The sequence below is a fragment of the Polyodon spathula genome, chromosome 6, assembly GCF_017654505.1.
Source record: "Polyodon spathula isolate WHYD16114869_AA chromosome 6, ASM1765450v1, whole genome shotgun sequence".
Classification (NCBI taxonomy): domain Eukaryota; kingdom Metazoa; phylum Chordata; class Actinopteri; order Acipenseriformes; family Polyodontidae; genus Polyodon; species Polyodon spathula.
In genome coordinates, this window is record NC_054539.1 from 73025523 (window position 1) to 73097611 (window position 72089).

The 72089-nt window shown below is 37.8% G+C and overlaps 1 protein-coding gene across 4 annotated transcripts; it reads left to right on the plus strand.

The window, feature by feature from the left end:
* Positions 1–31551: 31551 nt before the first annotated feature.
* On the plus strand, positions 31552–58829 carry map3k7 (mitogen-activated protein kinase kinase kinase 7). 4 transcript variants are annotated; one of them, XM_041253682.1, is made up of 18 exons: positions 31552–32211; positions 34194–34304; positions 35502–35567; positions 35997–36042; positions 36468–36606; positions 37312–37440; positions 39100–39224; positions 39328–39458; positions 41192–41273; positions 43040–43179; positions 43720–43873; positions 47710–47790; positions 51221–51288; positions 51923–51967; positions 52437–52536; positions 54034–54095; positions 54666–54781; positions 55884–58829. In XM_041253682.1, exons 1-18 carry the CDS (start codon positions 32125–32127, stop codon positions 56062–56064), a joined length of 1863 nt encoding a protein of 620 aa, XP_041109616.1. In that variant the 5' UTR covers positions 31552–32124; the 3' UTR covers positions 56065–58829. The 4 variants fall into 4 exon arrangements, with proteins under 4 accessions (XP_041109616.1, XP_041109617.1, XP_041109618.1 ...); XM_041253683.1 differs by lacking the exon at positions 51923–51967; XM_041253684.1 differs by lacking the exon at positions 47710–47790.
* The last annotated feature ends 13260 nt before the right edge of the window (positions 58830–72089 follow it).

A 72089-nucleotide genomic window follows, 5' to 3' on the forward strand; every position in this document is an offset into this window, starting at 1 on the left:
CTATCATGAGTTCATACTGAAAGCATTGTAACCTGGTATGTGCACATACCTCTGAGTGTATTAAATGACCCTCGAGGGTGACCATTTGTGGTTCGCAGTGTATTAGGTAAAGCTGAAGTCTAAAGAGCGTAGAAAGCTTTCCAATCATTCCAGAGGTTGTTGGTCAAAGTTAGGTGGAGTTGACTGACAGCTACTGCAATAAGATATAATATCAAATTTTACTTTGTATTTTAAGGCCATGTCATTCTATACTTACGGATGTATTGTGTTGAAATATCCCCACATCAACATGTAAAATGTGCATTTGGTCTCACTTTTAATTGTGTGCTATAATGTCTGCGATTTATGTCACACTGACTGATTTAAACAAATTGAAAGTGGTGGTAAATCAGAAGGGACCGAGCTGCTAGAGACACTGTCATCATAATCTTCAATTACTTTGTGTGAATTACAGTCAGCATAGTGCAACTTTGATTAGTCTCACAGGATGCGTCTCAGTGGCATGTTTTCTCAAATAAGGAATCATTTCGTATTCAGAACCATAACATCTGTTCAGTTATCTAGGAACCTCAAGAAGAGGCATGATGGCATTTGTATGTTTGCCTTTATTCCAAAAAAAACAACTATATTAGAGTAGCCACATGGCCTTTTTACAGGCTTGTATCAATTCAATTTGTTTATAGTTGGGCAGAATTGAGTAAAGAAAACAGTGTAAAACTAGTACACACTGAAGAGGTAATCATAAGCCCCTTTCACACTGGCATGCTCTACCCGGATCGGAACCTACCCTGGCCAGGATCCGGTGTCATGTGGGTCAGCTATGTGATTTCACACTGCTTTTGATAAAGCAGGGTAGACCTGGGTGACAGACTCAAGTACACAATGCGTGTATCAATGCCCTGGAACCAGCTTGTTACAAACACTTCCATCCAAACTTCTCTGGATTGAACCATGGGCCCAAATGTTGATTAGAGCAAACATGTTTGCATCCCTGCTGCAATCTGGCTCATGCTGTGTCTCAATCAACACAAACATTGCTGAACAGAATAAACAGAAATGTTCCTGCGGAAGTGAAACCTTCAGGCAGGCGCGGCTGTTTGTTATTTCAGCGGCTTACGAACGGCCATCATGCAGTTTGTCTCTCTCCACCCAGGTCAAAGTGTGTCGACCCACATCCTGAGGTACGTCCCAGGTATGTGGTTTCACACTACATGGGACTATGACCCGGGTAGCTAGAACCTGGGTCCAGACTTGGGTAGGCGTGCCAGTGTAAAAGGGGCTATAGTCTGAGATATGTTCAATAAAAACTAATATAATAGGTTCTGTGTATTTAAACTCACATTTTTTATTGCCTTCAGTCCTTTATCATCCATGCAGAAATGTAGTAAATGGAAGATTAATTTCCAAATAGTTTTTTTATTATTATTATTATTATTATTATTATTATTAATTGTGTGTTTTCACTTAAGTAAGTGCACTTCAGCAGAAAATAAGCTCAGATCTTAACAGTTTAATAAGACATTTCATAAACTTGAATTGCTATAGCCCCTGAGAATTGAGGCCTTGGATTAAGAAATCGTTGGTTTTTTTGTGTTTGTTTGTTCGTTTGTTTTTTAATAAAACTGAAATGGACAATTACTAACCCATGCATATCCCTGATAATTAGTAATATTCTATGCATAGATTTGATTCGCCTTGAATCTGCAGTAGTTTAATTGGCTGATAGGGCTGGTTGTGCCCACCCCCATCCGGAAAGATCTGTGGCTTCCATGGATGTTATTTTCAAACCAATGACTTGCTGACTGACAGTACTGTAAAAATGCCCCACAGTATCTTTGGTAATTGTGAAACCAACACAGCCAGAGATCAAAGCCAGGTATTATTGCTGACCAGAAAAGCACATTTATCGGCATTGAATATAGTTTGGCTCTGGGGACAGATCTCCAGTTAAACATTAGGGTCCTAAATCAAATAAACAAAATGTTATAATATGTGTCAGGATTAGAGGGCTGTCTTATATAGCTTTTTTAATTAAGGCAAGTTCTACACTTAGTAAGATGTTCATGTCTTTAGTTCATGGAGCCTTTATGAAAGATTGAATTCTGGTCGACACCAGGTTTTATCACTGCTGACCCTGAGCTAGGAGATGTGCTTTTAATAGACCGTACCTTGTTGAAAGGTTCAGTATGAGGTTGAGTGTCCAACACAAGGGGTAGTAGGCCCGACCTATGAGCTGCAGATTAAGGGCCTCATTTACGAAAGGGCACTACATTCTGAGTTAGTGCACACGTAAAGTAGTGAGCCTAATGTGTGTGATAAATCTAAATTTACTGCCCCATTCACTAACAGAGAACACATTAATTTACATGCAGTATTTGGCTATTTGACTGATGTAAAAAAAAAAAAAAAAAAAGCCTTTTTCCTTTCTCCTTTAATGCATACTTGGCACTTTAGTTTCTAAAATTGCATTGTACTGTATAATTTTTGGAGTTCTTCTACAATACAACCCACCTCCTTAATATTCAACATGTGCAGTCTGCATTGTATGAGTGACATTCCCATTACGCCAATCACAGCTCACAGAGGTAGTAAAATAGCCAATCAAATATTTTACTTTGTGTCAAATTTAAAATCAGTAACAAAAAAGTAGCTGGAGCGAAAGGTGGAGGCGGAACACAGAAGATTCCAAAATTATTAGCCAGATGAATATTTTTTCACTGAATAATTTTGACGACAAGGCAAAATCTGATTTGCAACGGTTGCAGTTATGAAGACTACACCATATTTTGAGTTTACTGGAAATTAAAGCAGCTATGGAGTCTCAGTGAAAGAATAGGCCTTTTTTTTAACTTCAACAAGCCATGGAAAGTGCAGAATTACCTTGGAAGAAACTAAGTGGTGGGATTACAACAGAGGGTGCATCATATATGACTGAGCAAAAGACTGGACTGGCTAGTGGCAGAGTGCTGGAAAAAAATGAAAGAAATGCATAAGTACCAATTTTCTTAAACTGGATTGTGCATCAACAGGCATTATGTGGAAAAGTTGCACAATTAGAACACGTAATGAGCACTGTTATCAAGTGTGCCAGAAAAGAAGAGCCAAGTGTCCAAACAGCAGAAGTGATAAAAAGACACATTCATAGTGGTGCTGTTTACTATTTCACATTTTCACATATTACCAGTATCTTTTGTTTACAGTGCTGTTAAAAACATTATATTTTGGAATATAAATTAAATATTGAGACTTAGCATTATATACTCTGACATCTTTTTTACTGGGAGATGTGCTGTGTTGGGTCTGCATTAAACATAATGCTTGGCATTTGACCAAAAAGTCCAATCTGGTCTTGTCTCACCACAACACCTTTTGCCACATTTTTACAGGATCACTCGGGTGCTTTGTTGCAAACTCCATGCAGGCTTTTAGATGGCTTATTTTTAGTAATGGCTTCCTTCTTGCCACCCTGCCATACAGGCTACTTTTGTGAAGTGTTCTGGATATTGTTGACTGATGCACATTTTCTCCCATCTCAGCCCCTGAACTCTGTAGCTCTTTCAAAGTTGTTGCTGGCCTCATAGTGGCATCCCTCACCAGTTTCCTCCTCACTGGGCTGCTCAGTTTGGAGGGACAGCCTGATCTAGACAGTGTCTGGGTGGTACAATGCACCTTCCATTTCTTGATGATTGAGCTGACTGTGCTCACAGGGATATTCAGAGACTTCAGTATTTTTTTGTACCCTTCTCCTGATCTGTGCTTTTCAATGACTTTATCCCTGACTTGCTTTGAAAGCTCCTTGGTCTTCATGGTTGAGTCTTTGATTGAAATTCACTACCTGACCAAAGAACCTCACAGAGACGGATGTTTTTATTCTAAAATCACGAGAGAAGGCAGAGGGCATTCAATAATCAAGAAGTGGAAGCTGCATCATACCACCCAGGCACTGCCAAGAAAAGGCCGTCCGTCAAAACTCAGCACTCAAACAAGAAGGAGACTTGTGAGAGAAGCCACAGAGAGGCCAACAATCACTTTGAAGGAGTTACAGAGTTCAGTGGCTGGGAGTGGTTTAATGGTGCACCAGTCAACCATATCAAGAGTGCTGCATAACATTGGCCTGTACGGGAGCGTGGCAAGAAAGAAGCCGTTACTCAAAAAGTACCATCTGAAAGCATGTCTGGAGTTTGCCAGAAAGCATGAGAGTGACCCAGCTGCGATGTGGGAAAAGGTTTTGTAGTCAGATGAGTCCAAGATAGAGCTTTTTGGCCGAAACTCAAAGCGCTATGTGTGGCGCAAACCTAACACTGCCCATGCCTCAAGACACACCATCCCTACAGTGAAGTATGGTGGTGGCAGCATCATGCTGTGGGGATGCTTCTCATCAGCAGGGACTGGGCATCTTGTTTCAATTGAAGGAAGAATGGATGGTGCAAAATACAGGAAAATACTGCAAGAGAATCTGCTTCAGTCCGCTACAAAACTGAAGCTTGGGAGGAAATTCACCTTTCAGCAGGTCAATGATCCCAAGCACAAGGCCAAAGCAACATTGGAGTGGCTCAAGAACAAAAAGGTGAATGTCCTACAGTGGCCCAGTCAAAGTCCTGATCTCAATCCCACTGAGAATCTGTGGCACTATTTGAAAATTGCGGTCCACAAGCGTCGTCCAACCAACCTGAACAACCTGGAGCAAATCTGCCAAGAACAATGGGCCAAAATCACTCCGACACTGTGTGCAAAGCTGGTACATACTTACCCCAAAAGACTTAAAGCTGTTATTGCAGCGAAAGGTGACTCTACCAAATATTAATGTGTGGGGGTTGAATACTTATGCAAGCAAGATATTTCAAAATGATTTCCCAACATAAAACCAATGTTACCTTACAATAATTGATTTTGACTTTAAGTGTTTTAAAATAAAATATTGAACAGAACGAAATTTCAATGTACCATTTGTAATTCAGTAATATGAGAAAATTGGTCAGGGGTCTGAATACTTTTGCAAGGCACTGTATATATGTATGTATCTTACACTGACATTGACCGAACAAAGTAACCATTTTGAGATTTGAACATGACCAAATTTGAAAAGACCGAAATGAAATGTTTTTTCTGTGTTTGAGGAAATTATTTTGCTCAAATTGCGAAGTGGTAAATGACACATCAAAAGCCACATAACCAGGCAGTCATGCACCCACCCAAACATCTTTTTAAAATGTTTTTAATGCCGTAATTTATAATTAATTTAATTATCTTTATAGGATTGATGAACAGAAAGGGCTAAAACTAGGAAGTACTTACAGGAATGAGAAACAGGCAAGGGAATTAATGCGCTATATCGCAGAGGTAGACAGAAGGCAGCTGCAAGAGCAAATAAAAAGTGCAAAGTTCCTGTCAGTTATGTCAGACGATTCAACAGGTGTATGTAAAATTCTGTCAGAAAGGGCTGGTGAATGTAACGTTTGTGGGCATTAAATCTGTGGAGAAGGCAGATGCCAAGCATATTTCAGAAGCTGTATTTTCTCTCATGAGGGAGATGGTTTCAAACCCTGTAGAGAATGATGGTATGAGTACCTCCCAGGATGAATGGAAGGAAAAGCTTGTTGCTTGTGGTACTGATGGTGCGGTTGTGATGAAAGATGCAAAGAGTGGCGTTGTTACCAGGTCAAAGCCTAAGTCCAAGGGATCCACTGCATGGCCCATCGCCTTGAACTAGCCTTTGCAGATGCAGTAAAGAATACACACTACAGGAAACTGGATGAGCTGCTAATGGGGCTATATTACTTTTACCACAACAGCCCACTGAACAGAACAAACTTGATGAACAGTTTCCAAGCACTTGGCATGAAAGCACTTGTACCCACCCAAGTAGGGGGCACAAGATGTGCTTCCTGCTTACTCACAGCCCTTGATCACTTCCTGAGGGGAAACAAAGCCATTGTACAGCACCTGGAGCAGGTAAATGTATTTTAACAGTCATGCCGTGCCTTTTTTTCACAGATAATATTTTCCTTTACAGTCTTGTTCATTAGAATGTTTTTCTTACACATTTTAGATTCAATTACCGGATGCAGAAGGTGTTAGAGGTGTCCAGCTAAGTAATATTACAACAGCAAGTGATGCAATCAAATTCAGCAGTTTTCTGCATGATGCTCTGTCTCATTTGAGCAATCTGTCTCAGAAACTACAGAGGACAGCAATTACTGTGGTGGAAGGACATGGCACACTCCCATCAGCCTGAGCTGTGCTTCAAAAGAATAAATCCAGGTGTGTTTACTTATTTGGTTAAAAGTTGTATTCATTTATATTATACTAGCATGTTTTGTTAGATATATTTAAATTATTTTTGCTTTATGTTGAATATTTCAGGCCTGGTCCCACCCTGAAGGCTGTAGTCATCATTTAGGTTGTGAGTCATTATTATTACAGGTAAGCAGTTTACTGGCTATGTACTGGGGAAAAAGATAAACATTTGCCAATGTTGATGTGCACGGAATGTGTAGACACCACAGTATTCTAATTATATACAGTATAATAATATAAGGAATTAATATACGATTAATAGGAAAAATGTACATACTATACTTGTTTTTCTTCAGATTTCTTCAGCATCATGGAACAAAATCCTGAATCCCATTGCACAGCTGCAGCATCACGGAACAAAATCCTGAACCCCATTGCACACCTACAGCATCACGGGACAAAATCCTGAATCCCATTGCACACCTACAGCATCACGGGACAAAATCCTGAATCCCACTGCACACCTACAGCATCACAGGACAAAATCCTGAATCCCACTGCACACCTACAGCATCACGGGACAAAATCCTGAATCCCACTGCACACCTACAGCATCACGGGACAAAATCCTGAATCCCACTGCACACCTACAGCATCACGGGACAAAATCCTGAATCCCACTGCACACCTACAGCATCACGGGACAAAATCCTGAATCCCATTGCATACTTACAGCATCACGGGACAAAATCCTGAATCCCATTGCACACCTACAGCATCACGGGACAAAATCCTGAATCCCACTGCACCCCTACAGCATCATACGACAAAATCCTGAATCCCACTGCACACCTGCAACATCATGGGACAACATTACAAGTCTTGTCATTTAAAATATGGCTTTGTACACACATAAGAATCAGTTCATAAAAAAACATTAAAACCCTTTGCAGCTGACATTATAATTGCCCCTTGCCCTTGTCACAGTATGCAGTTATATTGTAGACAATACCATCTATGTTGGATATTAATGCTTAAATATCCTAAAACACTACAATATGAGATTCATATATTGCATATTTTGAAGGTGAAAGCTCATTTTGCCACAAGTTATTAAAAGTACATGCAATATGAAAGCATTCCTCGTTTGTTTGATATTCATTTGGTATTTCACTCGTCATATTGTAACCAGTTCTTTTGTCTTAGAATTCTTTACAGATTGTTTTGCTTGGAGTTGTAATTGTGAGACATGATAAAACATGCATCAGATCAGTATTTTCTCTCTACGTGTTTTCTCATCATTCCGCATGTAAGTGGTATACAGGTATTGTCTTTCTAATGCTTTTCAAATGGTCTCAAGCTATTTTCTTCTTTGAGATGGCACTCTGACCACCTGTGAGGAAAGATCATAATGTAGTTTTGAATTGCAGCACTTGTACCCCATCAAGGAATAGCAATCTCCCAAACGAGGCCAAGAGTCTGTAGCTTTGCTGCTTCTTCCTGTTTAAACAGTGGCCACTCTGTTTACGCTGAGAGTAGGGTAAGGTGGTTATTTCCTTCTCTTTGTTTTTTAATATATTACATCAGCTCAGGAGTCTGTCACAGAAGATGTTATTGCAGGTATCTCTCAGTGCTCCTAATTAAACCTTATATCACAGCTCACTGGCATATCTGTCTCCACAGTGTGGAATTTCATGCTGCAGTTTGTATTGTTTACTTATTTGCACAGGAATCATTTGTAACAAAAGCTTTTGTGTGTTTGTTTTTCCATAGACCATGACATTCAGTTATGTTTGTATGTAATTTTTGCATGTTGATTTCAATAGGTATTCCCGATGTCTTACTAGTGACTTAACTGTTTGAATCTCGCAGTCTGCTTGGGTGTCTTCATGTTGTGCCTGTGAGCGTGTTGAAACATGCCTCTCATTAGCTATCAATTATCACAAGTTTTATTTCCAGACTTAGGCTGCATGGGTTTTGCTTTGTTTTTGCACACAATTGAACATGTAACTAACCCTGGACATTCATGAACCACGCATGAAAAAGGCAAAGGAAACCTAGAAGAGATTTTGATGAGCTTTTGGAAAGCTAGAAGACATTTTTGTTCAGTTTTAAAGTACTGTACATACCAGACCTGGGATAAATAGGGTTATAAATATGGTTTGTGAAAAGTAACTATTATTTGAAAAGAATTCAATACAAATTGTAAAGAATTGAAAATAATTAAATACAGATTGCAGAAAGTAGCTATTATTTGAACATATTTAAATATGGTTTGTGGAAAGCAATTATTATTTGATAATATTTAAATATGAGTAAAGTAGCTGAAACACATTGAAATCCTTTAAACTCTTCATTAATATGTAACTGTAACAAACACCGGCCTAATTATTATCCTGCATTCTAAGCAGGTTAAGCCTTGCTAACCATTCAGTTCTCTTTTGGAAACTGCTCTATTTCGATTAGATTTAATATGATCAATTAATTGAAATATTTGACTATTTTATTTCAGTGGGTAAATATTTGAAATCAATGGCTTCTCTTTAACCGCTGGTTTAATGGCCTGTTTTGAAGTTATTGAATTTGAACATGTTTAGCCTTTTCCCCGTTAGAAATCCTCCTCAACCACCACATGATAATTGCAAGACTCGGCACATAATTATACATTTAGGGTAATAATTCGTTTTTGATTATTCATTAACTATTTAGGAATAGTTGTGCAATTAATATTTGAATATTTAAAAACAAAATTATTCAAGCATATATATTTAAATATTTCAACTATTTGAAATAGTTGGTGTTTACAAATAAACTATCAAATACAAATATATTCATCCCAGGTCTGGTATACAGTGCAAAAGTCATGTTATGCAAAAGTCTGCACAAATTTCTGACATACAGAATTATTTTTATTTTTCTATAAGCTGCAGCATTTTATTTACAACTAATCTGATTGGTCCAGTAACATAAGCCACCAGCTCAGCTGCCAGTGCACTGTATTATTTTGACCCCCTGTTCAGACACTGTTTTGACCCATATGTCATAATCATATTGATATTATCATTACACCCCTTTTTTAAGGTTATGGTTAAAGCGTGGCTCCGAATAAAATAAAAGGGAAAAGTAATATCTTACATCAGCCAGTAGTGCGCTGAAACTTTGTAAAGGTTGATTATCAATTTTAAGAAAGCTTTACAGTCTCTCAGGATGCAAAAAATAGCTTTGTCCAGTGATATAAATCCAAAAACTTTCCAAATACTGCAGTGTATAATTTCAGATGCTTCATTACCTAACCATGAGGTTTGAGGTAAACAATTCTGAGTGGATGCAGGTTGGATGACTGCCGTATACATGTCTCCAAGTGATATAACCTTGTAAGTATTCTGGCTTTCTTTTAAACTTCAGCCTCCTAAGCCCTTATCAGGTATTTGTGCTGATAAGGTGGGTCATAATTATTAATCATCAAACCTGCATCACACAGCATGGCTTTACTTCTGCACAGTTTACTGCTGCTAAAGATACCACTTGAAATGGCAGTCTCTAAAACCTGTTGCACAATTAACAGGTTCCATTGTGCTTCAATATTCACTATATACGCAGTGTGCAGAAGAAGCATTTTCAGATATTACTGTTCTAGTCTAAATATTAAAAAAAAAATGAGTGAAGTTACAGTAAGTACAAAGCTACTGCAGTTGAAGTAAAAAAACTGCTGAAACACAAACTAATTTCATTAGTCTTCCTCTCCTTTCACAAATGCACAAACCCGCTGCATTGAAAGAATCCATTCCCTACAACAACACAGGAGGCTTGTTGCTAGGGAGCTGACGTCACTGCCTTGTGGCTTTTGCTAGTGCACTGCTGCCACAAGTGAACACCTCGTTGGCTAAAATAGAAAACGCTTCAGCAAAGTAGATATTTAATTTTGTTTGTGTTATTGTGCAATACGTGTGTATATGCTTTGTTTTTAACTGTTTTGTATATTCTTGTTTGTGATGTGCAGTACAAAACAAAACAGACAGTAATTCTAAGTGTCTGTGTATACTGCAGCTTAGGCACATGCAGTTAGACAGTAAAAATGGGTAGCTAACTCCAGGACCGCGATATAGCCGAATCCACAGTATATCGAGGGGCGATATAAAGAGGGGTGGGTGTATGTATGTGTATTATTATTAATTTAAAAACAAAGAAAATATGACAGTCTGTGTTTTTTCATTCATTCTGCAAAACTGATTTGAAAAGTGATGCATTGCTTGTGCCCCAGCCATCTGATAGACATTTTTGAGACAAGACACACATACAGTGAATATTAGTTCACAATTTAGTTTTGTCAGTAAGACAGTGATCTCTCAGTGTTTTCACATTCAGCAAGGCAAAGCTTAGAGTTACATTTTAAAAACGGAAGTGTTTTCTTTGACAATAAAAACTGCAAGCTAAAGTAAATCTGCGTGAACCAGCTGAGGAAATGAAAGCACTGCTATCGTTCTTACGAGCTGCCTGTCTGAGCTGTGTTTAATGTTTCTCCAGAAGATGCTGAATAAACAAAAGGGACCAGGTGGTGCTGAAACCTAGTCCATGGAGCAATATAATATGCTGTGCACATATCACATAATATGTATAAACATTCATATACTGTTTACAAAGTGCATGCCTGTTTTCTTTGAGGAAGCAAAGTCATACAGCTGAAAAGGTGTATATACGTCCTAGTGTCCTCCTTCCTAGTCAGATTATCTCTATCCCAGGCTGCAGGTGAACCAGGAAAATACTAAAAGATGATAACTGATTGGTCGACACTGACTTATGAGGAAATGGCCAGGTAGCGCTGCAAGTTAATTTAATAGCTTCTCATAATGTTCTACTGGTTTTATGCTATTTGTCTGATCCATTACTTGTGCCGAAAATCTAAAGTGGGGCCAAAAATTGAGTTCCAGGCATGTGATAATGTGGCTAGAATGGGGGAAACTGGGACCTTGAGTGGTAGGCCAATTACTCACTGACTTCTCAATTTGGTAAACGTATCCAGGTAGATATAAAAGGCTATATAAAGCTCAATCAGGGGTGGTAAGCTGTAGGAACAGTTTGTATGAAAAGCTGGTCAGGCATTGACATACTGTACTGTACATATTCCACATCTTCCCTTTGAAAAGGATTGTATGTTCTTGTGTTAACCAATAACAGAAAAGTGCTCAAAGGCGCTGAAGTCTATTAAAACATGTTTCTATGAACAGTTTTGAAAAGTTTACTCTTTTCTCAATATTATTTTGACTACGATTGTACTAAAAGAACTTGGGTGATGCAAGCATAATGAAAGTTTGTGTTTCTATAAATCGAAGCTACTGTACCGTTATTATCCAACAGTGTGACATACACACGATTGTGTGTGAAATTAAAATCAGTAGTCTTTGTAGCAAAATGTTTGCTCATTAGCAGCGTTTGTATTTCAGGAGATTTTTAATCTGTCACACAGCTCCAGAGGAATGATGATGTTTTCCAGCTTGACAAGCACTTATTTTGGGGGAAACATTAAAAAAGCTTGCTATAAAAAGCTATAATTATATTTTGGCCGGCATGTCAAGGGAAACATTGTTAATATTGAAATTGAACATCAACATTAAAAAGCAAAGCATGTGTATAATATTATTAACGAAAGCAGCAATCATAAGTGGGAAACTGTAGAGTCTACATGCAAAGTACAGTTTTAATGGTGCATGCTTTCCAAAGATTTGTATTTATGTTCACCTTTTCACTGCTCTGTATTAATTTCAATGTGATACCTGCACCATTGCAGAAACACATTTTGTGGGGTAATATGAAGAACAAATATGTCACCCAGTCTTCTACTTTTTGAGTGCTGTGAAACTTAAATGCACAGATAAAACTTGTAGTTGTTAACTTTTGTATTGATTATAGCTTCCTATTAAACACCACTTTTAAATCTAATCAATAGACAACCCAGCTGCTACAATAGGAAAAATGTCTATTAATCAGTGATTAAATCCAAATTACCTAAAGTTATCCATTACCTAAGAATAATCAACATGCCATTTTAAACTACCGTTTCTCTCCAAGGTTCCAGTGCTAATTGAGTAACAATTAAATGACAATTAATGTTTTACTAAATATTTCATAGAGAAGTGTAATTGCATCTCTGGTCTGGTAAATTGGCAATAAATGATAAGTGACTATTGAAGAAGCTGGCCTGTTGTGTTAATTAGCCCTCAGTTTCGACTGCTGGTTCTGCATGTGTGCTCTGTGCAGCATCAACCCTGGTATAACCACTTGGAAATAGGCTGACATAAATAAAGAATATTACAAATAATTACTGAGTAATTGAATGGCAAGTGTCATAAATAGCTTCTTGCAGACAGAGATAGCAAGTTGTTCCCAATGATTATGCAGTGGTGGTTGTGATGTGCACTGAAGACCAGCACACTCATTTGTGGGTTGCACCAGCTGCGCGTAGGTTCTTACTTAGCTTAGTTAAAATGTTGACTCTCCTGGAGCCCAGGTGGACACACAACGCTAACACAACCAGAGCCCAGGTGGACACACAACACTAACACACCCGGAGCCCAGATGGACACACAACGCTAACACAACCAGAGCCCAGGTGGACACACAACGCTAACACAACCAGAGCCCAGCTGGACACACAACACTAACACACCCGGAGCCCAGATGGACACACAACGCTAACACAACCAGAGCCCAGGTGGACACACAACACTAACACACCCGGAGCCCAACTGGACACACAACACTAACACACCCGGAGCCCAGATGGACATACAACATTGAGACACCCGGAGCCCAGCTGGACACACAACATTGAGACACCCGGAGCCCAGGTGGACACACAACATTGAGACACCTGGAGCCCAGGTGGACACACAACGCTAACACTCCCGGAGCCCAGATGGACACAAAACGTTGATACACCCGGAGCCCAGGTGGACACACAACGCTAACACTCCCGGAGTCCAGATGGACACACAACATTGAGACACCCGGAGCCCAGCTGGACACACAACGTTGAGACACCCAGAGCCCAGCTGGACATACAACGTTGAGACACCCAGAGCCCAGCTGGACACACAACGTTGATTCTCCCGGAGTCCAGGTAGACACACTTGAGTTTACATTCAAGGATGAGCTTTGATTAAGTGTTGGGAGAATGTAATGAATCTCCTCCGAGCGGTTGATGAGTTAATAATATGGACATCAGGATAAGACAGTTATCTCTGCACTACACAGCTTGTTCTTCACTTGAGTGGTAAGGTGTTTGTCTTTGAACCGTATGGTTTGCGGTTTGTATTCACCCTTGCCTTTCCATTCAATTTAATTTAATAGGCTGAGATGCCAGTTTATTGCACTGTCACTTCAATGATCCTTGGGACAACAGTTTTCTAGTGTAAAACTGCAAGTTTGCTTGCAAAAATATACTGTAGTTTGTATTTAATAAACTGGGAATTAAAAGGTCAGTTTGTTTAATGTAGGTAAACACCAGTCTTTCACAAGTCTACGATACAATGGAGCATAAAGAAAACGGAATAAAATAATTTTATTCATGACGATTTTTGTCCTTAGAAATCAATCAATTGCTAAGAGAAAAAACTTCCGTTTTTTATGACGCATTTTAATGTGTCAGAAATCATGAAGGTCAATTGTTCCAAAGAATGGCACAATTATACTTTACATCAACCCTTGTACTGCCATTCTCACTCACATCCGAGTCTGTGCTCTGTGTAGCAAAACATCCATGTTGCCCCCTGTGCCACTGCAGATGAATACTTCACTTCTACTAGGTTTCCTTTATGCCCCTGAAGCAAAGCATGATGTGGACTGACTGGCTCCATTTCTCACATGCTCCCTGTCATTTTCCCTGTCACTGAATAATGAAAGCTGTCTATGTGAGAGTTGTGTCATAAAGGGATTTTACACAAACAAAGTTGCTGTGGCTCATATTCTCTCCTCCTCCTCTACAAAGACAGCAAAGAAATCAAAGAACGGGTTCACTTTTAAAAAATTAAAAGCACAGAGCTCTCAACAGACAAATACGTGTATATATTATTTTATTTTGTTATATTATTTTTTTTGATTTTCTTTCTTTTATTTACTCTTTTGGCAGCCTGGGGACCCTTTTGTTCCTCATGGAACATCCTCCTGTATATGTCATTCCGAATACCATATTTATATTTCAATCGCTATTTTTTTTTTCAATTCAGCACAGCCTATTATAGACAAAGACATCTATTTTTGTCTTTACAAGTACTTCTATCAAAATGAACACCTATCTGACTCCATCCTTCCCCCCCATCCTGGGAGACTAAATGACCTCCCGGTTTATCCTTCAGAAGACAAATTATAACTAGCTTTCATTAGAGCACTGAGTCATTTTTGGAGACACAGGGAAGTTAAATTGAACCTTTGAAGTTTTCTTTACAATAAATGAGTTCTGATTTTTTTCTAGTTTGCCCTTCAGGCTTTTCCTCCTGCATTTGCTGCAATAACAGTAGCTATCTCTTGACTAAATCAAGGCCATCTATGGTATATGCGTCTGTCATTTTAGGAGCGTTTCACATTTACCTGACTTCAAGTAGAGCAGATGTAGAGTTGAAAAGTGCCATTGACTTGGTTACATGCAAACCAAACACAAATTAAAGAGTAAGTAGAGGGGTTCAGAAAAATACAGCGTTAGACGTCCCCAAGTGTTGCTACAACTGTTTAAATAATGCACCTGTAATGTTTCTTTATATTCTTATCCTGTGGCAGTGGTTTGCAGTGTGCAGGTGTAGAGGTGATGCAGTGCACAGCAATGATAGACACAACACAATTCATCATCCAACAGCTCTTTATTTTGCTGGTTTGCTTGGTTGCAACAATAAATAATAATAATAATTGGCAATATACAACAATGTAAACCACGGGGTTCAGTCTTGAAATAATAAACACGAATATAACATGCACATCACAAACATAATCACCAGAGTCCAGAGTCCAGAATCCAGAGTGAGTGCTCTTAGTGCAAGTGGTAAAATACAGGTTATCATGCACCGGGTTTGGTGCTGGCTTCAAGCGACAGCTCCCAGATAGTTTAGCTGTCTAACAATGACCAACAATACAATTCCTAGACTGACAAAACAATACAAAACACTCACGGTACTTTTACACTCTTTCAGCGGTCCTTCCTAACCATAACAAAGGAACCATTCACTTCACCACATCCCATTTTATGCCATCAGTCACGCCCTTTTGGTAGCAAGTGCTTTTTCTCCAATCTGCGACTGCTACCTCGCCGACCACTTGAGGCAATGACTTGTGGTATTGTGGCTCCGCCCCCTTTCTGGATGGCTGACGCACTGTTCCCTTTACACAGTGCCCTCACAGGTCGGTAGGGAGACTTATGACCAGGACTCGCGCTCTCTCTGCCACACATCCCAATAACTTTTTACACTTACAACTTTAAAGTCTATTCCAAAGATCTTTTCAAAATGGCCACTGAGTTGCACTGATAATGTAAGGATTATTGACCACATTGTCAAACAGGTAACTCAGTACTAACAATCCATGAGGTATGGAACGGAAAAGCCAGAGCACTTGTTGTGGTTTTTGTTTCGATCTTAAACCCCAGTGCACTAGAGCAGGCATTTACAAAAAAAGCTTTGAAACAAGACCTTAAAAAGCTGTCAGGATGTTAACAATGAAATGACAGGTACATTATTTAAATAGTTGTAGTAACACGTTGGGACATATAATGCTATGTTTTTCGGAACCCTGCTTTAAGTCTCACCTTTATCCACAGTTTTAGTAGTAGCTTCTAGTTTTGTTTTAGGTAGAGAAATGCTCCTTCAAAATTCAAATGACATAATTTTATATAAAAATATGTTAGGGTATATTTCAATGCTTCTGTCAGTGTTCTAATTTGGCCTTGTGTCTACTGATATCGTCCTAAACTGGGTTTACAAGACATGTTTAGACCGTGTTGAAGAACCGCAAATGCAGCATGCCTCATCTGGCAAAACTCTATATAGATTCGTATGCAGCTGTCTAATCCTAAATCTAACAACAACGGCACACCAGTAAAATATAGATTTCATTTGTAGACTGAACTTCTAGTAACACATATAATAGGTATTGCATAGGTAACACGTAAAATAGTATTTTTCACAAAGTGTCTGAGCTAAGTTTTTGCAAAGCTGTGAAGATACCACTGTTGCTGTTGTCTTCCTCAGAATTCCTCACATATATCAATCATAATTAATAAAGTGCCAGGTCAATCACACTGACTATAAAAGAAAAATAAAAGCTTTTTTAAAAAAAATGCAATTCAAGTCTGCAAAACATAAAAGTGCCTAATTGTTGTTTGAAACTGGAAAATGAGTGATTACCATGCACAGGCATGATGGAAAATACTGTAAAGTGACTGCATCTGTATTTGTTTTTTTATTTATAACTCTTTTTGTCAAAATCCATGGGTAAACATATATTTAAGAAAAATAAAACCGTGCTCAGTTCTTCTTGGTGCTGTAAAGGAGCGGGCCAGAAACGTCTGCTCAAGGAACTACAGCGCTGCGCTCCCCCGCTCCATTTACAATTGGCTCGCTCCGCTCCGTTCACACTCTGGGTGTTCCTGTGCATGAGACTGACAGCTGAGACCTCAGTCAGAACTGTAGCGTGAGCAGGGGGTGTGGCCACTGGACAGCATGTTCTTTGTGTATGTGTGTGTGTGTATGTCTCTTGTTGCTGTGGGTGCTACTGGAAAATGAGTGCATTCAAATGATGCACTCATTGAAGTCAAACCATGGCCAAGAAAGGCAAAGGCCATGGATATGGCCTTTTATGAAGAGATCTAATGCTTTACAAATGCCTTACATTGGCCTAAGTTTATAACACCTCTATAACAAGGAGAATAAAGGTTTTGCTTTGTTTAAGCATTAAAATGTGTTAGTATACTACTGTTCAGCACGGAGTACCTTTTTAACCATTCATAACATTATTGTTTTGTACCTACGTAAATATCAATATATCAATACCTACCAAAATAGACATATTGTTTTCACCACTCATGAAGGTACATTTGCAAATAAAAGAATACAGTGTTTACACTTTCACTACTCTCCAAAAGTCCCTTCTACCATTATTTTACTTTAAAATCTTTTTTCATTTCTCTTATATCTCATTTCTCTTATAGTACTCTTATTACTCTCGTCTTGTCTGTTTGTCTATTTACCATACACATTCTCAAATGGCTTTCCCTCACTTTATTCATTATTTAAGTAAAAAAAGAAGTGATATCTATAACAAAAACAATGTAAAAAAACAAGTTAGAAAAACGCAACAGCCGTTTAAAGTGGTGATATCAAACACAAAATCCCAGGTTAGGAGAAGCAATTGGGGCAACCTTGTCAAGCATCAAGCAAATAGGCACAATTGGAAAGGTGCTGGGCCCCAACATTCACACAATTGTGGCTCCTAACTTTGCTTCTTTTTTTCATCGCTCCACTTTACATTGAAATGCTCTTTGGACAACTTAAAGGGGATTTTGACCATTCCCTTATCAGCTCAAAAGTCACATCTGCAACAAAAAACATTGACAATGCACAACCAAAAAAAGGCTCCAACACCCCAGCCCTGGATCTGCAATACCTGCCCCATCAACTGTCACTTCCCATACACTTACCCTGCATTCTCATTATCCCTTGCACTCATTGCCATTATTGGTCTTGTTCATCATCTTCATTGTTGGAAATATATTGCTTCATGCTCTCTCATGTATTCTTGTATGTATGGGCTAAATGTCTGTCCATGTGTGCCCTGATCTACGTGTGCCTTACCTGCATGTTTTCCGTGTGTCTTCCCAAAGCATACTTGTCTGCGCCTGTGAAGACGCCTCTCTCATTCCCTGTCTCTCTTTCTCTCTGTAGTAGTGTTTGTAAGGATAACCAAGAACACTTCAGTCTGTGTTGAGCACTTTCCTTGGCACATATGTGTCTTAGCACCTTTATTCTGGTTAAACCCAGCTGATAAGGGAATGAGCATTTCAGTGTAAATTGGAGCGATAAAGTGGAGCAATCAAAAAAAGAAGCCAAGTTAAAAGCAAGAATTGTGTGAATGTTGGGCCCCAGCACCTTTCCAATTGTGCCTTTTGCTCGATGCTTGACAAGGTTGCCCCAATTGCTTCTCCTAACTTGGGATTTTGTGTTTGATATCACCACTTTAAACTGCTGTTGCGTTTTTCTAACTTGTTTTTTTACATTGGCAATGGGTAAAAAATATCCCATCACCAAGTACCAGAAAATAAGAGAATGAGTAGACATTTTACTGTATAAATTACTAACAAAAAGATTCTGCCAAATACTAGCATATACACAGACATTTATTTTTATAACAGTCAAAAAAAGTTAAATATTAAATTATTTGTTATTATATTAATAAAGTCAGGCAAATATAATAGATATATATATATATATATATATATATATATATATATATATATATATAGATAGATAGATAGATAGATAGATAGATAGATAGATAGATAGATATATATATATAGATATATATATAGATATATATATAGATATAGACACAAACACACTCAAGAAGTGTTATTAAAATGAATCAATCTTAAATGGCAGATGTAATATATTTGTTTTATATTTTTTATATAAAATTAATATCTTTAATCCCTTAAGAGATCAAAGACTGTGGTGTCAAACCTCGAGGGTGAGGGAAGTATTATTGCAGCAGCTAATAAAGCCCTATCCTGCTGTTAGTGTTATCATAGAGGACTGCTTCATACAGATCTATATCTCACGTAACAGTGTAATTATGTGTAAGCAGACTTTAACAATCTGTCAATAACATTAGCATACGTGATGTACATGTCTGATTTTATTCAAAGAAAACAAATTGTGTGACTTCTTCATGCATTTCAAATCCTGCTGGAATCTTCCTTTATTAGAAGAAGCAGTGACAAATCTGCAAAGTCTCGGATTAAAACCAATTTGAATGTGTCTGTGAGGTGTACATACAGTATGAAAGATTAATCCTTGGTGACTACAATATGTTTAAGCATTAGTATAAGAGGCATCTCAATAAATGAGATTAATTCAATGGCGTTCCTAAGAGTAAACAGCTTCAAAATACAGACTCAGGATTTTTATTTTCACTGCCTCTTGTTATAATGATGTCTGCAGTTATTCTAAGTGGCATATATTGCAAAATATATGTTTTATTACTAAAACACTGTTTCTTTATTTTATGTTTTAATAAAATCTGTGTTCAGGTGCTTTTCCCTGAGTTCAGGATCTGTTCTTCGGTTCAAGCAGCCTGCCTTAGACATATATTATTTAAGGTAGATCAGCCAAAGCATCTGTATATTAGTCAGTGCTGTACCACCTAGTGCTCAGCTGTATACAGCCAGCAACACACTAGGAAACGTTCTTCCAAAGTAGCTGATCACTTAGTCCTTGCACTTATTCCTTCTAAAGACACTTTGGTCAATATTTTCTATGTTACATATGTCTAGGGCAGGCACGTAACATTGAAGAGCTCTGAACTTAGACAAAATAACTTGTCTTACATTTTAAAAATAACCATACTGTCAAAAACATCTATATTTTGCTGAAAATAAATTCACATTTTTTCATTTACTGGTCTCTTTCTAAAACTGAGAAGCAGTGTTTTACTTCCAGCTCACCCAACTAAAGTTTGCCATGGTAAAAGCACAACAAAGCATAATAAAGAACAGTGAAAGCATGATAGAGCATAGGTAAGTATTGAAAAGAACAGCGAGGTATGGTAAAGCATGTTAAAAAAAAACATGGCAAAGCAGAGTAAACTATAGCAGAGGCATAGTATATGTATGGGAAAAGCATAGGAAAACTGCAAAAATGCAGTGGAAAACCTTTAAAACGGCAATCACAGATTATACTGTTGACTGGCACTGGTGCTTACCCAAATCACATCATGTGTAAACAAAATATACTAAAGATAGTTCATATAGCAACGATTCTGCGCTTTTACGAAGACCGCCCAAAACTGTAGTCCAAACACAGGTGCGTTTAGTTCAAAATATATCAGCTTTTAAGAAAAAAAAGTCTAACGCTCGCACACTGTGTATCACAAAAAGAGACGAAGATCAAAAAAAGTCCAAAGCAGAAATATATTTCATCTTTTTCACACTCACATGTGAAAAATCAAAAGTGAAAAAAGTGCTCAAAAGTGCTAAACAAAATTTACTAAAAAAAATGTTTGGGCTGTTTTTGTGTTAAAAAAAAAAAAAGAAGAAGCATATCCCTAGTAACAGCCTTTGACAGGACTTGGTATCAACTGGGGAGTCATCTTTTGTATGCTCAATCAGCCCAAAACACACTGCTTAACTACACTTGCATGCTTAACACATAATAGGTGAAGTATTTTACAACCTCGTAGCTAGTCTTGGACCACCCTCCATTCCTGGAAGAGACTTGTGCTTCCTATTCAGGACTGCACAAATTACTCCACACTTACTTAACGAAGAACAGTCTTAAAAGTAATGACCCAATCAGCAAATGTGAACAGACTAATTGGTAGCACGAATCACTGAGAACAATTTAAGACTTGTCAAGATGAACCCAGTGGGCCAGGGGAAAAAAAAAACTATTAGTGCTGTCCAAATGCTCTATTTGCATTTTTGCCCTGGAACTGCTGGCCTCACCGGTGCATTAGGAATTCTTATTTTCTGTTTGGTTACCAATTAAATTGAAGGGCATTCCCAGAATGTAAAGTACTTTTTCCACGAGAAGCTGTACACTGAGGCTCTATGAATGATTTAGTAGGAGGGTTTGTATGTCAGCACTGAGCGGTGTTTTAGAGAAATCTTTCTAACTGTGCGGCACACAACATATTTGTATTTTTCACATAGCTTGCAGTCTTTTAAGTTACATCTCCTGTATCGTCCCTTTTGGAACTGGGGGAACTACATTTTTTTCAGTAGTGGCTCTTGTTTCCAGTGAGCTCTGGGAAATAACCCACATTGTTCAGTAGCCTGTATCAGTACCTGTGCATTTCTTCACCAACATTCTGAATTGGCTTGTGTGTCATTTTTAATCATATCATCAGATGAGCACTATGGTCTGTTTAATCTTAATTAATACATTCATATATTATTGTGCATATTATACTTGTTATGTAACCTCTCAGACACTCTAATTCAAACAGTCACTTCAATGTTTTCCTTAGATTGCCAATACTAGGATTACGTCCCATGAAAAAGCCTGCACGGAAAGCATGTATGAATATTATTTTGGCAGTGTAATATTAATATATGCTGGGTAATCTAAATTAACTTTTAAAAAATCAGCTGTTAGACATAAATTCAGCTGTTTCCTTTTAACAGTTTACCAGTCAGGTGTAATAAGGCATAGTGAAAATCAAGGAATCATGGGCATGGAATTCCATGGACCAGTGGGACCAGTACCAATCCCATTGTAGCTCTCCGGTGTTGAGCTCAGTCATGAAACATCAGTTTAAACCTGCTACATTTGCACAGTAGCTTCTGTGTAAAATGTCATTGCAGATAATTCAACTGAGACCCATGAAAGAGAATGGCATTCACACCAGCTCATGGTGTTTCATTAATTGAGAAGGTAATGTTGGTTGAACAAATGATATTTGTCATGGATAATGCTGTCCATGGAATCCAGTTTACTTACACTCCATTTTTGGGACAGGATAAAAATCCATCTTGGGTAATTGACATTTATTTTATTTTAACAGCGGGGCATCTGCAAGCACCAAGAAGAGAACATATGGATGATGCGATGTGTGGAGACAATGTTTGCATGGTGTACAAGGTTCATCAATGTGTTTAGAGCACACACCAAGACTCTGGGGAGAGTAATGCAGCAGCTCTCCTCATTTAAAATCACATTAATTTCCTTACTCTAATACAACGGCAGCTTTTTGGCCAAATTACTACATCCCAACTCTTCAGATAATCAAAAGAAACTATGTGTATAATAGCATTCAGCAACCTAGGGTTTTTTTAAGTCAATTAATGAACTGCCTACCAAGCTCAATATTAAGATTGAACATTTGGATAGTGAAGATTTTAAGCTGATTGAATGTTTAATGAGTTTAATGGGGGGGATTAATCTTTGGAAAAATGAGCTTATTTGGATATTGTAGGAAGATAATGTTTTCATTATTCCTTTTACACAGATGTATGCATATTATCTTGCATTAATAAACAAAACGTTATAAACTACACTACAACATGTGATGGGTACAGGAAATTCAGATTAATGACTGGACAGGATTTGTTGGTTTTTTCCATTTCATTTTACCCCCACAAAATGTGTGTCTGCAATGTGGATGCCAATACTTAAACACTTTTCAACATCCATAAAAACTCCTAGCCTTCTGGAATTGAGATGATATCTTAGAATGTTCCAAGCAAAAACAAGTAAATAAATACACTTAACTACGACCGCAAATTCCTTTAACTTTAAAAGTTTCCGAGGAAGCAAAAATAAAATTGCATGCAAATATTTCCGATCTAGTAGCCAACTGTCAAACTACTCTCCATTAACACTGTGAAGCAAGGAGCCTTTTTTGCAATGCACATCAGGCAACAATACCTTAGTTCACTCCTTGGCATTGTTGATCAAATTGTAACAGGTTTGTTACGTGTGTGGTTCGTCACTGAATAATAATGAGGCAGAGCAGTGGCCCTAGTGTCACATTTAATAAAGAAAACAAAACAAAACTAAAAAGTTTCCTGAAGAAATGGTGAGCGCTAGTCCCACTATAAGGAACGTCCCACTTCAGGAATCTACTATTCTGCATAACCATCTCTATATTGTGTTGGGATCAACATCCCCTAAACTGACCTACATCTGGGCTCCCGGAGTCCCGGTTATCTCACTGAGACTCCTTCCTCTTCAAACCGCCTTTTCAAATGGCCTCGGCTTGGCATTGCCTTCACGAGCACCGCCTCAGAGTGGAAGGGCTTGGTGTAGTACTTCTCTCCATGGAGCAGACGCTCTCCTCCTCAATTTAAACACAGTTGTAGCATGACGGTACAGACACCTCAAGCTGTGGCACAGACGCTTTTTGAGCTCCGTGCAGCCTCCTCGGGCATGCCCCCCAGACAATCCAGACCTCCAGATCAGCTCAGCGCCGGGCGAGCCTAACTGCTTAATTGGTTACCCAGCAACACGCCTACTATTCCGCCTCCCAGCTGCACACATTTGCGCAGGTACCAACCACAATGCTCCCCCTGTCAGAAAATGTCTGGGTTTTTTTCAGATGTGTAAATATAAACACTGCAGTTAAGTTTGACATGTCCACGGGTTAAACAACTGGTGCTCCTGAATTGTCAAGACACTCCATGTATGTCAGCTCCCTTTGGAAAAAAACGAAAGAAACTCCATGTACATCCTCCTCAATCCTATTGTGTAATGCAAAACATATGCAGCATATTAGCTACACCTTGTGGCTTGAACAGCCCTTTATTCAAAAGAGAGATTAGGCAAGGGTTGTGGTATATGAGGGATAAAAGGCAGCAGTATGCCCATGCTTTGGCATATTCACTGCTAGGACCAAAGTAAGGCTGTTCAGTGGAGAGGGCACACTTTGCAAATATTGTCAGTGAAACTGTGTTCAATTGATTTGCTCTTTGCCACAGATATGTTTTCCATATTTTGACAGGTAGTTGTAACTGTATCAGCAGAACATTGACTTTCCTACAAAATCTATAAGAGATGGGCCTGACAGGTCTTCTTACATCAGTTGATTTATTGCTTTTGCATGAAAAAAGTATTTTGTGACCATATAGCGAACATTGTACCTCAGGGAAGATGGAAAATGAGTATTTTCAAGCTGGGCTACAGGTTTACTTGGTGATCACGGCATGACCTTTGCTTGACAGTTTTGCTGATGTGCCTGCTGATACTGGCCTGTACAAATGAATCTCGATTTCCTTTATTAATTTACTCTGTCACTTTGAATTTGTTCCTTCCAAAATGTCTCCTGGCCTTTGGGCCAGCTCGCTGAAACATTCCATCAGTATTTTCACAGCTATACACAAATATAGCTTGCTACTGAAATTACTGTTTATCAAAATCCATGTAATTTGGATTTATTTGCACTGGGTTCAGGAATGCTGCAACCCTCTCTACCTTCTATAATTGCACTTTCCCTTAAAATTATTTCTGTTTATCCAGGACCTCTTAGCTGGGAGATAGAGCCTACTCTACTCTGGTCATAGTTTAATAGCTGGTTATACACTAAGGGATAGATTCTCAAACCTCCTAACTCCAAAATATGATTTGCACAATTGTTTCAGAAGGAAAGAAATTGACCCAATAAAGTTACCAAATCATAAATAAACCACACAAATGTTTAATTTTGGGACTCGTAAGTATTTGCTTTAGAATTGTTTTTGGTCTTTTTTTTCCATCCACACATAAATGTGCTAATGACCATTTGAAATTAATAGTTTTGAGCATCTGGTATAATGTAGTACAGTATTGGGTTAGTGGCTGAGCTGTCTTAAATCTTAGCTCTATCTACTCGACTGCACTGGCTCAAACTGGTATTCCTTCACCGCCCGATACTTCCCGAATATGAATGTGTCCATCAGTGATTTCTACCTGCTGGCAATTGGGGTGGAGGTGGATGGACAGCTAATGGGGAAAGATTGAAAATATTTTATTCATTTAGGAATCGAAAAATATGCTATAAATAAAGAAGATGTTCTATTTCTGCACACCTGATCATTTCATTTTTTTGGGTGTAAAAAGCTGAATGTGTTATTTGCTGTATTTTAGGCAGCTATATTCAGGGCACTAATACACATGTATATGTTTACTGAAACACATGCAATGTAAAGCTGAAACACATGCTAGTAGTAACATGTATTGCGCTGTGATGTTTCTAACTGTGACATTTTAAAAAATAAATGGCTTACGTTTGTAACCAAGACTGCTTCCTTCCATTATCTTTCTGAGAACTGCCGTTAATGCCACCACAGTGCCGAACTGAGGTTATTTATAGTACTGGACAAATACATGACGCTAACACTTTGAAGGGAATTCTGCTTTGTTGTTTCAGTAGCATAACACTTTATAGCATACCTTACACTTCTCAAGGTTGCGTCTGAGTGGACCCATCATTAATGCTGGTATTGCAAAATTGTAATGGTAATGGTTACAAAAACGTAATGATTATTTGTTGCATTACATCGGGTAACACGAACCCTTCCATTAATCACAATCTACTTAATGGTTTTAGGTTTTGATGGCATGTAGTAATATATTTTATACATAGCTTATAAACATATAAATCCCACAGGTCTTTACAATATGAATTAAGGTCACTTGTAATTAATCTATATATACTGCAAAATAGCAAGGTAATGTGTTGTTTTCCCTGTCTGCAACAGCCTCCAAATAGATCATGTTGCCTTTAGGGAACAGCTGCAAAGTTGAATGAATAGCTGATACTTCCCGAAGGGGATATTTCAGACAACAAGCCAACCATCTGGACCTGATATAAATGACATGCATACCCGCCGCCAGCCCACCAAAAAACATACGCAAAGTCAAAACCATGTGCCGCATCAACAAACAGCAAGCAAAAACAAGTGAACATCAATGTTAAAAACAAGCCCATTTAATTGTAATCAAGCCGTCTTCATGCTGTATGGAAATATAAGGCCCACCATTGCAGATTACAGTCTTTAAGGAATATGTCACAACAACCCTTCAAAAATAGTTGTAAAAGCAGCATTTAACAGTAAACATCAAAACACATAGAAAATAATTTCAAATAATACCAAAAAAAAATTACCAAAACTTTCCAAAAAATGTGGTTACATTTTCTGATCTGTCTCCACCTAGTGGCTCAGAAAGGTTTCAGCCATTTTCGCCGTAGTTTTGTTCATGAACATGGAATCTCTTTGCAGAAGCAGTGATAAAACAAACGACTTGTTCTACATAACTGTGTACATGTTAGGAATAGCAGGTACGTTGCAATTTTGACACTGAGCTAAATTCAGATTATGGCTATGGCAGCGTATGTACTGTGCTAATGGGTTTTCCTGTTGTATGCGTGCCTGCAGCCCACGATATTTCCCAGGTATGTTTGAACCATGCACCTTCATATACTTGCCCAACCATGTACATCTAAACCCAGGGCGTAAGGTTTGTACTGACATTTTCATACCGCTTCACCAGTCACTTCTTCAGCCATTAAAAATCCAACGAAATCCTCTTTAACTGTAAAATCTGCAACTGACACATAACGCAAGTAAAGATAATTGCTCTGTTGTGCTTAGATCACACGTTTCATCAGCAAGAAAAGTAAATTGACGTGCTTCTTTGCACAGGCCTACAATGTGTTTCTAAATCTGATTTCCACAAAGGTTAATTCATTCGTTTTGTATCTGATGACTCACATACCTTGAGTTTTTTGGCGCGCATTTTTTCAAATGCTGTGCTAGAGCTCTGTCCGTTTCCATTCTGTATTCAGAAGAGTGGAAAACTAGGCCTAGGAATGGCACTTCTTAACAATGTCCTGTTTGCCATCACACACACGTAAGAAGTTTGCAAGCAGTTTTTTTTTTTGTTTTGTTTTTTTTAATATAGTTTTTTGGGGGTTTTTTTTTTGTTTTTTTTTAGTTCATCTCACCTCTACCACCCCTGCGTTGACTCGGAAGGAGTGAAGACGAACACACGCTGTCCTCCAAAGCGTGTGCTGTTACCCGCCTGCTTTTTTACACACTGCAGACTCACCTTGCAGCCACCCAGAGCTACAGCGTCGGAGGACAACGCAGCCCTGGGCAGCTAACAGGCAAGCCCGCATGTACGGTCAGGCGCATGCTTTGTTCAAGTCGCTAGCAAGTTGTTTTCGGTTGACAGAATGTATGTCAGTTGCATTAGTTTGGTACCTTTTTTTTTTTTTTTGCCCAGTCGACCGCTTCACTGTTTAACACAGCACCAGGCTGGGTCTGAGTTTGGGCTGTCGTTGAATTGGTAGCAGAGGGATTTGGCATTTCAGATTTTAACCAATTCTGCGTTGTAGCTAGCTGTCAGTTGAACATTTTGAAATACATCTACTATCTCACTGAGAATGATTTGTGTGCAAACACTGCCTGTGTTTCTTTGTTTTTTTCGGAGTATTTAGGGTACTCAGATTGCGTGTTTGCGTATGGCTGGCGGCGGGCTTGACTTGACACGCACACATATTTTTAATATATTTCCATTTTGCAATTAAAATGTATGTTCTCATGGCATACAGATTAAAAACCTTCGACCACGACCACATTTCACAAAATGGTCAATTAAACTAAAAAAAAACTTTATAGAAAAAAGCAACATGAACCGACCAAAATAATGCAACAATTTCCAGTATTTTCGGAAGTCATTTTGAGAAAAGCTGTACTGTTTGATGTAGTTGGGTGTAATACTTTCTTGATTATGATTGATAATAAATGTGCTATTCACAGATAGATAGATCTGGCACCAAAGACCCCTTCCAGCCCACTTCCAATTTGCATTGTATTTCAATGTCAAATTCAGCCTAAACAAAACTGGATATTGTTCCAGTCTAAGCTCCCAATACATAAGTACCTTAGTCAGCTTCATACAATTCTTAACTACCTCTAAACCCATGCAAGTAACTGCAGTAACATTAATCTGTACTGTAACAAGAGCAGCATTATTCTCATTTGACATACTTTTTAAACTCATGTTGAAGTGTCATGAAAACTAAAACCATAGAAAACGTATGTCAGTTCAGCGAGGTTATAGGGAGCGCCCCATGAGATACCACAGGTAAACCATGACAGTGTAAACAATGAGGTGCGCCAGTACAACAGCCAGGGAAAAAGCAAGCCAAGGTAAAATCAAGCTAATGCAGAATTTAAAACGAGTGGCATGTAAAGCTAAAAAGGTCATCCTCTCCCTTAAGTGATGGGGAACAAACTGGTAATAAAAATGCAGTGCTTGTCTAAGACATGATGATGGCCTTTCAAGGTTTTTCTTTATTTCTGGCTATTTTTTCCTATTTATATACTGAAACAGCACTCACAGCTTATCATGGATAATGAGTGAGAGCTGGGTTTGGAGAACAGCTCACCAGCAGTTGTGAATATATTTAAAAAAAGGTTGTAAAAGGTACAAACTTTGGCCCTTCTGTTCCAAAAGGCAATATTCAATATCAGGACACATGCTCACAAAAGATGGGTGACAAGGGACAATGGCGCCCTCTACAGTCATGCAAAGGCCATATCGCCTTCATAGCTTGCCTTATCTGAACACCACTGCCACTCATCCTGGGCTTTCCTCAAGCATAGGCTGACAATTGTGTCGCTTGCTGGTTGCCACCACTAAACTAACTTTTCTTATGACCGGAGCCTGTATGGTAGCTTTAATAAGTTGTTCCAACAAAACCAAGCAATAATGAAAGCCTTCCACAGCTTTGCTGCAATAAGTATCCTGTTCTAGCATCAGAACTTGACAGTGTTAGACAACGGGAGCTAGTCTTCAACAGTACCTTATAGCAACAAGGGTAAAAATAAGAGAACTGTGAACACAGGACTATACGTTAGCTCCAGTCCTTCTGATTGCTCTGTCAATCCACACACACATAGTTTTATTATAATAGTTTCATTATAGCCAACCTCTTTGATCAAGTGTCCCATGTCTTTGTATATCCCTGGAGCAGTCTCTTCATTTTCCAATTGGAGGTCAATTAACCTGTTAACACCACAGGCTAAATGCAAGACTCTGCACATTCTATCTGAGCTGTGCCATCATAATATGAGATAGGGGACCCCTCACCCTGGCACAGCCTGAATCAAACCCAGACCTCCAGAAAGATAGAAAGGGCTAGGGAATAAGCTCACAGCATTTCTGTATTGTTTTGAAAATATGCAAGCAAGCTTTATTTTGTAACAGCATAAACCAATGTAATCGTTATTACTATTTGTTTATATCACTTTATGGAGGCCAAGGTAGTATCCGTGATCCATACAATGACTGGTATGTGATTGTTTCTCTGTTGAATCTGTGCGCTAGCTGTGCCTTTTTCTTTCATTGTGCAATAGACTTACAAAATATGTATCCTATTAAGCCATTGTACTCTAATTTAGGACACACAAAAGTATAATCCATTAAGCTGCACTGACTGAAACTTATGGCCTTAAACGCAAAAAAAATGTTAGTAAATAAATGTTAGTATACCCACTTTTTAAACATTATAAATGGTTCACTTTCCTCTGGTACAGTTCCCTCAGCACTTAACGTAGCTGTGTAAAAGCCTATGCTTTAGAAACACAATTTGGACCCTAAAGTCCTCAACAACTATAGGCCAGTCTCCAACCTATCATTCTTAGATAAGGTTCTAGAGAGTGTTGTTGCAATTCCATTACAAACATTTAGAACTCTTAATGGTATCTTCGAGAAGTTTCAGTCTGGATTTTGTGCTGCACACAGCACAAGACGGCCCCTGTCAGAGTTGTGAATGATCTGCTGATAAGCTCTGATTCAGGCTTCCCATCTGTTTTAATTCTTCTTGATCTAATACTGTAGACCATTCCATCCTACTGAATTGTCTTGAAAGCACAATAGGACTGTCTGGCCTTGTCCTGTCCTGGGCTTCATTCTAGGTCCCTTGTTGTTTTCGTTACATATGATACCATTAGGTGACATTATCCACAGACACGGAGTGAACTTCCATTGCTATGCTGATGATACCCAGCTATATTTGTCTCTACAACCAGGAATTTCTTCTGCCTGGGTGTTATTAGTTACTTGCCTTACAGACATCAAGCATTGGCTGATATAGAATTTTCTAATGTTGAATTCAGATAAAACAGGTTATGCTAGTGGACTCACAGAACCAACTAAAAGGAAATGTGGGATTATATGAGCTTGACCCTTGCAGGCTCTCAGCAAAACTTAAACTAGAAATAAAGAGTTTGGGGCTCATCTTTGATCCTGATCTCTCATTTGAGACTTGTATTAGGGAAGTTGCTAAAGTATCTTTTTACCATTTGAGAAACATAACCAAACTTAGACCAATTATTTATTTGCCTTTGTTTCATCCAGAAATGATTATTGTAATGCACCTGTTTCACTTTTGTCCCAAAACATGTGGTATCCCGCTTGCAGCTTATTCAGAATACCGGCACTAGAATTCTGACTAAAACCAGGAAAAGTGAACATATCACTGTTTTGGCGTCTTTACACTGGCATCCTGTGCAGTATAGAACTGATTTAATGAGTTTTCTTTTAATTTACAAGGATTTACATGGATTAGCACCTAGTTATTTGCAGGAGTTACTGACCCTGTATCTTCCAAAACGCAAGAGCAACAAAAGCAACACGGGAGGAGGGAGGGCTTTTTCTTGTAGAGCTCCTAAATTACAGAATGCGCTGCCTTCGTTTGTCAGGGAAGGTACAATTTGGTACAATTTATTACATATTTTCTTTAAGTGAAAAAACACTGTTTTGTTTTCAAATCAGCCATAACTTGCTCAACCTAATAATATACCGAGGCCGGTGAAGACCCCTTCCCTCATTTTTTTAGGGAAAATATTATGATATAATATTAGTATCTAATAAAGAAGAAGAGCGCCACCAACCTTTTTATAGACTCACTACCTGGCACGGAATTGTTCAGATAAATCCACTGTATTTCCCAATGCCAAAATGCAACTGAATCCGAAAAATAACATTGTTCTGCATAATGGTAGCTGCTGCCCGCTCCTTGCTCCTGGCACTTTGATAGAATTGTAGGAATTTAAGCATACTTATGTAACGGCAAATTGTTCTGCTTTGTATAATGTCAAAGATATTTTGTGCGGTGATTAATTCTGGTACTTGTTTGGATGCATACATATTCACACAAACATATTACAAATAAAAGTATAACAAAACATATTGTAACAAAGCTACATTACACATCATCTATGTTTCAGCTGAAATATACTATAAGGGATTATTATGTGTCAAATACTCAGTAAAGGTCTGAAACTCGGCTGACGCTTTGATTTTTAAGCCGTTTACAAACACTCATACTTAATACAAAATATATAAAAACATACTATATAAAACAATAAAAACAATCACCATCACAAGAAGAAAAAAAGTCACGTCTCCAAAGTAGAGATGAGTGAAGTCACAACAGAAAGGCGTTTAGAGAACACACTCGCCAGTCAAACTGGTTTTGAAACACCCTGGCGACCCACGAGTGCCTCTAGCGACTAATCTGGAGTGGCTTCAAAGCGACTAAAGACGGAGGGGCAGATTTCGAGGGAACACCCACTTCCTGGAGGTGCAGCAGCAACTGCGGGAAAAAAAGAAAGAAGGAAAAGCACAGCAGGCAGCGGCAGTAGTGCTTTAGTTAACACATATAAACAGATGGATATTAAATATCGATATTGTACATCCGGGCTGTATGTTTGCACGGGGTCGAAAATTATTTAATCCGTTGAAAACTTTGGCGAAAAGGCTAAAGGCATTGCACAGCTTAAGGGAGCTCAGTCTGCGGCAAGAAACTTGTACTTCATCCCCAGGCTGCGAAAAGGCCAGTAGGGGCCTATAAGTCCAAATACGGTGACATTTAGCTGGCGCAATCAAAAGTAGTGTTTTTAAAAAGTAGATCTTATGCTCGGCGTTTGTTTAGGTTTGCAGCGTTCATGTTCCATTGCACAGTCGGTGTGTGTGGTACTTTCTTCGAGTTGAGCCGTGGTCGTTTTGGTGTTTGAATATTTTTAAGTAAAATATTTTGATTTCACGTCGTCTTTTTGCAACATTCATATCTATTTACACAAGTTGATGCCTGTTAGTAGGGTGTTTATTATCTTTTGATGAGCACTCATTTAACTGAGTAGCAATGTCTGCCCCATCAGCTGAAATGATTGAAACGCCAGGAGGTTACCCCTTTGAAGAAATTGACTACGTGGACATTGATGTTGAAGAGGTAAGGGGTGTTAATTGATGACGTACCCTCATTGTGCTGTTGGGGTCTTTACAATTTGTAAACTGGATTTTGGCAGGTGAGTTTACTAATTAGTTATCTTTTAAAAACATCTAGTAAACAAACATCATCACATTGTAGCCAACCGGTGTTCATCAATTCAGCCGCTCTTTTGAGTTACAAGAATCGCCCTCTTTCTGAGCAACTAGCCTGGCAAGGCTCTATTTTGAATAAGCTTTTTGTTAACCTTCTTCATTGATTTTACATTTTCTATTTGCTCTTTAAAAAAAAAAAAACACCAGGGCTTGCTACATTACTTTAGAAGAAACCATTAGTTTTTTTTTACTATATTTTTGGTCTCTTGCACAGTCCAAACATTAGCTGAATTCTTGGACAGGTCTATAAAATGTAGTGTTAGGTAATAGAAGATAGAGGTGTCTTATTCATCAAGTGAATGTGGTCAGTGTGTAAATGATGGGTGGAGATATATAATAAATTTATTTTGCAAGTTTTCTTCAGCCAGCTTTTTTATGTGTTCTTATACGTCAATAACTTGTACCTGTCAATTAATCAAGTACTGTAGTACCAATAAATAGGGAGTGATATGTCAAATTTCAGATTTCTATTTCAGGTTAATGATAAATTTCAGATTTCTATTTCAGGTTAATGATAAATTTCAGATTTCTATTTCAGGTTAATGATAAATTTCAGATTTCTATTTCAGGTTATTGATACAGGTTTTCTTGTAGCCCATGCATTGTTTCTTGAAATGAGGGGTATCCGATTTGTGGTCTAACTAAGACATGGATTTTGGTTTGAGCTTTGCTTTGCTCTGCTCTGTTTAGTGTCTTCTAGCATGTTCTCTGTAAACATCACATTCACAACCTTTTGGCAGCATTTTGTGGAAAGGGGCCCATGATGGAGCAGCATATTGCCTGCACTTACTTTTTATCCCTGCAGAGGGTGCTCTTGCAAGGTCATTATTGTTGCACTTTTTTGGAAGCCCAGTTTAGTGTGTGACTGCTATATGCTAGTCTTGTTTTAGGGACTGTTACATTTAGGGATTCCCTAGTTTATCTTTCACAAAAAATTATCTGGATGGTTGCACTTGGTGATTGGTCAGGACATCCTGTTTCTGCTGGGGTCCTGTCTGCTGTTTTGTGCCTATTTAGAAAAGGCAACAAGGTGCAGTGGTCCCCAGAATCACCAACTGAATCAGTATCTGACATGAGGTGCTGGAACCAGGAACATCATTCTTGAAGACTGTGCCATACACTCCAATGGTGCTTTGAGCTTCATAATAATGTGAAATTGCTTATCAGTTCATGAAATGTTTCCCATTTAGTCTACTGCCATGTGGATCCTCTGCAACAGATCACACTGTGCTTAGACTACTTACTTTTTTACAGTGTGTAATCCTTTCTTGACTAACTGCAAAAAATATACATTTTTCCATCATAATTCCAGCTCATGATAACTGAGCCATAATGTGTCCTTCAATGCTAAAGTTATAGCTTTTTAAGATTAAAGCCTATAGATTTAAAGATGTTTGCCTGAGGCCTGGAGTAATATCCCCATTGAGAGCTGCAGCACAGGGTCTTTTTTGCAGCATGAATTACTGTGTGCTGAAAAAAGGTATTGTAATAAAACCTGAAAAGATAAACCATACTTTAGAACCGTTAAACCAGCAAACGTAAGTGTAGCAGCATAGCAATTATTTGAAAAATAAATCATGTCAGTGCTGCTTTCTTTGAATCAAGATTTAGAATCTATTTTATTATGTCATCTTGGTTGCTGTGACTACTGTTTTCATATCAAGGGGATATTGCAGTTTAAAATAAGTACGAATGTGACTACATTCACCAGCTATCTCTTAAATTGACATTGCGTGAATAATTCAACTGTGGCACTCTTGGTTTCAGACTTGCATTTTTTTTTTTCATTTAGATTTCTGACATTTGTTTCTTTCCTGCTAATTCTTTCAGGTAGTTGGAAGAGGGGCCTTTGGTGTTGTCTGCAAGGCCAAATGGCGAGGAAAAGACGTGGCCATCAAGACAATAGAAAGTGAATCGGAAAGAAAAGCATTCAGTGTAGAGGTAACAGTCCTGGATTGCTGTCACAGAATAATATTCATGGCTGTTCTTTGTGTGAATATGTTTTTATAAAGCAAGCCTTTTATGCTCAGTTCAGTTATAAAGAGAGATATTTATGGAGGCAAAAAAAAACAGCTGATTGGTTATTTACGTTTTTGATGTTGAGCTCTCTTGTAATAATCCATTATCTCTTTTTATTTGACTCAATTGCTTTTCCACTTAAACTTCCATCTGTCTTTCTTTAATTTCTTTGTTGCGGACAGTAGAAGAAATAATGTATTCATTGAAATAAAGAAGCAACATTTTAAAATCTGAAGCACTGATATATGCAGCATTTTAGTTTCTTACTAAATGTATGTGTGTGTGTTTATATATACACACACACACACCCTCACTATAACAAACCTTTTGGGATCCAAGCCTTTTGATCGTTATATTTAGGGGTTCATTATAGCAAAAGGGCAATCAAAATGAACAATAAACTGTTGGAGTAAATTAATGAGATTAGATTGCGACTAAAAGCAGAATTACACTTACCTGTTCGTATCGTGTATGCGGTATTCTGCATTTGCTTTGTTCTGTTTGTTAAGGAATTAAAATGCAGTACAAAAAGCAAAAATCCTGAAGAGAGGCTGAACTTTTATTCAAAATCAATCTGACATGAATCGTTCAAAGAGCACCAGATCTTAATCCAACAAGCAAGAATCCAAAACTGAGCTTTTATTCCAAATCAACCCAAGATGAAAAGTTTGACATGAAAATGTAATTAGATCCTCAAGTTTTATGTGATTGTTTTTTCTTTAATCAATTTTACTTTGCCGCATAGTTGTTTAGCAAGCCAAAAAAGGGTTTGTTGACAGCCTGTATTCACGACAGACATGCCTGCGTTACTCCTTTTTTCAAACGATCAGTATAGTTTCCAGCTTTGTTGCTGCATGAAATGAATTTGATCTCGGAGGCAGCGCGCACTTTTTGTTAAGAAAAGAGTTGGCTTCACTGCGGAGGTGGCATCCCGTGTGTACAGACCGGGATGTTGAGTTTGTTGTATATGATGTTTTTTTTTTTTAATTTTGGGGTCCAGGGGCCAGGTTCGTTATAATGAAGGGCATTGTATATATATATATATATATATATATATATATATAGAATCTATTTGTATGTATTACTGAAACCTTACTGAAACCTTTTTTATTCTTGCAGCTTCGACAATTGTCTCGTGTAAACCATCCCAACATCGTGAAGCTGTATGGATCCTGTAATAATCCAGTATGTCAAAAATATATAAAGGGCTGTTTTATTTAATAAAGTATTAGCTTACCACTTGCAATCCTGTACCTTCACTAATATTTTATTTTGAATAGATACACACATATCTCTTGAATTGTTGAGGCATTCTTTTTTATTATACAATTTTCTGTTTTAAGAATTTAACAAAGCATGTGTGCAAGTCTTCTGTAGCATCATGTGTTTGTGGTGAACAGCACATCACCTTATTTGGGATGTTTGTATTGCAAACCATCTAAATGCTTTTGCATAATGTTCCAGTAGCTTTTGTGGTAGCGATTACCAAAAGCTTTCTAAATATGTGTAAAATAAGGTTTAAGACTAGTATTATTATACATTTCTAAACTAGGGAGTGCTTTACACATGTCATCTTTGATCTGATTAATACAACATAGCTTTTTTTATGTTAAGGTTTGTCTAGTTATGGAATATGCTGAAGGAGGTTCATTATACAATGGTATGTATAGCATATTTCTGAGATTTGTTTACTCCAGCTTGTACTAGTGTATTTAAATGATGTTATTTAAAGATTAACTGTGTCAACCAAATCAAATGTTACTAAATCTGTAGATATTTTATGTATTAGTGGTCTGTTTAGAGTAGCCTGTAGCTAGACCAACTTTTTTTAACTGGAAATGTGGGTTGATTGGTAATTTGGATTTAATGCATAATCCTACAACTCAATCCCTTCTTTCATGAACAAATATTTGAAATTGCTGAAGTGCTTGTTTTTATATATACATTTTATTGATACAGATTGTTAAACTAAAAGAAATTGTGTATTTTGGTATTTGTTATAACAAGGGTGTCATAATTATTTTTGTCTCAAATGTAGGATTTGAAAATGTTGCTGACTATCATGTCTTCTCTTTCTGTTCACAGTGCTGCACGGTGCTGAACCTCTGCCATATTACACGGCTGCCCATGCTATGAGCTGGTGCTTTCAGTGTTCCCAGGGAGTGTCCTACCTCCATGGAATGAAACCAAAGGCTTTAATTCACCGAGACCTCAAACCACCAAAGTACTTAACCATATTTATCTTTTGTAAATCCTCTTGTTTCTGTAGTTCTGCTTTGTGCCAGGGAGTCAAGGATTAGTCGGTTTTTAAGTCCGAACTGCACACATCTTTAAGATGTAGTCTACTGTCTGAATTGGTGTGATGGTCAGACAAGTGACTTTTTGTTGTTTGAGTTTAAATTGAAAATCTAGAGAAGAAACTTGTCCATGTGTGATAGGTGGGAGCAAACCTTTCTTCATAAGGAAATTCCAGTAGTAACATCCTGGAGAAAAAGAAAAGTGACCTAGATTAGAGCAAAATAATTGTTGGGGTGCCTTGCATTTGCTTCAGTGCAGTGCTTTTGTGTTAAAAACATAGATTTAAATGCTAGTCCCAACGTGCTGTCGTTAATTAAAGACTGTTTCTACCCCAGTGAGTGAGAGTAGCTATTCCTTAACTTTAAGTTGTCAGTATTGTTATGATACTCAACTACTGTAGTATCACAAGATAAAGCTTGTTAAATTTGTTCTGGTGTCATGTCATGATTGTTAGCGCAAAATTTGATATTATTTAGCAAGTGTATTTACTGTGTCATCAGTACTAGCATTTAATCTAGATTTTTAACACAAGTGTTGCATTGAAGCAAATGCAAGGCACCCTGACACAATTATTTAGCTCTAATCTTAAAATGGTAATGCATTTGGCGATTGTCTCTTTGTCTCCTGTTAGTCTGCTGCTTGTGGCTGGTGGAACCGTTCTGAAGATTTGTGACTTTGGAACAGCCTGTGACATTCAGACACACATGACCAACAACAAAGGGAGTGCTGCTTGGATGGCACCGGAAGTGTTTGAAGGCAGGTCCACATGAACTCATTTTGCATGTAATGAGTATGAGTAAAGCATGCCTGCTATCAGAATAGATTACGATTCTTTTTAACTTCATTATAACTTTTTCATATTGAAGGGAGTAAACTGTTTTCATAGATTTATGCAATAATGAATTAATAGCACATTTCAGAGGACACGTGCTCCAGCTGCCATTTCCCGAGTCGGCTGGGGGGTTGCGAGCAGTAAGCCAAGGATAATTGAGCATACTAAACCGGGGAGACAACCGGGGTAAAAAATTGTCGACGACTACATTTAAATAAATAAATAAATAATGATGACGTGCAACTTCGCTATAAAGCTTGATCCTTGTCAGCACTTGTTGTAATGTCTTCAAGGTTAAACAAGGGTGAGGGTAGCTAAAACAAAAGTGTGTCTGAACTTTGACTCATTCCTCAAAGACAAGAAGAGAGCTTCTGCACCATGTTTCCCAAACAGCTATGTAAACATAGCTTTGCAAGATTAAGGGGTGATTATCTACTACATTTCTTGATGCAGTTCCTAAAATTGTGTAGATTGCTATTTGCATAGACCTGCTGTTTTGTAAGTTCCAACAGATCTGCAGTTTGTGAAAGGCTATTACTTTTTGGTACTAAAACCAGTAAGATGCAAAGCAGTGCCTGTGTGAAAGTGGTCACCAAGAGTAAATACAGTGGGGAAAGATGATTGATATGGTTCCCTAAAGAGGGTGCATAGTAAGTTCAGATTGGATATTTACAAAATAGTTTTCACTCCAGTGGTAAAAGGAGGTTACTCATGTGAAGCCATAGCCTGTCTGGAAACTACAGTAGTATTAACAACCTCTCGGTCCCAGCAAAAAGTTACCATTAACCAAAAGTTGCCAATAAGAGAAAAACCTCAGTTTTCAGTGTATTTATATAGAACAACATTGTATGCTGTAGTTATACAAATATGGCACTGAAATACGTTAGGGTTAAAAAATGAACATGAGAAACACGAAATACCCAAACAGAACTGTTTACTTCATGTGTGTGTAAAACAAAAAAAAGGGGGTAGGCTTAAATAGTACTACACAACGATGTACTACAATTGTCCTTACAATGAGTAAAGCAAACAAAAAATATGTGTTGTACTTATAATCAATTCTAAAGAACACACTTTTAAAATAAGAAATTGTCCAACGTCTGCTTTTTACAATGTACCACCTCCTGCTGTAAATCTATCTCAATTTTGAGTACAGCTTCATAGCCAGTTTCAAAGCCTGATTCTGCCTCAGTTTGCCAGAAATACAGTTGTGAAGTCATTGTGTTTATAAAAGCTGCATAAAGTATCTGCATAAATCATGCAGGTGTGCTCTGTAGCACTGGCAACCAGTAACAAAGTTGTCAAGTAATATCATAATTCCATTAATATTAAAGTCTATGGGACTGGATTGGTTCCTGGGAAAATGTTGTTAATAACCAAAAGTTGTCTATCAGAGTTGCTAATAACCGACATCTACTGTACCTGCAAAACGTGGCAAAGAGATACAACAGGCAGTCAGACAGAATGCACGTTTTGGAATATTTCATAAAGAAGTTGTATTGGCAGTTATGGGAAATGTGCACTGTAGCGATCTCTTTGTTTAAGAAACAGTTACTGTAACCCCTGAAACTTTTGTATTGCAGGCAGTAATTATAGTGAGAAGTGTGATGTGTTCAGCTGGGGGATAATTCTGTGGGAGGTAATAACCCGCAGGAAACCCTTTGATGAAATCGGGGGGCCTGCCTTTCGCATCATGTGGGCTGTTCACAATGGTAAGATGGATTGAGTGACATGTACAGTTTAATAACCTAATGATCTCAGGGTTTGGAAATGGGGAACTGCATCGCTTCATTTGTCATCTTGGCTCTCTTTTAGGTACTCGGCCTCCGCTGATCAAAAACCTCCCCAAACCCATAGAGAGTTTAATGACTCGCTGCTGGTCAAAGGACCCCTCACAGCGCCCCTCCATGGAGGAGATTGTCAAAATAATGACACATCTTATGCAGGTTTTTTTTTCCCTTTTTTTTTTTTGGTCTAACATTGTTATTACAGTTACACACAGCAAGGTGGTAATGCAATATTCTTTAAACTGCTATACTTGCATTATTTTATGTATCATTTAGTCAGAAGGGAAATTACTTGCTTTTGAGTCATGATCTGACCTAGATGTATCTTAAGGAGCTGTATAATACGCTTGGTCCAGTTCTAGTGTGTGTGTGTGTGTGTGCGCAAATTTATTTACTTGCCCTGCTTTCTTTAAGTCTGGTTCCACATTCAGTACACTCATTTTGAACTGCTGATGCAGTTAAGTATGGATTCCATATGGTTTTCTACATGTTGTGCAGGGATAGGACTATGGGGGGGGGGCACGGGGGGGGCGCACGTGCACCGGCCCATCTTGCTCGTTTGGTTGTTAGTAGCTTATTGATCCCAAAATCTCATCAAGCAGCTTCTTGAAGGATCCCAGGGTGTCAGCTTCAACAACATTACTGGGGAGTTGATTCCAGACCCTCACAATTCTCTGTGTAAAAAAGTGCCTCCTATTTTCTGTTTTGAATGCCCCTTTGTCTAATCTCCATTTGTGACCCCTGGTCCTTGTTTTTTTTCTCAGGCTGAAAAAGTCCCTTGGGTCAACACTGTCAATACCTTTTAGAATTTTGAATGATTGAATTAGGTCGCCACGTAGTCTTCTTTGTTCAAGACTGAACAGATTCAATTCTTTTAGCCTGTCTGCATATGACATGCCTTTTAAGCCCGGAATAATTCTAGTCGCTCTTCTTTGCACTCTTTCTAGAGCAGCAATATCTTTTTTATAGCGAGGTGACCAGAACTGCACACAATATTCAAGATGAGGTCTTACTAGTGCATTGTACAGTTTTAACATTACTTCCCTTGATTTAAATTCAACACTTTTCACAATGTATCCAAGCATCTTGTTAGCCTTTTTTTATAGCTTCCCCACATTGTCTAGATGAAGACATTTCTGAGTCAACCAAAACTCCTAGGTCTTTTTCATAGATTCCTTCTCCAATTTCAGTATCTCCCATATGATATTTATAATGTACATTTTTATTTCCTGCGTGCAGTACCTTACACTTTTCTCTATTAAATGGCATTTGCCATGTGTCTGCCCAGTTCTGAATCTTGTCTAGATCATTTTGAATGACATTTGCTGCTACAACAGTGTTTGCCACTTCTACTTTTGTGTCATCTGCAAATTTAACAATTTTGCTTACTATACCAGAATTGAAATCATTAATGTAGATTAGGAATAGCAGAGGACCTAATACTGATCCCTGTGGTACACCACTGGTTACCACACTCCATTCTCCTCTAATCAGTACTTTCTGTTTTCTACATGTTAACCACTCGCTAATCCATGTACATGTGTTTCCTTGAATCCCAACTGCGTTCAGTCTGAGAATTAATCTTTTGTGCGGGACTTTGTCAAAAGCTTTCTGGAAATCTAAATAAACCATGTCATATGCTTTGCAATTATCCATTATCGATGTTGCATCCTCATCGGTGGTGAAACTTGGGACATTCTTTATTATATGGAGTATCAGAATTGGGGATGTAAGCAAATGATGGGCAGAGTAAAACTACTGCATGAGTTGTGTGATTGTGCCCACCCCCTCGCCCCAAAGAAATGTAGCCAAAACATTCTGCCTTTTGCTAAATAAATCAGTTTGATCCATTCCTTCTAATGTCAATTTTTAAGTCCGTTTTTGTCCTACAGTATTTTCCAGGATCTGACGAGCCACTTCAGTATCCTTGCCAATATTCCGATGAAGGACAGAGCAATTCGGCAACCAGTACAGGTATGGAGAAGGCTTATTGCAGCATGGTCTTTAAGTAAAGAGATCATTACTTCATATTTTCAGGGTTGTGGACGTGTCCCTGTCAAAATCTATCCAGTAGGAATTGCACTGCCGCATTGTAATGTTGTATTTTAGCATTTCTAATCAAACCCTGAGATAAAGCTACCAGGGATGCTTTGTTTTTCTTCATAGAATAGTTGTAACTGGTTAGAGGGGTGCTACTGATACAAAATGACTTTCGGTCCGTGTGGTTTTCTGTGGCTGTGTAGATTTCTTCCAGAAGAGTGCCATAGGTATGACTAGCTTTGTTTTGCCAAGACAGCTGTATCATTCCAATGTTACAGAATCATTTTCAGTTTTCAGAAGCGGTGGCCAAAATGACCAACTTGGTTTTAAAGAGTGGGTTTATTTTCAGCAAAGTCTACGAGTGCATATATGTTTACTGTGTCAACATTCCCTTCTGTATCATTCCATCCGTGAATAGAGTATTTTAATATTTGAATTTAATATCCTACTCAGAAGTTGCCAACTGACTAGGCCTGTTTAATACTGTTCCTCCAGCTGAGCTAACAAGCTGAACTTCATACTCATGTTCAGTGTTTTTCTCCAGTGTTGCCAAACATGTAAGCCCCCTGATCTAAGATATGTTATTTTCTGTAGCAGTAAATATGAGTAAAAAAAATATTGTTAGATATTTTAGCTGATGATGTTCCATGGTTGTTCAGGAGGTTGGGGTTTATTCTATACAGTGTGCAGTTAAGGAAATCAGCCTGCCACTTGCGGTATGGGTAAATGTGATATATTCTGAGAATTGTTGATGTAGCAAGGTTTAAAAGAAAGCTGAAACTTTCCATAAGCAGCGAAGATGCATTATCAAAGTCCAGTAAGGAAGTGGAAAATGTAATGACATGGCTTTGTTTTCGAAGGGTCTAACTCGGGAGTTCTCACTTGTTTTTATGTTCAATCCAGTGTACAACCTTGTTCCATCGCTGTTTTCAAAGGGTTTTTGTCAATTTATTAATACGAAAGGCTGTACAGACCTGCAAATCACCACTGTATATTAGCAGTTCAGAAAAAGCATAGCGTATGTCCACAGACCTGCGCCCCCCCCCCCCCCCCCCCCCCCCCCCCCAGAGTAGAGCATAGCTGTGCTTGACAAGCTCTCGATCGATTATCTACAATACTTACTTCCAAAAGCATAAACAAAAACACAGCCTCCATGTTGCTGTCACATAAATCTAACGGATGTCGTGTAATGTTGGTCGCAGTTCAGCTGTTAGTTTAAGTGGGGAGTACACTCACTTCAGTAATGAAAGGTGTGTGTGTGTGTGAGTACAACAAACAACCACAGCGAGTGCAGTTTGTTACCGCAGTGTGTGTGTGTACCACGCCTGAGCTTTAAAAAAAAATATATTGTTTCTGCATTGCAAAAATGTGTTGAATGCCCCTGTGAGAAGAAGTAAAGCCTGATGTGATGTTGTAGGATATAAAATAGCCAGTCAGAATTGAAATAATATATAACCAATGAGAAAATGTAAGAAGAAAGAAGATTCATTAAAGTACAGTATCTGCCTCATGGTATTAATATGCATTTATTGTGTTTGTGCTTAATAAAATCTGAGGACAAGCAATTGCAGTTTTTTGTATATATTCTCAGATATCTGCTTCAGTTTAAAATATAATGTTCACGTTGACCTTCTAGTAAATGATGCCCTGTTGTATATTTATGCAGCTGCTTAATCTTTTTTTGTTTTGTTTTTCATTAGGATCCTATGTGGATTACACCTCCACAAACACTAGTAACAGGAGTGATATAAATATGGAACCAGGAGACTTCCAGGCCAACGCTACCAATGACACTATCAAGCGAATTGAATCAAAGTTTGCACAGCAGTTTAAACACAAGGTACAGTAATTACATTTGTGAATCCATAAAGTTGTGCTTTAAAGGTTATTATGTTTAAGCCACTTTGTTTGATCAGTATTGTCAAGGTTTGTAGGGAATAATCAGCTTTGATGTTGATATGACAGACTGTTCTAACCTAAACAACAATAATATGACGCTGTTAGAGGTGCTATAAACATGTAGGCACCTCGTTCAGTAGGGTCTGTTTCCAGTATGTTCCAGTAAGTAGTGGAATGGTTTGTATAGTAATACTGTGAAGAGCCTTCAGCCTTCCCTTTTAATAATATGTCAAGCCTCAATCCGAGGGAGCTCCTTGTTTCATCATCATTCTTAATTACAGCTTCTAGGGATGCAGATCCTGTTTGTAGACACTTTTTTATACAGGGGAAAGAAAAACAACAACTTTCAACTACATAGTAACAGCATTCCATCTGTATGTAAGTCACATATGTACCATAAATGTAGACCCTGGTAATACACCGTATTGTAGCTTACTCGTGTTACACAAAGGTGAATGAACAAAGATGTCGTCTTTGCTAGGGGGATTCAGGTCGTCTGACTTTGTCTCGAGGTGGCAGTGTGGAAAGCCTGCCAGAGGTCAGAGGCAGGCCACAGGCTGTTACTTCTGCAGAGAATAAGAGGATGAGTGCTGACCTGTCTGAACTGGATCCAAGGATACCGTTTGGAAATACAGGTGACTGAGAAAAACAAGATGTCTGTGCATTTTCATTGATACATTCCCTGAAGCTTAGTTTTGTTCATATATGAAAAAATATATATATAGACTAAAAGTCTTGGTTTTAGTAGTAGGCAATGATTTGACTTGATTTTTTTTTTGTTACATTTAGACACTTCATTTGCTTGGCTTATTAAATCATGCTTCTGTTTTCAAATAAGTCCGCTAATTTAACTTCTAGCTTTTATGGTACCAGGATACCTTTTAAGTAGCCATTGAGCTATATTAATTGAGGTAACAAGTGACGAGAACGGTTCTGGTTCTCCAAATTACACCAGAAAGAAAATAGTTGATTAATTTAGTTTTATTAATATATAATTTTGTAAGCTTATACTATATATTTATAAAAATGCATTTTAAGACTGCTGTCTGTGTTCACAATAAAATAGGTGTAGAAAATGATGTACTAAAAACAAACGTTGTGTTAAATTATAGCATGCAAAACTTGCTTAACACAAAGTAAACGTGTTGGACTGTGTTTCCTGTTGGCATGCATATTCTGCATCTACTAGGCTTTGCCATAGCCTGTCCTGTGAGGTGGCAGTTTAAAACTTTTAAAATCCATCAGTATCATGTTAGTTCCCAGTCCTGTAATCAGACACGTGCAACTTCAGTTGGTTCATTGGAATTATTTTTTATCCACACTGAAAATCGAAGTTCTTTTAAAGCTGTACAGTTAATGGGATGCTGAGACTCAACGCTACACACACTTAGAAACAGCTTATTGACAGTTTAACCCAAATAGCTAGAAACATATGTTTTTCACAGTGATATAGCCATTTTAAAATTTGAACAGCCTGGATCAATGGAGCTTATATATTTATTTTTTGTGTGTTACTAATTTTACTTTGCCCTTGCATATACTTAAGTGTGTTTTATTAAGTGCACGAACTAATGTGTAATACATTTTACTCAGGGCAGGTTCACACATACGTAGGGGCGAGGTGTTACAAGAATACCACTTTGGGTGCAGTGCTGGGTGGTATAAAAATATACAGTATTTACTTACAATACTAGTAACCATTCTTTTATAGCAGTATTCCATTCCACTTGGTTACGTTTCAGGGATAGCTGCCCACTGTTGTTGGAAGCCACACCATGTGTTGACTAACCCAAGCATTTCCCCCCTCGCCTCAGCTGGATCCAGTCCATGCATATGTGCACCTTGCCTAATAAATGATGGCTTTAATAGGAGCTCATTTTTGGAAATAACACAAGCTTTATTAATTCAACCCTTACCTAAATGTATCCTAATGAGACGACTCCAAATGAATAAGATGAGTGCATAAATACATAGAGCCAAATATTCAAACGCCTTGCGTGTGTCGCAAGGGGAGTTGTAGTCCTTTTTGCAAAAAAAAAATAAAAAAAAAATTCTCAAGTCGATGTTACATGGAAATCATTTAAGACTGGTTACACCCCTCTTAATTATTTTGCTGAAAGTATTTCAGGACAATCTATGTTTCTAGTTAACGAGTGAACATGGCTTTCAGAGCAAATAGAGCAACAGAAAAAGAGGAAATGTCATGCAGCAGAATAGACATGTGTATAACATTCCTGGACTTGTCTCCTGAAGAAGTCCTTAGTCAATTTGATTAAACATAATAACATTTAGGTTTATTTCCAACTCAGACATTTAATTTATTTGTGGTTTATTTTAAACAATACTAATTACCAGTGCTTAATTTGTAAAGAAAGAGGTGCCGGGGTGCAAGCAATGACAATAATACCGTTCCTAAGAAGCGCTCATTCAAAATCATATGTTTATTTGAAAGAGTATTGTATGTACTAGTGTTAGATTTTATAATTGTATATTCTACATCATATGTGCAAAGCAGTAGTATGTGCAGAAAAACAAATTAAAGGCAAATGCAGGGATATATATATATATATATATATATATATATATACACACACACACACACACACACACAGTGCCTTGCAAAAGTATTCAGACCCCTGACCAATTCTCTCATTTTACTGAATTACAAATGGTACATTGAAATTTTGTTCTGTTTGATATTTTATTTTTAAACACTGAAACTCAGAATTGATTATTGTAAGGTGACATTGGTTTTATGTTGGGAAATATTTTTAAGAAAAATAAAAAACTTGCATAAGTATTCAACCCCTGTGCTGTGGAAGCTCTCAGTTTACACCGATGAAAGAAATTGCCCTAACGAGGACACAGTTACCTTACTATTGGCCTCCACCTGTGAACCATTAAAGTTGCTGTCACATTTTCTGGATAAAAACCCCACTGTTGAAGGGTCATTGGTAAGGCAGTGAATCTGAAGGAAAATGAAGACCAAAGAGCATTCTGCAGAAGTTAGAGATGAAGTTATACAAATGCATAGATTAGGGAAAGGGTACAAAATAATATCCAAGTGTTTGGATATCCCAGTGAGCACAGCTGGATCAATAATCAGGAAGTGGAAGCTGCATCACACCACCCAAAATCACTCCGACACTGTGTGCAAAGCTGGTCCATACTTACCCCAAAAGACTTAAAGCTGTTATTGCAGCGAAAGGTGGCTCTACCAAATATTAATATGTGGGGGTTGAATACTTATGCAAGGAAGATATTTCAGTTTTTTATTTTTCTTAAAAATATTTCCCAACATAAAACCAATGTCACCTTAAAATAATTGATTTTGAGTTAAGTGTTTTAAAATAAAATATCGAACAGAACAAAATTTCAATGTACCATTTGTAATTCAGTAATATGAGAGAATGGGGTACAGTCAGACATGAATGCGTTTAAGTTCAACATTAACCCTAAATAAAATTCTGCTCCTGTTAAGAAGTGCTATTTAAAAATAACTGAAGCCAGTTTTCACTTTAGTGAAGTAGGCTACAGTATTTGTTTTCATTAAAAACGTGTGTATTAAAATTAATGTTCAGCTTTTATATTGAAGCTTGTTGTGTACAACTCATTCAGTCAAACAGTGTAGGAATTTGCTTGTATCGTTCGAGGCGTTTTTCAAATCAAGCAAGCTTATTGCATTTGTGTATAAAAAAACAACAATAGTCGCAGTCCTTCTTTCACAGCCAGTGTCATCTTTATGGCACGTAAATGGTGAAGTAATTAAATGTCCCTGGCAGCAGACTGTCTGTTTAGCGCACGCAAGAACTTGCAGAATGAATAAAACTGTTGAATTGTAAGAAAACGCATTTGAGAGCAAAACATTTAATAACATTTGTAACTTTCATTGCTGAAAAGGTGCTGGGGCTACGCCTTGTCAAGCCTCATTTTGCAAAAAATTTCAATGGTTCTGTACCTAGAGAGTTGCGGTTGATTTCCTGTGTTAATTCATGTTAATTTATTCATCCGCAGCGCTGTGATAATTGCAGTTCCTCCAACTCTTAGATTTCACTGACTTGCGATTTTATGCACAACATTCGCAACGTAAGCAGAGCTGCGAGAAAGATAAGAATTCACAAGACCTTTGAATATTTGCCCCATGGTACTTACTTTGAAGCATACATAATGTTTTTCAGTAAAATAGGTGATCATAGTAGAGGAATAGAAATTGGTTTGTGTTGTATTTGTAATTTTGTTTGAACACTTGCTTACAATGTGTGCCCTTGCCTTAACCGCTGTGCTTCCATGCTGACATAATGTTTGTTGCTTCTGCATGTAGATGTATTGCATGATCTGTAGTCTGGAAATAAGGAGAAAGGAGAAAAGGGGAAGGGGGGGGGGGGGGGGGCTTTGTTTTTGACTGTTAACATGCTTTGGTACTCTGTGTAGTTTTGCATGTGTATGCAGCTGTATATGTGTATTTTTGCAGCACGCCCCAAGCCTAAACGAGGCCATCGTAAAACTGCTTCTTTTGGCACCATTCTGGATGTTCCCGAGATCTTCATATCAGGTACCAGTGCTAACAACTGGCCTCTACATCTGTCTGGGTTGCTGACTTGGCTGGATCAGCAGGGCTTGCTTTTTGCGTCTGGTGTGTGTATTTGCTTTAGTGCTTCTTGCTCCAGATAACAGTACCAATTTGTTAATGACTTCCTTCTTATTGGTGGTTGGCACTCAGTGTTTGGTGTCTTAACTTGAGTTAAAATTTAATCCTATGTATGTGTAGTCTGAACCACAGTAAAAAGATTTAAACTAACTTAAACTGAATTTACAGTTGTTTTAATCCTATAATGGATTTAAACGGAGAAAAGTATTCTCCATTTGAAACTGGAGAACCCTGACATCATGAACCACAAGAAGACTAAATTATTTGTAATCTGTCCAAGATGAGCACTTTCATCTAGTGACAGGTGTCAAATCTTCACTAAAACTTTGACTTAATCTTGGTGTGGAGGAGGGGGAGGAGACAAACCACCACTTAACTGTCAAATGTAAATTTCACTAGATTCCCAAACCTTAACCCATACCACCAATCCCAAAACCAGAGCATTTCTTAATTGAATGAATCACCTGGCCTGCAAACATAGCTGGATTTCTATCACTCCAGGCTGTTATGCCACCACTCTGTTACTGCTTAGTATAGTTTTGCCTGGATTAAGACAATACCATTTCAAATGTATTTCCTCTACTAGTGGAAGTGTTTAGTCTATATTAGAGTTGCGCAGGCATAGTAATAAGCACTACTGGTCATCTGCTCACCAAATCAGATCATGATATGTTAACCATTGTCTATGCAATTTAAAAGTTGTTAATATTACTGAATTACATAAGGGTGTAACATGTAAAATTAATATCTGGAGTGCTTAGATCTGGATCAAGAAGTACCTCAGCTCTTTTTTTTATTTATTTAAATGCCTGCTTTTTTTATTTAAATGTTTTTTTTTTTGGTCTCCATTAATAAATTGTATCGAACTCACCTTGCTTTGTAGCATGCTGCTACTGGGAGTGGTGCACACTGACAATTCTCACTTGTAGGTTTTCATGTGGAACTTTTAAAATCCACCCATTAAAGTCGATGTGTGCTGTGGATTGCATTTTTATTACGTAAATGAAATGTTGTAAATTTATATTTGATGTATGACAAATATTGTTGGTTTTGCTTTGTTTTGTTTGATTTTGATTCAATAATTCTCTTTCTAAATCTTAATGCAGTGCATTGTCAGAAAAAAATGGTGTTGAAGGATTAAAGTACCTGTGACATACTGTATTTCATGTTTAGGGATCTCGTTTTAACTTCATGCAAAAGTTGATGGTGCAATTTGATGAGACGAAAACAAAGGTTAAATTCCCAAGTCACTGTAAATAAGGGGACATCCCTCAAAACAAGAATCTGCTTGAATTGCTTCTAGTAATACAAATGACTGCTTTTGTTAAACAAAGCAAAAGCAATGGCACACAACCTCCTTTTCTCTGGAAGCAATTCTAGAAATAAATGTGCTTTTTGAATATTGCAGTTAGTGATGAAATGTTTATATGCCAGAAGTTGAACTCGATTATTTGCATTTATTTTGTTTAGCGTTTTTTTAAATTATCGTTAAGTTAACTGTTGAAATCCAAAGTGCTTTATAGGACAGCAAATGTAGTTCCACAATATTAACAAATATTCATCAACTGACTTTAGGAAAATTTCAACAGGGCACTCTCTTCGATTTCATTGGAAACACTTACATTTTTAATTTGCAGCTTCATCTTTGCACCAGCGGTTCAGATGTTTCAGAGAGTTTATATTCTAGGTTTAGAGCAGAATATATATGTCACAGAATGATCTGGCTATGATTGATCCATTGCAGCAATGTCAGATGATCACATGTGCTCTTTAACGCTTTATTTGGTTGTCAGTAATGATCAAATGTTTCTGGAAAAATGTTGAGTTTTGCACTTCTTTACTTTAAATCTCTGTATGAATGTATGTAACAGTATGTCTCCCTGCGATCATTGTACAATTTTGTGAACACAGTATGGGCACCAGCACAGCATGTTTCTATGTACTTCAGGTAATTAATATTTAACATTAAGACTTGGTCATAAATTCAGAGGTAAAACCATTAAGTTGACAGATTCTTCTTCCAATGTCTTCAACTTTTGAATTCCATTGTACAGCGTAGATTAAAATACCACTTTAAAATTGTAACCGCAGTGAACCAAGGGGATATATTGCATGCAGATCTGAAAAATGATTCAATATTCATTTTAAATAACTGTCTAATATATTTCTCCAAGGCGTGACTCCCCTTTTACGAGTTAAAAATAGAAAATTATGGAATAGTTTACTTGCTTTCTTTTTTTCTCTCCAATATATTAGTTCTTAGCCACTGTCCAATATACATGTAAGGAGCTGTAAAGAGGCAATGCACTGACTGCACTAATGAGCAAAGATTCTTTACTTTTATTGCTATGCAGCATTACACATCTCTATCCCCCCCCCCCCCCCCCCCCCCCCCCCCCCCGCCCTCCCAATTCTCAAGCCTGGTTCCTCCAGGGAGCCAGATTTAGATATGTGTTTTTCGGCCTGGTTCTATTACAGCCCGACAAATGCTTGTGCCAGTGGAAATTGAGTCTTTCTAAGACAGGCTGGAAGAATGCACCTCATGGCATTGCCGCTGCTTGCGCTATCCCTGCTCTGTGGATAAAGAGAGGAGGACTTCAGAGCTGCCAGTCTAGCACCTTTCATGAACAACAAAAACACTGTTGCTATAATGCAATTTTCCTGTAGAGTAGAGTGGCTATTACATTAAAAAGAAAAACAATGAGATGCCTGTCTTTATTATTAGACAATTGCAAGCAGGTGGACAGTGAGAGAAGATTATTGTATTCTGTTTAATATATCAATAGCAAGACGTGACTTCTAGGACATTGCTAGGCCTTTTTCCAGAGGAGAAGTGTATTCACCTTCAGGGTCAGATGGTCGTTCCTGCTTTTATTAAGTACATTGAGAATTAACTTCAAGGCAGAAGAGAACAAGACTTGGAGCTGAGGAAGGGGGATGTGTCAGCAGTCTTCCTGTGAAAACCCCATAGTGTAAGATCCCTTAAATAGTTCTGGCCCCCAAGCAAACAAGTCTGTTCAAACACATGACAGAAAATGGCAGAGGAGAGTGTGGTAGGAGTGGTCAGTGTGCAGGGGATATGCTGCATGTTGACAAGCCCGTGTTTTTTGAGTTAAACTCTGCAGCTGTCTCTCTCTCGCTCTATCTCTCTAACACACACTCTTTTTCTTCAGTCTGCATACTTGTGCTCTATCTTTCTTTTTTTCTTCTGTGTCTCCCTTCCTTTATCTGTTTCACTATCCCTGGATTTGGAATTCCGACCTCCATCGGAAACAGTTGCACTCTTGTTTTGGCTTACAGCAGCTCTTACTATTTTGTTCTGTCTTCTGTCCAGCAAGCAGTGAACAGCAGAGACGGAGATCTGTTCAGGACCTTCCAGGAATTGGGACAGAATCCAGTCAGGTAATGTGCATTAACCCTGGGGTCAAAACCTAGTATATATACCAAGGCCTACATTGCTAAGGACAATTGGTTCTGACTTGGCTTTATGAAATTGTCTTAACATTGGTCTTACGTTCTCTATAGAAATATTTTGATCTCTTTGTGAAAAGGTAAATAGTGTGTTGTGTTGGTGTGTATTTATTGTCTAAATGTAAATGGCTGTCCAGGTGGCATCTTGTAAAGTTGAGCTGTTTTTACTTTGTGTTCTCCTAACTTTTCTGTGTTGAGGAGGGCACGTGCAGTCTTTTAGAGTGACAGCACTTGTCACATTCAGAAGTTGCCTGAATGCCTTGGAATGTAACATCTGTCAAGCAATATTTAGAAGAGGGGGAGGAGGGTTGAAAACCCCCAGTGTCTGTCAGTTCTGGATTATGATATGCTGCTAGAAACTAAAGCACAAACTCCCAGGACAACCTTGAAATATATAGCATACTTTATCCCCTCCATCATCCTGCTGGCTTTGGGTGTGCCCCTCTTGACATCCAGAGCTCTGTGTTGAATTATGTTGTGACCCAATGGTGGTGTAACTTACCCTGTGTTATGAAAACAGTTCAGAGTCACTACCCTGGGATTTAAAAAATCATTTTGACTTTAGGCGGGTACTGAAAAGACAGGAACACTCTGTGTGCATCATTTGCCTGTGAGTATAATTTACTTTCAACATGGCTTAACCGTGAATTTAACGAATGTGTTGAAATAACACAGGAGCTCTTTCATGAAAGGACACCACAAGCGTTTGAAACCAAATCTAATTCTGACACAGATCGTTTATCGTGCAGTAAACAACTGTCTGGAAACAGCTTTCTCGTTTTCAAGCCATTTCATGCAATCCATTCCACCACTGGGAACATAGTTGGAATAATATTAAATATTTACAGGTCTCATATTTGCAAGCTCCAGAATACTTCAGAATTTGTTTTATTGTAATATTTGCCTTCTGCTTCAATCTTCAACTGTATTTTTTTATAGTAAAAAACAAACACAAATTACTATGTTAGTGCACTCTCTCATTTCAAATATAATGTTGTTTAAACCCAGAATTTATTAACATAATATGCTTAAAGTGCATATTGTATTTTTGTATTCTAGTTTTCTTTTCTGTTTTTCAGGGAAGCAGAAACAGCAGCCGCTCATCCAGTCCTAGTGTGAGGATGATCACATCTTCTGAAAAAGCCAGGAACTTCGGCTGGTCACCGGATGAATCTTCAGGTATGATTTTATGAAAAGAAGTCTTTATAAGCATATGAGCTCCTAGTCTGAGTTCTAAATGATGAATTAAGAGAATTGATTGCGGTGGTGAAGCAATTACCTTTCTAAATCCATCATAAGACTAAAACCTGTTTGTTCTTTACCCACAGTGGGATTTTTGTGCACCTTGCATGTAACACTCAACCTGTACCATATATCACACTCGCATATTCTCCAAATATTCGGGTAAAATTACAGCTTATCACAGTCATCTATTACTGTCCTTGTAGGGCAATTCCCTTGCGCTCCTTACCTAGTGTTAGTGATGAGCGATCAATTGAAAATACGGTTAATTTCTGATTTATTAAATTAAACACCGAAACCAACTTTTGAACGATTAATAAACTGCACAATTTCAATCAATTGTTATATTATAAAACTTTGTCTTTATGGTCACTCATCATAAGTTACTTCTGAGTGTTTAAATACTGTAAGCTCAAATACAGCAGGGGATATTACAGTATATACATATATAATGGCTCAGTCCATGGCAGATCAATCGCCCTCGAAACCAAAGGTTCATGGATGTTGGTATAAATATGTATTTATACGTGAGGTACCCAAAGTTATTGTATTGCTTTACTGGGATTTGTATGTATCTGTTATAATAAATATTACATGAAACGTAATACAAGAAAGAATGGCAGCCTGAAATGAAAGATCATAAAAATAATTGTAATTACTAACAATTATTTTTATAATATTGTGTTTCAGGTTGCCATTATTTCTTGTATTACGTTATGTTTAATGAGTTAATGAACTTCCAGCCGTTGTTGTTGTTGTTGTTGTTATTATTATTATTATTATTATTATTATTATTATTATTATTATTATTATTATTATTTTCTGTTATGCAGCATTATCAACTCTAAAGAGATTACACCCCAGTGAATTACGCGCCCGTGTAATTTTACGCATAAAACGTATCACCACGCATAGGGGCGTAATATTAAATAATAATGCCATTAACAGGGAAGGACAGGAAAACATGTTGGATCACACTGAGGATAAAGGGAACATTGGTCAATTTTGCCAGAAAATGCCACGACAGAGGTCATATTGCAAATATATCCCCAAAAGAGAGAGGAAAAGATTTTCATTGCTTTGCTTTGTACATTGAAGGTGGCACCAGATGCGATCCAGAGCACTCTGCTGCCAAGGGAAATTGACACCAACTTTATTTAGTTTTATTGTAGTTTTTAATTTAGAAATAAAAAAATAAAAAAAACATTTAATCAGGAACCTTTTTGTGACTTTGTCCCCAAGAATGATTGTCTCTGTAGCCCCATTATAACTGTCATGGTATTTTCATTGAATAAAGCTAAACAGCTAGTGTTTCAGTGTCTTATACCTGTTTATGAGGCATTGGCCACAACCAGTCTGTATGACAAGGAGGTGAAACTAAATGCCTAGCTAAACTTTTTTTTTTTTTTTTTTTTTTTGTATATATGCCCACAGATACCAATGGTTCAGATAATTCCATCCCAATGGCGTACCTTACACTGGATCACCAATTGCAGGTACTGGTTTGAATTCTTACTAATTAGATATTCGCATTGGCTTCTGGAAAATGTTGGGTTTCATTTTGTGGCTATGTTTTAATTTGAAAGGGGCTGTTCAGCAAAACCTCAGTTCAGATTTCTGGTTATTGTCTATTTCACAAGGGTGCACACAGAGGGTTAAATAGGCTGGTGAGTTTGTAGGTTCGCTGCAAGGGGACTTGAAATCCTATCGGAGGTTGAACTTGTTTTTGCCTTTTGGCCTTTGCTTAGAGGATATTCTAGTTTTAAGATTATTTTGCTTCAGCAACTCGGCTGGATTTCACTGCACGAATATGTTTTCAAGGACACTGAAATTTGAGCATATTAATTTAATTAAGCTTGGATTACTTCTTGTTGCAAATAGAGAAAATGATGCTATATAAAGTGTGGAATGCACATATAAGACTACTTTGGCAAAGCTGGTGAGACATTTCGACTGATTTTAGAATGTATTTTTAAAAGCTTAAGATGATTCTGATTGCTGGTATAAATATATGTGCATTGCTGCTGAATCAATTAGTGATCACATCACATGTGTTTTATTTTCAGCCACTTGCTCCTTGTCCGAACTCCAAAGAATCCATGGCAGTATTTGAACAGCACTGTAAAATGGCACAGGAATACCTGAAAGTCCAAACAGAAATTGCATTGCTGCTACAGAGAAAGTAAGTTTTTAACAGTGGATACTTGAATAAGATGAATTCCTTGTTCTCACTGGAGTATTTGTTGCACCACTTCACTGTGAGACATGTTTTTAGTAAGCAGTGGATCTGAGTTGGGTCAAATGGGCAGCAAATGACCCAGTGTAAAAGGGTCTGGTGTTCACTTAACAATGGTGTTGATGGAGACGGATGGTTTTCTTTGAAACTGCAGCAGGCCCACCAGATTTATTTACAATATTAAGAAATGCCAGGACAGCTGTTGCTAGGGTACCAACAATAATAGTTCCTAGCACTGTATCTCTTCCCAATACAAAACACTTAAAAATAAAAATAAAAAATAAATAAAAACATTAAGAAACAAAAGGTTGCTTTTTAAAGTTCTAATAAGGGTTATCCACCTAATATGGAGTCCCGCATCAGGAACACTAAGCTACCTAACTAGGTTATGCGTTGGGTTGCTTCGACAATCTGATAGTGAAATCTTATTCTTTTATTCTTAGCTGTGTGGAAGTACTTTCGATTCAGCAGGATCGCCTCGCTTAACAAAACTTACTAAACCTGAACACCCCCCCCAATGCACGCTCAGTACATTCTTCTGCATAAAGCTACTCAACCCTTCCCTATTCACTCGCCTTGGCAAATGAGGGATTTCGTTCAGTTTTAGTTAGAGCACAGGAATTCACACATCGGCTTGGCTACAACACAGGGCTACTAAACCTGGTGGTGACCCAAATCCTCTGGTCACAGGTTCCTTTTAATAGAGAAACCAATTAATCTGTTTACTAACCTGGCACCTGATGAGCCACGGCCACAAACACTTTGAGAATATCAGAGAACTCTAAAAGACCTATTCATAGCATTCTCACACCACATTGTCTGCTCGGCACTGACAGGGAGAGCTTACAGCTGAATCGTGTTAGAGCTAGCTCCAGCTTCTCTTTCAACAATAAATGCTTTTTGTTTACAACCAAAATGAGGGACAAGGATGCTGGCTCAGTCACACAGCGGTTTGAGTTACTTGTGGAACTGCGATGAACCTGGGAAGTAGTGATCAGCTATTCTGACGGTGTGTTGAAAAACATGTTGTCTCCTTGAATGTTTCCAGGAATGAGCTAATAGCTGAACTGGACCAGGATGAAAAAGACCAGCAGAACACGTCACGCCTGGTTCAAGAACACAAAAAACTACTGGATGAAAACAAGTCTCTCTCCACTTATTTCCAGAAGTGCAAGAAACAGCTGGAGCTCATCAGAGCCCAGCAGCCGAAGAGACAGGGCACATCATGATGCCCGGGACTGAGGCCTTCACTGACCCAGAGTCATTCAGCAGATAAATGGACTGCTCCTCTTTTATAACTACCTTTTACAGGTGACTTATTTTAAGGTTGATTGTTGTGTTCTGGAAACCTATATCTGCAACAGCTTTTCACTTTTTAGTGAAGTATTCAACAAGGGTGTTAAAAAAAACATGGTTTGTGTGGTTGTGACCTGGTCATCCAAAAATGTTTTTATTGAACTGTAAAAAAAGACCAATGAGCTACTGTGTGTAAGCTTGCTGCATATGCATACAGTAACTGGGCTGGGGGACGAAAGCAAGTGCACCAATGCAGTTGGGTTTTTTATATTATTATTACTTTGTTGTACATTTGGAAATGGAGTAGATGTTGACAGAAAATTTGTATCTCATATTCCCATTTAATATTCCCAGTCAAAGTGCAAGTTTGTGTGCAGCCCACCAGAAATATCCGATTGGAAAACTTGCAGTAACTTATTTCAGTATTCATATTTTCTGTCTGCCCCAATTAATAGAGCGCAAATTTATTTCACGTTTAAGTCGTTTTGCACAGCTTTAATATTTCTTTCCTAAATGTATGGTTGGAAATTGTTTAACTAAAGGTTTCCGTTCATTTATTTTGTGAAAGTCGAACAAAATGCATAGATTAAAAAAAAAAAGATATACACCACCTGCTTCTGCTAGTTAATCTTCTGTGGGGAAAGAAAGGTTTATGTGCATTTATGAAGAAAGTTTGAACAGTGTTTGAGTTCTAATGACAAAGGCTTATTCTTTGCACTGTATGCTCACATGGAATTCTTTCCCTTTAATGTAAGCCAGGTGAAGCAGCAAGGGGCGGTTCTAGAACCCAGTGAAGTGTTACGCTTTTGGGGGTGGAACATGACACACTGGCAGTGCTTAAAGTGTTAGAACAGTGTTTCCACACTGTACATCATTAGGGGGCGCTAGAGGGTGACACATTTTTTTGCACAGATTTAATGTGAAAAGTTTGTTACAGATTTTAGGTTTTCCGAAAATGTCAAAGTACCTAAATGCCACCTTCCGGTTTTAAATGAAGAAGTGCAGTTAGTCTGACTCCGTGTTTGAAGCAGCGCAAATCTAAATTCAAAGGAAGTGGATTTTTTTTTTTTTAAAGCCATGTTTCAGAATTGATTCCAAGCTGTTGAAACTTTTAAATACCAAATGTTTCAACATTAAGCAACAATAAGTTAAACACGAATTTCCTCTGAATGATTGTAGGTCAGTTTGGCAATCAAAACTCATTAAAAAAAACTCAGATTTAATTCAAAATCTTCATACCAGAACTGCTTGCACACGTGAGTCATACTTTTGAAACGGAAAGCTGTCATTGCCATAAATCACCTACTGGAATGTGAGTTTTCAGATGTCTTTGAAACGTGTTTTGTGCTAAAACAATGGGCAGTTTTGTGGTGGGTAGGCATTTTGTCTCTTATGGGTTTTTCAGAAACGTCAGATGCCAAATTCCGTTAATAAAACGTTGCTATGGCTGGACTGCCAGCTATCAGCATGAGGATGAATCAGGATAAAGCTGCAAAGTAATGATGTATTATTTTAATTCTATCTAGGGCACCCATATTCAGAAAATGCACACGCTTGAGAAACTGCAGTCTGATATTTAGGAGCATGAGGCCTGTCTATTTATTCAAATACTGTAACTGCAAACTAAGCATTTATGAAACTTGTATTCAATTCAACGTTCAGCAATATTTAGCCTTTTTTCTAATCCAAGCATTTTGTTTGTACTGTATTAACCTGATTCATAGAGGTGGGTTGTTTTTCTAGATTTGTCTGGTTTGCATATGTTTTCAAACATAAATCATACATTTGGTTTTATATGTAGTCGGTACATTCTGTACATTCTGGCATAACTCATGTATTTCATGTATAGCTGTACGCAATGTGGTTTGGACCACAAATGTTTTTTTTAGGTTTTAATGAGTTCAGATTATAAATCTATTTACTGTGTACATAAAATGACAGATTTCTTTAGATATGGCAATGAAAATGGTGACACTGTACAACAAAGGAACCATTCTAAAATCAAATTTAAATAAAGCTGGAAGATAATGTATTTTTTTAAATGTAATACATGTAAACCATCCAAACAGTAACTGCTGTCACATTAACATTGTAAAAAACAAATTTAAAAAAATCCACTGTCAAGAATTATTAAACATCAGTCTGAATGTAGTGTATGCATGTTACACATTTACTTGTACAGTAATTTATTCCATATAAATCCAAATGTATAAATCACGACTGAAGTTTTATCTTTGGGAGTTTTTACCTGAGACTGAACTGAGAGGTCGGTACTGTTTTGGGAGATCAATTGAAATGCTAGTAAATTGTTTAAATACAGACTTTTTTCCCTCAACCATCAGAAGCCATGCAATTCCACCTTTTTGTTGCAGGTAAAACAAAAACATACATTATCTTTACAATCACTTGAACTTATCTAAATAAATGAAATTGTCAATTTTAGAGCATTTTCTTTGAAACAAAACAGTACAAATGGTTAACTATAAAAACATACAAAAATGTTCACAGTGCCAGACTGTACAATTTAAACAGAAAATCTACCAAATTGTTGTATTAGTTTGCCATGATTGTATGTATTTGCAGTACATTTTCTGATGCACTTATGTTTGTTATCTTCTAATCCCAGTGAAGGAGCTCAGGCTCTGCCTGTTCACTCAGACAGCGAGCAGCTTGCTCATGAGCAGGAGATTGGGAAGATGTGTCACGCGAGGACGGAAACAAGGTCTAAGTTAAGACCCCGAGAAAGTCGCTTCAGTTCAAATGGCTGAATACAATTTAAAAAATTGCCATTTCTAGTTCGCTACTAATATACACTTCCAACACACACAAAAGAATGAACTTGCAAAAGTGACTTAACACAGTGTTTGAGGTGGCTTTACAGTACATCAGGTAAAGGGGAATTGTTTACTTTGCAGAAGAAACTAATTGATTGTAAATAAGAATACCAGTCTACAGTAAACCTTAGAAAGAAAAAAAAAAAACTTATTCATGTCCTACAAGACTGATCAATGAAGTGATAGTTTTGCACAATGTGGGTTGTGTCAATGGAAGGAACATGTGTTTCATGGCATGTCCAGCATTTAAAATGTTAATTGAAATGAATTCAAATGAAGTGCTTAAAGCAATGTCCCAAGTTTTACCCTCTGTATGTGTTGTAGCAGCAGTTATCCACCAGATGGAGGGAAAAAAAAGGTCTCATAGACCAAGATTCACAGTGTAACACAATCTCTGCTAAAATTGCACATACAATGCCTATAGAAAGTCTACACCCCCTTCCAAAATTTTCACCTTTTGTAGCCTGGAATTAAAATTCATTTTTGTTTTTGTTTGTTTGTTTGTTTTTTATTTCTCTATACATCCTAACCCACAACTTCCAAGTGAAAAAAATAAAAACTGAAATAGCTTGGTTGGATAAATGTCCACCCTCCTTGTAATAGCAATCCTAAATTAGCTCAGGTGTACCCAATTGCCTTCAAAATCACACACCAAGTTAAGTGGCCTCCACCTTTGTTACAATAGTGATTCACATGATTTGAGGATAAATTCAGCAGTTACTGTAGGTTCCCTCTGCTGGGAGCATCAAGGCGCTTTCAAAAGAACTCTGGGACAAAGTTGTTGAAAGGCACAGATCAGGGGATGGGTATAAAAAAATATCAAAGGCCTTGAATATCCCTTGGAGCACGGTTAAGATGATTATTAAGAAGTGGAAGGGGTATAGCACCACCAAGACCCTGCTTAGATCAGACCGTCCATCCAAACTGGATGACCAAACAAGAAGGACACTGATCAGAGAGGCTACCAAGAGCACAATGGCAACTTTGCAAGAGCTATAGGCTTTTATGGCCAAGACTGGTCAAAGTGTGCATCTGACAACAATATCCCAAGCATGCCACAAATCTGGCCTTTAAGATAAGGTGGCAAGAAGGAAGCCCACCTTGAATCCCATTTGAAGTATGCAAAAAAACACTGGAGATTTTGTAGCCATGTGGCAAAAAAGTTTTGTGGTCTGACGAAACTAAAATGGAACTTTTTGGTCTAAATGAAAAGTGTTATGTTTGGCGCAAACCCAACACAGCACATCACCCAAAGAACACCATCCCTACTGTGAAGCATGGTGGTGGCAGCATCATGTTATGGGGATGTTTCTCATCGGCAGGGACTGGGGCACTTGTCAGGGTAGAAGGGAAAATGAATGAAGCAAAGTATAGAGAAGTCCTTGAGGAAAACCTGCTGCCCTCTGCAAGAAAGCTGAAACTGGGACGGAAGTTCTCCTTTCAGCATGACAAAGCACACAGCCAAAGCTGCACTGGAGTGGCTAAGGAACAAAAAGGTAAATGTCCTTGAGTGGCCCAGTCAGAGCCCCAACCTAAATCCAATCGAAGATTTGTGGCATGACTTGAAGATTGCTGTCCATCAACGCTTCCCAAGAAACTTGACAGAGCTTGAACAGTTTTGTAAAGGTGGTCAAATATTGCCAAATCTAGGTGTGCAAAATTAGTAGAGACCTATCCCAACAGACTCACAGCTGTAATTGCTGCCAAAGATGCTTCCACCAAGTATTAACTCAGAGGGGTGGAAATTTATCCAATCATGATCTTTCAGTTTTGTATGTTTAATATATCATTTTTTTCTCAATAAAAACTTTTTTCCACTGAACAGTGTGGAGTATGGTGTGTAGATAAGTGGAAAAAATCCTCATTGAAATGTATGAAACTATAGGCACTGACACAACAAAATGTGAAAAAAAAGTTCAAGGGGGTGTACACTTTCTATAGGCATTGGATAGGGGCTGATGTAAGGATACGTGCAAAGGGATTTGCGCCTGCAAAACACCCATTTTGCAACAAAAATAAACATTTTGCACGCACAAACCATATTTCATGTCCACTAAATGCGGTGTATGTAAAGAATGTTTTTTTTCCTGCTGTTCTGCACCTGCTATCAAATTAGAACTTTGATATCATTAATACATTTCAATATGATTTGAATTGATTCAAATGAAGAAAAGAGCATGGAATTGGGTGGGGATTTGGAATACTAAGAAGGCACAAACAGGAGATGTGTGGATTTTGCCTTGTACATGGGCCTCCTCTTACAAGGTGCAAACTATTGTAGAAGCCAGTAATTAAAAGCTGTATAAAACCACACACTTTTAGATACCTGTCATTGGCCTCAAGGTGGCTGCTGTTGTACACTTCCTGATGCAGCGACGCTTGGCTCTTGTTGAGGGCAGGCAGGAAATCCTTCAGAGAAGGGCAAGACAGAGAACACCCCACATATTCAAACCCAGCGTCACTTTGTTTGGTCTTATGCAGGTCTTCCTCAACCTGATAGCTGAATTTCACCTTTTCATCATCTGGTTGATTGTCCTCCTGGTAACACAGACAGCATTGACTTTCTCCACTATAACTAGCATAACTGAGGTTGGCTGAGGCTTTTCCAAATAACTCAATTTCATGCTGAGTGACCTCAGCTGTAAGGACTTTCCTTTTCTTTTCCGTGTGCCAAGAGGACTTTGCTGCCATTTCTTTGACATGTTTTTTTGTTTGGTTTGATTTTCATGCTCCACAAACTACTGCTCTCTGCACTCACCTTACCTTTCTTACCTTACCTCTGGGCTGTATGTGCGGCTGTGACATTTCCAAATTTAACATTAAATACTGTACTGCTATCCGGTAGACTTCTGCGATATTATTTTGTAGTTTCTTTGACACAATGTTCAATAAAAGATCTAAATGGTGTTCACATAGTTTTTTGTTTTTTGTTAAATTATGTCTCAATCCTAAAAAGTGATGCAAAACTTCTGGCTATAGCGGTATACTGGGTCAGCAACAAAGAAGTCTCTATAGAGTGAGCAGCATAGTGTATTGCATGTAGAGATTGACCCACCACGGTGTTCGTGCCAGACATGTTGCCCAAACATTGCATCAGTGAGGACACTAGGGCACTGCTGCTAAGAGAAAGGTTCTGAAAATATAAATTTCTAAGATGCAGCACAGCAGATCAGTCTGTGACTAACTGTAGTTGTAGCATGCTGACTTAACCATGAAAGCAAGTCAAAATAAAACCTTTTTGTTCATTATTGTGTGAGATTTAGTAATCTTTTCAACATTACAGACCTGTATTCTGGTGTAGGAAAGCTGTTCTCCTAAATAACTGCTGATCACGTTAGTAATATTGGAATAATTACTCCACGCAAAACCACAGACCATACAAGAAGCTGATATCCACTACACGAGCTACACAGCATGCTCTTTTCTATCTGTGTAAGACACCGAATCTAATTAGTGTGAAGTTATTTTGTGCCAGATGAGTTAATAAAATGTGTAGGCGATTCCCCATTTTATACGCTTCGGTCCACTACCATTGAATGCTTTCATTGGGGTCAATATGTTCCAAGTTAATAATATGCAAAAGATAAATAAAGCACCTCCTTTGTTAATTTCTGAACACATTTTGGTTCTTGCAGAGTTATGAATTTTAATTAAAGTACATTATCTTTGGAGAGGTCATTAAGTATTTGTTTTTCTTTTTTAGTTAGAATGTGTTTAAACATTGTATCACAAGCTAGTAGTAATAATTCTAAAACAGTGAAAATAGAGCTGTAGGTTTGAGGATGCCACCAGATGGCGGTCTGAATCTGGTATCCATCATGAGTAATTCATAAAATTCGTCAAGTAGCTACTGAATGATTTAGACTCCAAATGTGTTTTACTACTTCCTCAGATCAATGCATTTTCATTAGCTAACAGCTGTATTAGTTAATATATTTATTTTTATTTTTATTTATTTTTTGCCTTAGCGATTTAGGCTTTAAGCTTCTTTTTACAGATTACTGATTCAAACTTTTTTTTATTGCATCCAAAGTAGCAGGGATCAATAATACTAGTATGTTTTTACTTCCTGTAAATAACAATGAGCCACAGTCTCGATAAGCAATTACACTGCATCCTGCATTTGGTCGTGCTTCATGGCTGCGTGTTGAACAGCTAATAACATAGTCTGGTTCTGATGTTGTAATGGACGGATATTCTGGAACCTGCTCTGGTTAACAGGCTGGGTGTCTTGTCCCACACTTAATCACACTTAACAGAACATTGGAAATCAATTACCCATGTCAGCTTGATCAGAAAAAGAGAGATCAATATAATGTTTCAAATTATACAATTACATATCTATGTAAAAACAAAAACAAGATGAATGAATTGTGGAGAAGCTCAAGACAAATGTAACAAGGCTCTTAGGCACAGTAGCTTTAGTGGATGCTCTGCTACTGCTTCACAGCTTAAAGATTCACGGTGAGGGCAAAGTATGTCAGAAGAACAGCTGAGAAAGCCCAAGCCCAGGGGATCCAACAGTCTTAAGAAAGTGCTAGTGCCTGAAAAGAACTGCTGAAGAATATAGATACAAAAAGATACGTAACTGCACAGAGAGATGCAATAAACCCTGGGTTGAAAGCTATCATTGCTTATGAACTCCAAAGCCAAGCACTCTTGACTACAAGTGTAAATCCATTAAAGAAGAAATGCATGTTGGAGATTCTTCAACTCAGTAAGAAGACGCGAAATCTAAAATAGTTGCTTCCCTGATTACACTATGCTGGCTTATCTTTCAACATATCTATTAAATAGTTGAGTAATGCACTTTTCACTCCAGCCCATAGAGATAGTTCCCAGTGGAGCGCTCTTTTTTTGTCCCCTGTTCATCCATCAGCCAGCCCAGTCTGTTATCATGTACACAGCAGATGAATGGTCTTTAGCACTCCAAAACCATGTATTCATGTATATATTCAATCTGTACATTCGTTAAAACCTGAAATGAGAAAATGATGAGGGACACTTTGTGATAAGTAGCTGAATGCTCTTGCTTCCTCCTATTGATTGTGAGGAAGGTGTGTGGCTGACCGGTCTGTTTTGATTAAAGGCCCTCCACAAAGGATAAAATGTGGTTGCAGAACCCCAAATCTGCAGTGTTTTTTCATCTTTCCGACCTTACTGCCCCTTGGATTTTGCTTCTTCCTAACCACAGTACCAGAGATGGGTGTGCTGCTAGCAACTTGTTTGTTTCCCATGTTCCTGAAGACGACTTGTTGCTGAGGGACTATCTCTATATCATTTCCACTGGGAAGGACATGAGTCATTCACACCTTGGTTTCTCTTGGGATTCTGTTTTCTGTCTCATCACTGTGGGCCTGACGTAACTCTTCCTCTTTGAACTCATTCCTCCAGGGAACACAGATGGAAAAAAAGAAACACTGAGGGTAGTATGTTTCTAATGCTGCCCTTTTACATGCAGGCTGTGCTGTTTATGTGAACAAATAGCCTTTTTATAGACGTTTTAGAATGAGGGTTTCAATCTCAGCTTGTTATCAGACTTTGATCAGTAATGTTACTGAGAGGAAAAGGATCATATTGCACAGCATTTTTCCTGGAATCTTGAAAGTTACTTATGGCAGTCTTGTAGTGTTTGTTTGCAAATAACTACAAATGCTAACAAGTCATAAATCATATTAGTTCTCCGCTTTATATCAGTTACAGAAACTCCTCTAAGTTTATAACACATCAGTGGTAGGAAGTTTCATATTGGGACTTTCATGGCCTTTAACTGTGCAAGGTTTCTTGTAATGCAGTTACATGGTTTCTAACCCTGGATTACTATAGTCTAATAATATTTAACAGGCTCTTGTTCTGACTGAGAACCATACGCTGCTCGAAATAAGCACAGTATGCAGAAATATGCACAATAGAGGGCATTAAACATAAAAAAGAGGTCATCCTGTATATGAAGAGACACTTTTTTTAGTTTTTTAACTGTGAAGAAGCGTTGTTCATTTTCAGCTGAGGGTTATACAATTAGATCTGCCATTACGGATTCTGTTCCCTGTGGTGAGATGAGGGTTATCCAATTCCAAATATATATATATATATATAATACTATATATATATATATAGATATATATATTTATATATATATATATACGACCACACCACACAACACACACACACACACACACACACACACACACACACACACACACACACATATATATATATATATGTAAACAATTAACAGATTTTTTTTAAATGTATATTACCATGTTTATTAGCTGATTGTTAATAGTTAGTAGATGGTCCTTAGAATGAAGTGTGACCATAATATTTGTTGAGCTTTGCTGAGGTTTTCACAAGTTGTCTTGCCTCATATTAGCCCTAGCAATATTATCACTGGTCCTCCTTTTCTTCTGTTCAGGATATGGTGGTTCTTTGCTTCAGTTTTGAGGCGGATATTTGAAAAACAGCACTTTAGCAGTATAAGTTTCCTGGTACCCAATCACTTCCTGTTCTGCTGTTTACTGTGCTTTCACTCTAATGGTCTGGCTGCAACAAGGTCATGTGACCTACTTCTATTTATTTTAAAACTTGCTCTCTCTTTTGGCATAGAATTGTAGAATTTCCTTCAAGGGTTTCATGAACTGACGAACTGAACTCTAAAATACAAGAAGCTACCATACATGATATGCATGTCAAGGTCTGCCAAACCACAGCAGCATTGCCTTGCCTTGCAGAGCCCTCCTGCTGGATAGCCGTGTCTGTGTCTGCGCAGCCTGGTTGACACATGTGTGTGCAAGCATGTCCTACAATGGAGTCCTTTCCTCAACTTTATTAACATGTCAAAACAAGTTTTTTTTGTGTAATTCTACACCCTGACTTTATAGAAAACCAAAAAGAACATAAACTGTTGTGGATTGGTTTAACATTCTGGACAAATCAGTTCATTTGAAATGTAGGTCATTATCTCATATAGTTTCATGTAGCAAGGATCTGTGGCTGCATTCAGTATGCACAATACTGTCTGTTATGTAATATATTTAGTGGGGCTGTTCATGCATCATTAACAATTGCATAAACCAGCTTCTGAACTGGATTTTAACACATGTACATTTTGAGCGCTCAACTTGGGTTATTTTAACTGCATTTTATAATCAGTATTCATCTCCATACACCTCTATGCTGTTGTGCAGAGCTGAACTTTTTTTTGCTAAGATCCTTATCGCTCAAGATATCTTTGTGCAAATATCTATAACTATAACATTTGCATGCTACTGTACTGTAATTAAAACTTAGATCAAGTCACCTGGTGCAAATGTTCAAAAATCAACTTTTGTTTTATTTATAATAGACACCTTCATGTCGAACCAGTGTTGTATGATGTTTGCGTTCTAGAACCAGAACTTGTTTTCTAGAACTGGAACTACAATCCTTGGACATGAATGGCATAAAGCCACTTTCTCACCTCTAAAATATTGCTTGTCGAAGGATCTGTGGTTAAAATCAGCTGTGAGTTGGTGCATTGTCACATCTAGTTCACTGCTTATTTAAATTCCAATCACCCACCTTTCAAGTTTCAAGGCATAGATGACCCTTAATCCTGCAGTCCATACTTAAGCTCACAAACATGGTCCCATTGCTCCAACTACACTGGATTCCTGTACATAATTCCAAGTGTTTGTTGAAAATTAAATGATTACATGAATGATAACCAATGACAAAAAATATTCAGAAATCTGGTTGTTTTTCATGTTACACTCTTCAGATGCTGAAGCACTGGTCACACAAAGCCTGTTCAATCTATGTGCCGGAATTCTCATTGACTATTTAATTATCACTATTATTAATTTGGTTAGCAAAAGTCCTAATAGAGGCACAATGTACTAATATAGAAACTGTTTCTCAATGTCAGTGCGGCAGAAAATATCTCAGCGATTAGTCATCCTGATCCTGGATTCTGATATAGCACAGTCCCTCGAGTTCACAAAACAAAAAATAATTCTACGTGTCATTTACCTTGCTCTTTGCCATCTGTTTTGTTACTGAATGTCTAGAATTATTGTTTGTTCACTGTAATGTGTTTTACCTAGCAGAAGATTATATCTGTGTTCACTTTAATGGAAATTCTGCATTTTTTTTTTCATTCTCTAATAACTGGAACAAGACAGATCCACTGAGAAGCAATGTCAATGTCAAGCTGCCCTGTGCCTACATACAGAATCAATACCCCGTGCTTATTCAATAGGGCCTTAAATACAGTTAATGCTCACAAAGACACAAACAGAGAAAATACAGCAAGATGGTCAAAACAGAGATAGAACAAAACTCAACCAAAGAGGAACAAGAATAATGACATACAAGACTGGCACAGTTATTACTCTTGAGTTACCCTGTGTTAAGATTCTGAGTACAAGTGTCACAATCAGATGCTAGCCAGTGAGAATAGCACAGATGGTCAGGAGAGGGTATGTTCTTGTAAATACTGATCAACCTGGAAGTAATAGACCAGTAAACAACCCAAAATGAGCTGAAAGAGATTTCATATCAGCTCTGAAGACACAATTAAAGAGCATTGGCGAATGAACCACAGAGAAATTCCCCTGTAGACATGGTGTTAATGAGATCAGAATACACAGGTAATCTTGTGACGGATTCAGAGATCGCTTTTTAAATACATATTTAGCTGTTCAAAGTGGTGAATTACAGAATCATTGTCTGTTCATTTTAATGTGTTTTACCCAGCTGATTATATCTGTGTTTACTGTCTGAGAAGCAAAATCTTAGCATTCTCATTACAATGGATATTGAATTGGCTTTATGGAATAAATACAGATTAAAAAATAAATTTGAATACTTGGGTGACGATATAATTGTGAAGCATTTTAAAGATAAGTCACATCAATGAGCTTTGCCTGGCTAAATCATAGACTAGATTCACTTTAAACTACAAGTACAGTAACACATTATTTTCTATCCCACAGGAGTCAGAGTCATGAACAGCATCTCACTGCGTTACACAAAACAAACAGATTAAGAATGAACTCATACCTTTCCCCAAAAAAAGAGTTACACCAATGATTCATAAATTCATATACAGTTTTAGCTGATGGAAACATTTATCTTGGGGTATTTTAGCATGGACTCAGTTTGACATCTTGTAACTCCATTCCTTTCCCCTCTGCGTCTGTGACGCAGACAGCTCTGCAAATAATTTTAGGTGGAGTTTTACAGCTTTACAGTCAAGTTTGTGATTCACTCTGCATGCTATTTTTGATACATTAAGGCTACAACAATCCTGTGTCATGCACAAAACTGTCACTTAAGAGTCACATTTACTTTTCACACCTTTGACACAAAGTGGAAAATGTGAATGATCAGAATAGAGTCTAGACTTCTTTGCAGTTGGTTTGATGTGGAAGGAAAGTCTGCAGGCACTGACAATCAACTGAATATTCTTTCTGCTAAGAATACTTTGATGGAAATTCTATTTTTTTTCATTCTCTAATAACTGGAAAAGGCAGATCCACTGAGAAGCAATGTCAATGTCAAGCTGCCCTGTGCCTACATACAGAATCAATACCCCGTGCTTATTCAAGAGGGCCTTAAATACAGTTAATGCTCACAAAGACACAAACAGAGAAAATACAGCAAGATGGTCAAAACAGAGATAGAACAAAACTCAACCAAAAAGGAACAAGAATAATGACATACAAGACTGGCACAGTTATTACTCTTGAGTTACCCTGTGTTAAGATTCTGAGTACAAGTGTCACAATCAGATGCTAGCCAGTGAGAATAGCACAGATGGTCAGGAGAGGGTATGTTCTTGTAAATACTGATCAACCTGGAAGGAATAGACCAGTAAACAACCCAAAATGAGCTGAAAGAGATTTCATATCAGCTCTGAAGACACAATTAAAGAGCATTGGCGAATGAACCACAGAGAAATTCCCTTGTAGACATAAGAACATAAGAACATAAGAAAGTTTACAAACGAGAGGAGGCCATTCGGCCCATCTTGCTCGTTTGGTTGCTAGTAGCTTATTGATCCCAAAATCTCATCAAGCAGCTTCTTGAAGGATCCCAGGGTGTCAGCTTCAACAACATTACTGGGGAGTAGATTCCAGACCCTCACAATTCTCTGTGTAAAAAAGTGTCTCCTATTTTCTGTTCTGAATGCCCCTTTGTCTAATCTCCATTTGTGACCCCTGGTCCTTGTTTCTTTTTTCAGGCTGAAAAAGTCCCTTGGGTTGACACTGTCAATACCTTTTAGAATTTTGAATGCTTGAATTAGGTCGCCACGTAGTCTTCTTTGTTCAAGACTGAACAGATTCAATTCTTTTAGCCTGTCTGCATATGACATGCCTTTTAAGCCCGGAATAATTCTGGTCGCTCTTCTTTGCACTCTTTCTAGAGCAGCAATATCTTTTTTATAGCGAGGTGACCAGAACTGCACACAATATTCAAGATGAGGTCTTACTAGTGCATTATACAGTTTTAACATTACTTCCCTTGATTTAAATTCAACACTTTTCACAATGTATCCGAACATCTTGTTAGCCTTTTTTATAGCTTCCCCACATTGTCTAGATGAAGACAACCAAAACTCCTAGGTCTTTTTCATAGATTCCTTCTCCAATTTCAGTATCTCCCATATGATATTTATAATGTACATTTTTATTTCCTGCGTGCAGTACCTTACGCTTTTCTCTATTAAATGGCATTTGCCATGTGTCTGCCCAGTTCTGAATCTTGTCTAGATCATTTTGAATGACCTTTGCTGCTGCAACAGTGTTTGCCACTCCTCCTACTTTTGTGTTATCTGCAAATTTAACAAGTTTGCTTACTATACCAGAATCTAAATCATTAATGTAGATTAGGAATAGCAGAGGACCTAATACTGATCCCTGTGGTACACCGCTGGTTACCACACTCCATTCTGAGGTTTCTCCTCTAATCAGTACTTTCTGTTTTCTACATGTTAACCACTCCCTAATCCATGTACATGTGTTTCCTTGAATCCCAACTGCGTTCAGTTTGAGAATTAATCTTTTGTGCGGGACTTTGTCAAAAGCTTTCTGGAAATCTAAATAAATCATGTCATATGCTTTGCAATTATCCATTATCGATGTTGCATCCTCAAAAAAATCAAGCAAGTTAGTTAGACACGATCTCCCTTTCCTAAAACCATGTTGACTGTCTCCCAGGACCCTGTTACCATATAGGTAATTTTCCATTTTGGATCTTATTATAGTTTCCATAAGTTTGCATATAATAGAAGTCAGGCTTACTGGTCTGTAGTTACCTGGTTCAGTTTTGTTTCCCTTTTTGTGGATCGGTATTACGTTTGCAATTTTCCAGTCTGTCGGTACCACCCCTGTGTCAAGAGACTGCTGCATGATCTTGGTTAGCGGTTTGTAAATTACTTCTTTCATTTCTTTGAGTACTACTGGGAGGATCTCATCTGGCCCAGGGGATTTGTTTATTTTAAGAGCTCCTAGTCCCTTTAACACTTCTGCCTCAGTTATGCTAAAGTTATTTAAAACTGGATAGGAACTGGATGACATGTGGGGCATGTTGTCAGTATCTTCCTTTGTAAAAACTTGTGAAAAGTAATCATTTAATATATTTGCTATTTTTTGTTCTTCCTCTACGATTTTGCCATTTGTATCTCTTAAACATTTAATCTCCTCTTTGAATGTTCGCTTGCTGTTGTAATATTGGAAAAACATTTTGGAATTGGTTTTAGCTCCCTTAGCAACGTTCATTTCTATTTCTCTCTTGGCCTTTCTAACTTCCTTTTTGACTTGTGTTTGCAGTTCTGTGTACTCTTTCTGCGTACTTTCTTTTTGGTCCTTTTTTAATGCTCTGTAAAGTGCCTTTTTTCGCTGAATATTTTTTTTAATTGATCTATTAAACCATTTTGGCAATTTAGTTTTACATTTAGATTTGTCTACTTTAGGGATATAATTGTTTTGTGCCTCTAGTACTACATTTTTGAAGAACAACCATCCTTCTTCTGTGGGTGTTTTCTCTATTTTACTCCAATCTACTTCTGTAAGTCTCTGTTTCATACCGTCATAGTTTGCTTTTCTAAAATTGTAAACCTTAGCTTTAGTCATTACTTTTGGGGATTTAAAAAACACTTCAAATGAGACCATGTTGTGGTCTGAGTTTGCCAGTGGTTCTCTGACCTCTGTTTTAGTTATTCTATCTTCGTTATTTGAAAAGACTAAATCAAGGCATGCCTCCCCTCTAGTGGGTGCCTTCACAAATTGTGTTAGGAAGCAGTCACTTGTCATTTCCACCATTTCTATTTCATCCTTCACGCTACCCACCGGGTTTTCCCATTTTATTTGGGGGAAGTTGAAATCTCCCATTAGTATGGTTTCTCCTTTGCTACACGCATTTCTAATGTCATTGTATAACAGATTATTGTGCTCACCGTCTGAATCTGGCGTTAATGAGATCAGAATACACAGGTAATCTGGTGACAGATTCAGAGATCGCTTTTTAAATACATATTTAGCTGTTCAAAGTGGTGACTTTGCATGCTGAATCCAAACTGTGCAACCCATACCTGCAACACATTGGAAAGATTTGAACAACCAAGTCCCAGTAAATAAACAGCCCTAACCTGTTAATAAGCTTACAGACTCAGGCGAGACGTATTATAGTGGAGGAGTTTGTACGTATGTATGTCACTCTCACATTGTTGCATATGCATGTACCTGGATAATCGCTTGTCAAATTGGGATTCAACATTACATTGCTAATTCTTAGTCTTTACTATTATGTACATACTAAGAGCTCTCAATTCTTACTTGACACGTAACTGTAATCAATTCGGAGTAGACTTGACTACAGTACTTCAAAATCAGAGCAAAACATGGGAGCTCTGAATGAGAACTTAGTGTAGCATCACAAAGACTTTTAATATTGCATCCTTTGACAAAGTGCAAGTAAGTTAAAATGCAATGCAACACTTCTTCACTTCAGTAACAGTATGGTGAAGCATACCCTTTAATGTATTCTCTCTCTCTCTCTCTCTCTCTCTCTCTCTCTCTCTCTCTCTCTCTCTCTCTCTCTCTCTCTCTCTCTCTCTCTCTCTCTCTCCAATAATGCCTTAT

Coding starts and splice junctions, on each gene's coding strand:
- map3k7 (XM_041253682.1), top strand. CDS start 32,125: ATGTCTGCCCCATCAGCTGAAATGATTGAAACGCCAGGAGGTTACCCC. Junction 32,212..34,193: donor TGGACATTGATGTTGAAGAG/GTAAGGGGTGTT, acceptor TAATTCTTTCAG/GTAGTTGGAAGAGGGGCCTT. Junction 52,537..54,033: donor GTCACCGGATGAATCTTCAG/GTATGATTTTAT, acceptor ATATGCCCACAG/ATACCAATGGTTCAGATAAT.